General features: G+C 35.7%; 7 protein-coding genes and 1 long non-coding RNA gene across 14 annotated transcripts in view; 5 read left to right on the forward strand and 3 right to left on the reverse strand.

The window, feature by feature from the left end:
- The window catches only part of LOC145600361 (uncharacterized), a 3,393-nt gene extending 2,863 nt beyond the window's left edge, over positions 1-530 (forward strand). Inside the window, exons 3-4 of one of the 2 annotated variants that reach the window (XM_081656341.1) lie at positions 1-274; positions 424-530. The exon at positions 1-274 is cut by the window's left edge and continues 63 nt beyond it. In XM_081656341.1, coding sequence (XP_081512467.1) covers positions 1-241 — 241 coding nt within the window. In that variant the 3' untranslated portion in view covers positions 242-274; positions 424-530. The other variant, XM_081656292.1, reaches the window with a different exon arrangement.
- Positions 531-9,561: 9,031 nt separating this feature from the next.
- LOC145635030 (uncharacterized) lies at positions 9,562-10,630 on the reverse strand. Its single transcript, XM_081686337.1, has 2 exons — positions 10,094-10,630; positions 9,562-9,996 (listed from the first exon to the last, which is right to left on the reverse strand). Exons 1-2 carry the CDS (start codon positions 10,628-10,630, stop codon positions 9,562-9,564), a joined length of 972 nt encoding a protein of 323 aa, XP_081542463.1.
- Positions 10,631-15,641: 5,011 nt separating this feature from the next.
- On the forward strand, positions 15,642-17,836 carry LOC145635042 (protein FAR-RED IMPAIRED RESPONSE 1-like). Its single transcript, XM_081686341.1, has 2 exons — positions 15,642-16,197; positions 16,512-17,836. The coding sequence occupies exons 1-2, from the start codon at positions 15,642-15,644 to the stop codon at positions 17,834-17,836; spliced, it is 1,881 nt and encodes a 626-aa protein (XP_081542467.1).
- Positions 17,837-36,021: 18,185 nt separating this feature from the next.
- On the forward strand, positions 36,022-37,419 carry LOC145557558 (reticulon-like protein B14). The gene is made up of 5 exons (XM_081618735.1): positions 36,022-36,180; positions 36,354-36,534; positions 36,670-36,799; positions 36,884-36,953; positions 37,048-37,419. The coding sequence occupies exons 1-5, from the start codon at positions 36,075-36,077 to the stop codon at positions 37,215-37,217; spliced, it is 657 nt and encodes a 218-aa protein (XP_081474861.1). The 5' UTR covers positions 36,022-36,074; the 3' UTR covers positions 37,218-37,419.
- Positions 37,420-37,464: 45 nt separating this feature from the next.
- On the reverse strand, positions 37,465-41,627 carry LOC145557550 (uncharacterized). 2 transcript variants are annotated; one of them, XM_081618726.1, is made up of 6 exons: positions 40,868-41,627; positions 39,814-39,906; positions 38,927-38,992; positions 38,676-38,741; positions 37,877-38,198; positions 37,484-37,726 (listed from the first exon to the last, which is right to left on the reverse strand). In XM_081618726.1, exons 1-6 carry the CDS (start codon positions 41,255-41,257, stop codon positions 37,683-37,685), a joined length of 981 nt encoding a protein of 326 aa, XP_081474852.1. In that variant the 5' UTR covers positions 41,258-41,627; the 3' UTR covers positions 37,484-37,682. The 2 variants fall into 2 exon arrangements, with proteins under 2 accessions (XP_081474857.1, XP_081474852.1); XM_081618731.1 differs by lacking the exon at positions 38,927-38,992 and having other exon boundaries at positions 37,465-37,726.
- Positions 41,628-41,739: 112 nt separating this feature from the next.
- Positions 41,740-46,762, forward strand: LOC145557520 (uncharacterized). 5 transcript variants are annotated; one of them, XM_081618700.1, is made up of 10 exons: positions 41,740-41,939; positions 42,040-42,099; positions 42,871-43,168; positions 43,268-44,228; positions 44,532-45,115; positions 45,208-45,382; positions 45,506-45,637; positions 45,731-45,868; positions 45,983-46,174; positions 46,277-46,762. In XM_081618700.1, the coding sequence occupies exons 2-10, from the start codon at positions 42,054-42,056 to the stop codon at positions 46,577-46,579; spliced, it is 2,829 nt and encodes a 942-aa protein (XP_081474826.1). In that variant the 5' UTR covers positions 41,740-41,939; positions 42,040-42,053; the 3' UTR covers positions 46,580-46,762. The 5 variants fall into 5 exon arrangements, with proteins under 5 accessions (XP_081474826.1, XP_081474836.1, XP_081474821.1 ...); XM_081618710.1 differs by having other exon boundaries at positions 42,889-43,168; XM_081618695.1 differs by having other exon boundaries at positions 41,740-42,099.
- An 883-nt stretch (positions 46,763-47,645) lies between these two features.
- LOC145557545 (protein FAR1-RELATED SEQUENCE 5-like) lies at positions 47,646-48,924 on the reverse strand. Its single transcript, XM_081618721.1, has 2 exons — positions 48,470-48,924; positions 47,646-48,389 (listed from the first exon to the last, which is right to left on the reverse strand). Exons 1-2 carry the CDS (start codon positions 48,821-48,823, stop codon positions 47,646-47,648), a joined length of 1,098 nt encoding a protein of 365 aa, XP_081474847.1. The 5' UTR covers positions 48,824-48,924.
- Positions 47,776-51,165, forward strand: LOC145557564 (uncharacterized). Its single transcript, XR_014092306.1, has 4 exons — positions 47,776-47,914; positions 48,478-48,533; positions 50,625-50,705; positions 50,806-51,165. It is a non-coding gene; the product is annotated as an uncharacterized LOC145557564 (long non-coding RNA).
- The last annotated feature ends 19,906 nt before the right edge of the window (positions 51,166-71,071 follow it).

Below are 71,071 nucleotides of genomic sequence, written 5' to 3' on the forward strand. Positions count from 1 at the left end.
AAAGTACCGAGGAGTCTTTGGTGGAGAACATTTATCATGCGCTACCCTCCGCAAGGGAGTTTTTGCTGCAGCAGCCGCACTGACATTGTTGTCAATGATTGGGTCTGTCATCTATTACTGGATCCACTCCAAGGCTGACACTGGTGGCTGGCAGAGGCATCAAAATGAAGGTATTGGTATGGCAGCTTCAGATATGACACAGCAGCCTCATCATCAAACTGGTGATGTTAGGAAGCCTTAATGCCTCACAGAAATCGACACGGTATCAATTAAGGTTTGGGAAGTTGGATAGAGCTTACCTTAGTGATGTGTAATATAGTAATATATCTGATGATTGATTTGGTCCAAATGATGCATTACTGCTCAACTATCGATATTCTATCTATAGTAAAATAGGTTTTGTTGTTTGTTTTTGTACTTCAGCTGTATATCAATTTCTTCACCAGCCTTCTGGGGCTTTCTTTGCTGTTTAACTTCTCCACAATTAGTACGTGGTTTCATGCAGCTGCAATGAAAGTTCCGTTTAGATAGTCAGGAGTGTTATCATCGAGGGAAGCATAGTTGCTGTGTCTGGGTCATATTAGAGGTATGTATGTGAGTTCTCTTTTAGATTATATGACTCGATTACAACTACTCCTTATTTATGCTGGCAAGTCTAGACTAGTTAATTGAGTCTGTTTGGTTAGTGCATGCTTGATTTAGCTGCAACTGAGCAAGTTAGCTGACTTAGTTCAGTAGACTTGTCAAAGTTTATTGTTATTGTTCTTCACACTTCACAGGATACTGATTAAAGAGTACTCTTTATTACGAGTACTTGTTAAATACGATGTGTTCTTAATCTTCTAGCTTTGGGGCATGAAATTGCATTAAAATAGAGTTTAGCACGGAGTAATACGCATAACGCTGCATTGAAGCATCTTTAGGTGCTAATATGCTAGCTTGTATTAGGGGTATACTCCTTAAAAGGGGGGTTGAGAAAGTATTTGATTCCTTTATATCTGAAATACAAGACCTCCGTGGAACGCCTAGTTTCACGTATTTCCGCCTTTAATCCGAAGCTTTCTTCGGAAAGTTGAGAACAAAGGGATCCGTTTGGTTCAATTGTTTAATGCTTACTTTTTTCAATTTTTTTTTTTTTTTACATGGCAACATGTAGTAACTATTATCTTTTTTCAGGATTAATAAATCATTTTACAAGAGTAGGCCAAACAATGATTTATTTGCCCGTCAAAAAAAAAAAAAAAACAATGATTTATTTACGCTTAATGATTATTTTCGTACTGCTTTATTTTTTCTCAAATGATATTTGACCTTTTAGTGGGTGTTTTGTTGGGTGTAAAACATTAGTACATTACTCCATAATTTTTTTTTTATCTTTCTATTTTATATTATTTGGTTGTAATGGATAAAACATTAGTACAAAGTACGTAGTGTTTCTCTATGAATGAAAAGCAATACCCTCTATTTTTAAATACTTACTCCATTTCTCTTGGACACGCATGTCGATGTTAGTATTTGATCACTAATATCTTTAATTGTCAATAAGTATTTTTCTTATGTATAAGTCACAAACATTAGTCAAAGTAGGACAAATGAATAGTGCAAAAAATAGAAATGGAACAAGTATTTAAAAACGGAGGAAGTATATACTACCTCCGATACGTATTATTTGCAACGATTAGACATTTTCCCTCTCTACTTTATGTCAAATCGTTGCAAATAATATGTAATGGAGGTAGTATTAGAAGTACTTCCGTTTTATTTGGGGTATTATTTGTGAGCTATAAAATATTTTAAACTTACAACTTATATAAAACGGAGGCAATATTATTCTCTATTCTTGACCTCCATTATCCTTTTTCTCACTACCCCTTCCATTGTTTTTTATACAATTATTTTTCTCTTAAGGTACCAAACTATGAAGAGCTAATTTATAGCTATGCCCTAAAAAAAAAAAAAAAAAAAAAAAAAAAAACAAAACAAAACAAAAAAAATCTTTTATCACTCAATATCCCGGTTAAGTCTTGGCGCATAGCACCTATGGGTGAAGGAACATATAGGATGACAATTTTGCAATTAGCTGTAACTTTATATCATGCAAGTGGGCCATTAGTATAACGGGACAACTGAAGTGTAACGGGGAGTGATACGTGTCGTTTACCGTATTAAATTAATAATTTATTTACCTAACTAGACCTTCAAAAATATTTACAAGTAGTAAAAAGGACAAGAAAGGGTCGATCCCACGGAGAGATTGTTAATCTACTATACTCGAGTAACTCGTAAAATACAATAACTATTTACACTATTTACATGTGATGGGGGGGTTTAAATGATAATAATCAACTAGTACTATAATGAAAAAAATAGAATTTAAACTACTATATACAATCGACGACATACTTAACCAACTCCATTAATAACATTTACTCAAATTAAACTATTGGTGATTATAATAAACCGGACTCGCATAATTAATCAATTTAATTACTAGACTAACCGTAGAGACTTTAATAACAAAGACTCCCTGTCTTCCCTTATTTTAAACCAATTTTGAACTAAGCCGAAATTGACTCTAAACCAATCTAATTAACACAAATATGGTCGCAACTTGCATGAATTAGTCTTGGCATCATTAATATCTAGGAGACCTCATTAGTCCTAACTAATCCGATCACATAAATGTCTGATTATTTAGATTGAAATTGCTCTCTAACTTAAACCAAACCATAATCGCAGACTCGATTTAAAATTAGGGACTACTTTTCTATACAATTTAAACTAAGCTAAACCATATAGATGGCAATACTCTACAATCCAACAATAGAAAGATAACAATCATAGCTGAACTGCAAAATTAATAATTAATACCTAGCAAATTCAAATAGCCGTAAATTGAAATAAACCATGCAAATAGATTATAAAATCAATAATCAAATCATCACACCAATAATCCAATAAAAGTAATTAGTCAATCTTAGCAAAGACAATCCAAAATAACAGTAAATGGAACAATTGAGTAAGAAGACTTATGAACTATACTCCCAAGAACAACCGTACAAGACCCGAATTCGACCCCGCGAATTGTCGTCGTTCTCGTTCTACCTCAGACTCGAGACTAAGCCCTCCTCCAATGGCTATCTTCTCTACTCCAATTGCCCAATTATGAGTCACTCGAACTATCTCACTCGGATAATATTTTCTGGTCAAGTTGTGTGTGTTGAGAAGGAATAATTGGGGGGGTTTTTATAAGTAAAAACAACCTAGGTTTTCACGGATCAAAGAGATAGAATTGAGAACAAAGATAGAGATTCATCTTTGCTTGAATTTCGGAGGTAGTATTGATCTTCTTTGATTAAGGAAGATGATGGTAGTTTGGGGTCTTGTTCTGGTTAATATTCACGCCCCTTTTCCTCTTCTTCTTATCTTTTATTTTTTTTCTTTTCTTTTGCTTTGGCTCTTAATCACGTGCTTGTTCAGGAAACCATTTGCTTGTGGGCTTCAATAAGTGGCTTATGTTTACAAGTCCACTTATTTCCTTCTTGATGTTGTGGTTGCAAGTGGCTTTTGATACAAGTGGGCTTTAATATCTTTACTTGTATAATCTTGGCCCACTTATTTCCCTCTTGTTTTCCTACCAAATACACACAACATAATTTTAAGTGCCAATTATTCATAAAAATAACTATAAAATAAAATACTAAATAAAATAGAATCTAAAATAATTAAAATCGATAATTTCATAAATTAACTAAAATAACGAGGCTATGAGACTAATATTATGGACTAAAAATACGATATATTATGCACTTATCAAATTCCCCCACACTAAGCTTTTGGTCGTCCTCGATCAAAATCAAGATGTACAATAAGATTAATCCAAACCGCTTAACAATTAACAAGAATGGATCATGATACAAAACAAGACTTTAGCACCTTCATTAACCATTCAATCTTACCGCTTCTTTTCCCTAAGTTTGAATTCACCCTAAGGATGCTCAACCATTTTAGCTCTAGCCTCACTTCAATTTGATGACCCTCGTCAAGACTTGCACAAAATCTAACCCTCCACCGTTAAGAGATCAATAGTGCAATGGGATATCAAAAAGGTCTTTTATATGCTTGTAATGGGGCTAAGGTTAAGGGTAAGGAAACATTTTAGGAATGTGGTGGTGAAATAAAAGTGTCATGCTAAAAGAGTACTTAAAGCAATAAAAATTTGCACAACCTTTATAATATAAGTTCACAAACCCCTAAATACCAAAACTTTATTTCAAATGACGACCCCTTATTATTATTATTATTATTATTTTTTTAATCATTAAAACAGGAGTCATCATTTTCCTGATACAGAATCTTTTTCCACTTCTTTAAGCATTACAATACTTTCAATATAACAAACTAATAATGATACTCCATTTAGCATGACATCGGTACAGGCCATAAGATTGTAATGTAGTTTAGCCAAAAATAGGAAATTTAGGCACAAAAGGGGTAAGCAAAGGGAATTATTTGTGAAGTAAAAATATATATAGATAAAACCTACAACTCTGAAAGTTCTAAATAGAAAAATATGCCTTTTATCATTTTTCCCACACTTTGGTCATCGATCTCGGGAAGCTAATATGCAAGTCCCAACTTAAGCAATCAAGAAGGAGGGTAATATATAGAGAAATTTGAGTCTTACGAGGTTCGTGGCCCTCCTTTCGGGTTTCATCGCACAAAGGGAAAGCAATCCATCTTACCACAAACAATATTAATGAAGGATTTATGCCATCTTTACATACCATTTAAGCGATCCAAAGCAAGTCAATTAATGACAAAAAGGACATAAAAATCTTTTTAAGCAATTTACACTAATTTATTTTGCATTTCAGTTTGGATTTTCTACTGTACAAGCTGATTTTTTTTATTTTATTATTATTATTATTTTTTAAAGACAATAGAATATGTTGTCTAAGACAAAATAGCATAAGTGTAAATTTTGACAGCATTTCCCCTAAACTAGGACAATACCAAAATTTTTATCAACATGTAAACAGCAAATATTCCAAGAGAAAATCACCAACCAATACAAAACAACATCACTAAATGTGAATACAGCAGCAAGGATTTTTCACAGCCCCTCCCCCACACTTAATCCTTTCATTGTCCTCAATGAAACATAAAATAAGGAACAAGGGACAGAACACTTAGCTGGTTATGCATATTCTGATATTTTGAATGCTTATGTGATGTTGTACTGTGCACAAGAATCACGTCTAAGTGGTGACTATTTTTGTCAGCTTCAATTCTTGTAATCATAACTCATTTAAGCATCTTGCTTGCTGGGGCAGTTTTTGTGTGAGCTTAAATGTGTCACATAGGATCTGCATGAATACGAAGACATTCAGTAAGTTTCTCAAGGTGTTAAACAGAAACAATTTTATTTATTTATTTATTTTTTATTTTTATTTTTATTTTTTTTATTATTTTTTTTTTAAGAAACTGACTTATAAGAAAAACAAAAGAAAATAATAAAGGAAAATAAATAAAAAAATAAAATTAGAATAAGTCATGGGTTGCCTCCCAAGTAGCGCCTTTAGTTTATGTCGTTGGCTCGACATTCTTCCCTTCATGCTTGTTCGAAGAATAAGTCTTCAATCATGGTCACATAAGCTTGGTCATAGAATGGTTTTAACCTGTGACCATTAACCTTGAAAACTTTGTTAGTATTAAAATCCTTGATTTCTACTGCACCATGAGGAAAAACATTAGTAACAGTAAAGGGGCCAAGCCATCTAGTTTGCAATTTTCCTGGAAATAATTTCAACCGAGCATTAAAAAGAAGAACTTTTTGCCCAACCTGAAATGATTTCCTAGCTATGTTCTTATCATGGAAGGCTTTGGTTTTGTCTTTATAGATTTTGGCATTTTCATATGCCTCTAACCTCAATTCTTCCAGTTCAAGCAACTGTAATTTCCTCTCTTTTCCAACAAGGTCATAGTCTAAATTACATTGCTTTACTGCCCAAAAGGACTTATGCTCAATTTCCACAGGCAAGTGGCATGCTTTACCAAAAACAAGTCTAAATGGAGACATATCTAAAGGAGTTTTATATGCAGTTCTGTATGCCCACAATGCATCACCTAATCGAAGACTCCAATCTTTCCTATTAGGATTAACCATTTTCTCAAGAATTGATTTTATTTCCCTGTTAGAAACCTCAGCCTGCCAATTGGTTTGAGGATGGTATGCAGTAGCAACTCTATGGGTTACATGATATTTCTCCAAAAGAGCACCAAAGGTTTTGTTGCAAAAATGAGTCCCTCTATCACTTGTGATGGCCTTAGGCATGCCAAATCTATTAAAAATATGACTCTTAACAAACTTAACAACAGTTTTAGCATCATCAGTTATCACAGCCTTTGCCTCTACCCATTTAGATACATAATCGACAGCAAGAATGATATAAACTTTACCAAAAGAAGAAGGAAAGGGGCCCATAAAATCTATACCCCACACATCAAATATTTCACAAATAAGGATACCAGATTGAGGCATTTCATTTCTTTTAGACAGACTTCCAGTCTTTTGGCAACGTTCACAAGATTTACAAAACAAATATGCATCTTTGTAAATAGTAGGCCAATATAAACCACATTCAAGTACCTTATGAGCAGTCCTCTGAGGACCAAAATGTCCTCCACTTTCAAAATTATGACAAAAAGTAAGAATAGAGGCGTATTCAGGTTTGTCTACACATCTCTTAATCATTTGGTCAGAACATGATTTCCATAAATATGGATCATCCCACATATAATATTTAGAATCAGATATAATCTTATTCTTTTGAGCTTTAGTGAGTGCATGGGGAAATGTTCCAGTCACTAGATAGTTAACAATATCAGCATACCAAGGAGTGTCAACACTATATAAAGATGCAAGCTGCTCATCAGGAAAAAACTCAGTTATTAAAGGCCAATCCTCTCTGGGTACAATTCTACTTAGATGGTCAGCAACTGGATTTTCAACACCTTTCCTATCTCTAATTTCCACATTAAATTCCTGTAATAGAAGCATCCACTTAAGCAACTTAGGCGTTGAGTGACTCTTCTTTAACAAATACTTAAGGGCTGCATGATCAGAATAAACAATCACACGAGTGCCAAGTAAGTAGGGCCTAAACTTCTCTAAATAAAAAACAACAGCATACATCTCTTTTTCAGTTACAGTGTAATTGCATTGGGCATAATCAAGTGATTTAGAAGCATAATGGATCACATAAGACTCTTTATCTTTCTTTTGACCTAAAACTGCTCCTACTGCCTTATTACTAGCATCACACATAATTTCAAAAGGCAAAGACCAATCCGGGGGTCTAATCACAGGAGCACTTGTCAATTTGTCTTTTAAATCATCAAAAGCCTTTTTGCATTCATCATTAAAGTTAAAGACAACATCTTTAGCAAGCAAAGCACATAAAGGTGAAGCAATCTTGGAGAAATTCTTAATAAAGCGTCTATAAAAGCCAGCATGTCCTAAAAATGATCTAACTTCACGAACACATGTAGGATATGGCAAAGAACTAATGATATCAATTTTCGCTTTATCAACCTCTAAACCTTTTGCACTAACAATATGACCAAGAACTACTCCTTGTTCAACCATAGAATGACATTTTTCAAAATTCAAAACAAGGTTAGTCTCAACACATCTTTTCAAAACTTGAGATAAAGCATGAAGACATCTATCAAATGAATCACCAAACACAGTAAAATCATCCATAAACACTTCCATATCTTGTTGAATCAAATCAGAAAATATACTCATCATGCATCTTTGAAATGTTCCAGGAGCATTACATAAACCAAAAGGCATTCTTCTAAAAGCAAATGTACCAAAAGGACAAGTAAAAGTGGTTTTATCTTGATCTTCAGGAGCAATGGGTACTTGCGTGTAACCAGAATAACCATCAAGAAAACAGAAAAAAGATTGTCCAGCAAGTTTTTCTAACATCTGATCAATAAATGGAAGGGGAAAATGATCTTTTCTAGTAGCTTGATTAAGCTTTCTATAGTCAATACAAACTCTCCATCCATTAGAAACTCTAGAAGGAACAAGTTCTCCTTCATTATTTTCTACAACAGTTATTCCACTCTTTTTAGGTACCACATGAATTGGACTTACCCATTGGGAATTAGAAATAGGGTAAATCACTCCTGCATCTAACCACTTAAGAATTTCCTTTTTAACTACTTCCATCATTGAAGGATTTAACCTACGTTGAGCCTCTCTAGTTGGTTTAGCATCTTTTTCAAGAAAAATTTTATGCATGCACATAGCGGGGCTAATGCCTTTTATGTCGGCTAAAGTCCATCCTAAGGCTTCCTTATGATTTTTAAGCAAATTCAATAACCTAGTCTCTTGAGATTCATTTAAAGAACTTGAAATAATCACAGGTAGAGTCTCATTATCACCCAAATAAGCATACTTCAGATTAGAGGGAAGGGGCTTCAATTCTAATTCAGGTGGCTTAACAATAGAAGGAATCAATTTAGGCACAACAGAGGGTAAAGATTTTTCGCATCCATTAGAAACATCAGACTCAATCACATCAGACGATGCTACAAAAGAATCAACCAATTCTGTTTTTTCAATATCACTAAAAACACCATTTTCAAACAAATTTTCACACCACTCATCAAAGACATCCTGAGCCATCCAATCACATGCATCAAAAGAATCTATAGAACTAACATTATTGACATCATTAGGGTATTTCATAGCATCAAATATGTTGAATTTTATCAGTTCTCCATCAAATTCCATTGTCAAATTACCTTCATGAACATCAATTTTAGTCTTGGAAGTCTTTAGAAAAGGTCGTCCCAACAACAAAGGAACACTATCAGATCTATCACCCATATCAAGCACATAAAAATCACCAGGAAAAACTAATTCATTCACTTGAACAAGCACATCTTCTAAAACTCCCATGGGAAATGCATTAGATCTATCAGCTAGTTGGATAACAACATTAGTCTTAGATAAAGGACCCACATTCAAGGTATCATATACAGATTTAGGCATGACATTGATTGAAGCACCTAAGTCTAACATGCATCTTTCAAAAATAGAATTTCCAATCTTACATGGAATAGAAAACATGCCAGGATCCTTACATTTAGGGGGAAGTTTCTTTTGAATTACAGCTGAAATATTTTCCCCCATATTTACCTTTTCAGAAGGGCGAAATTGTCTCTTATTAGTACAAAGTTCCTTAAGAAACTTTGCATAGCGTGGTACCTGCTTAATAGCATCAAGAAGAGGAATATTAACTTCAACTTCCTAAAAGTCTCTAGAATTTCATTATCCATAGCTTCTTTCCTAGACTTAGCAAAACGAGAGGGGAAAGGGGGAACATCTTTAAAACGAGAAACATCAAAATTCACATCAGAATTACTCTTCCCTACAGGTTCTTTCTCGCTCTCTTTATCATGTTTTTCCTTACTCTCACTAACTACATCTTTAGGTCTGACTTCTACTTCTTTCTCTACAGCTCTATTCTTCATTTTAGGTTATGCTAACTCTTTACCACTCCTAAGTGTTACAGCTTTAGCATGTTCATTTGGATTGGCAAGTGTTTGAGAAGGAAGTCTATTCGAGAGTTGAGATTCCAAATTACTCATAGTAGTGCTTATTTGACCTATTTGAGTGTCTATGTGATGTAGGTGAATGTCAGTTTTCTTTTGATATTCAACACCTTGATCATGAACCTGTCCTATTTGGTTTGCTAACTGTTTCACCAAGTCTTCTAATGAAGGGCTAGCAGGTTTATGTGATGGGTTTTGTTGACCATGTTGCTTAAATTGATTAAACTGTTGAAATTGTGGTCTATTTCCATACCTTAGATTAGGGTGGTCTTTCCAACCTTCATTATAAGTTTGTGAGAAAGGATCATACTTTCTATTTTGTTGACTAGAAAAACCTCCTAAGGCATTAACATCTTCACTCTGTAAAGTAGGACATTCATAAGTAGCATGAGAAAAATCAGAACAAACACCACAAACTCTGGATTTAGACTCATATATTACTAGCAATTTTAGAAACAAGAGTAGTCAAAGTAGCAATTTGTTGAGAATTTTCTTGCAATTGATTATGAATGCCACTTATATCAATTTCATTTACTCTTTTAACATCATTTCTAGTGCTAAACTGCTGTGTATTCTGAGCCATATTAGAGATTAATTTTCTAGCTTCAGTAGGGGTTTTATCAACTAATGCACCCCCACTAGATGCATCTATCATACCTCTATCATTAGGTAACAAACCCTCATAAAAGTATTGAATTAACAATTGATCACTTATTTGGTGTTGTGGACAAGATGAACAAAGCCTATTAAAACGTTGCCAGTACTCATATAAAGACTCATTATTATTCTGTCTAATTCCACAAATTTCCTTCCTAATAGAACCTATACGACTTGCAAGAAAGAATCTTTCAAGAAAAACTTTTTCCAGTTCTGCCCAAGAATTAATGGAACTAGATGGAAGTTGCTCATATAACCACTCTTTAGCAGGATCTTGCAAAGAAAAAGGAAAAGCATGCAATCTAATATGTTCCTGTTCTATTCCTTCGGGATTCATAGAAGAACATAAAACTTTAAACTCTTTTAAATGTCTATAAGGATTCTCACCTGCGTTCCCATAGAATTTAGGGAGAAGATTAAGGAAACCTGAATTCAGTTTGAGGGGATTCTCTAGTTATGGAAAAACAATGCAAAGAGGGTCTTCTCCTGTTTTAGGGGCTCCCAGTTCTTTCAATGTTTTTTCTGCCATGTTGTTGTATTTGATCGGCAACGGATCTTCTATTTCAAGTGCTGGTTCAGCACTGAAAATATGAAGAAGCTCCTCTGGTTTTGCTTCGTTTAACAAGTCTATGTACGCTCTTATGCGGTGAAGTCTTGCTTCTTTATCGTATGCGTACATGCACCTGAAAAATATTTCATAAAACAAGTACATAATGAGTATATTATGCTGCCAGAATGTTAACTAAATAATGCATTTCAGATTTTCAGCTTATTGTTAACACAGTAGCATTAAAACAACATTTAGACAGACAATATTCATTTAAATTTATTCTGCCAGGGATTTTAGCATATTTGTTTCAGTTTATTTCTATTCGAAAATCGGTTATTAGACCAGATTTGCAATAACTCAGACTAAAAACAAGCAAGCTCTAATCTATGCTATTTAATGCACTTCATATGTCAAAAATAATTCACATAATGACACATAAAAGGGAACTAACTCCTCATACAGTTTCTGCCAGGAAGCAATTATACACGTTTTAACATTCATAATTAAGTTCTAATGGTTCTGGCATATTACATAAACAAGATTAATACTTGCAAAAATTAGTTATGTGAGTACTTAAAGCAAAAGCTGAACATAAGTTGCTAGTATGCAATTATTCCGGTGAAGAAAATAAATAAATTAATAGGATCAGTTACAATATGTCAATCAGACTTTACAAGTTATATTAAAGAGGATTAAGCAAGTCCTATCGTAATTAGGCTCAAACAAACATAATTAGACAACATCCAATTAATAAAACTTGCAAAAATTTGGGTCTAAAAACAAGCATATTCTATATAATCATGATAACATGCTACCCAATTTCCATCGTCCATGTTCACTCATTAGTACTTAACACATATGCATAAAAAAAAAAAAGAAAAATCCATAGCATATACCAGATTGTTTAAGCTCACTAATCAGATTGTGTTAAACAAGAATGAAACTTGCAAAAACGGTACCAAGAAACAAGCAAAAAACTCATTATAACCAATCTATCATATAATTAAGTTTATTTATATATTCAAAGTTCAAAAATCTGGTTTCATGCTATTACTAATATAGTCATTATTATTGATTCAATGGACTAAGCGTTATATATATAAGTACTGTTAGATCAAAATAATATTTATATTAAGATCAAAACAGAAAGCTTACAAGGGTACTTATATCCATACTAGTTAGTCAAGCAATATATGTCTAAACGATTTGTACAGCTATAGTTTGCAAGCAACTACAGTAAAGCAAACTAACTATCCACATTTAGGCACATACAAAAGCAAGCCTACGTGTATATAATCCATACTCCTAGAGTTAAGTAGGAAATAACTAATAGAATACTACATGCATTAATAATTAAACAACAATAACGGAGTTGACGAGTATTAAGAAAATTAAACATATCTCCCCGGCAACGACGCCAAAATTTGATACGTGTCGTTTACCGTATTAAATTAATAATTTATTTACCTAACTAGACCTTCAAAAATATTTACAAGTAGTAAAAAGGACAAGAAAGGGTCGATCCCACGGAGAGATTGTTAATCTACTATACTCGAGTAACTCGTAAAATACAATAACTATTTACACTATTTACATGTGATGGGGGGGTTTAAATGATAATAATCAACTAGTACTATAATGAAAAAAATAGAATTTAAACTACTATATACAATCGACGACATACTTAACCAACTCCATTAATAACATTTACTCAAATTAAACTATTGGTGATTATAATAAACCGGACTCGCATAATTAATCAATTTAATTACTAGACTAACCGTAGAGACTTTAATAACAAAGACTCCCTGTCTTCCCTTATTTTAAACCAATTTTGAACTAAGCCGAAATTGACTCTAAACCAATCTAATTAACACAAATATGGTCGCAACTTGCATGAATTAGTCTTGGCATCATTAATATCTAGGAGACCTCATTAGTCCTAACTAATCCGATCACATAAATGTCTGATTATTTAGATTGAAATTGCTCTCTAACTTAAACCAAACCATAATCGCAGACTCGATTTAAAATTAGGGACTACTTTTCTATACAATTTAAACTAAGCTAAACCATATAGATGGCAATACTCTACAATCCAACAATAGAAAGATAACAATCATAGCTGAACTGCAAAATTAATAATTAATACCTAGCAAATTCAAATAGCCGTAAATTGAAATAAACCATGCAAATAGATTATAAAATCAATAATCAAATCATCACACCAATAATCCAATAAAAGTAATTAGTCAATCTTAGCAAAGACAATCCAAAATAACAGTAAATGGAACAATTGAGTAAGAAGACTTATGAACTATACTCCCAAGAACAACCGTACAAGACCCGAATTCGACCCCGCGAATTGTCGTCGTTCTCGTTCTACCTCAGACTCGAGACTAAGCCCTCCTCCAATGGCTATCTTCTCTACTCCAATTGCCCAATTATGAGTCACTCGAACTATCTCACTCGGATAATATTTTCTGGTCAAGTTGTGTGTGTTGAGAAGGAATAATTGGGGGGTTTTTATAAGTAAAAACAACCTAGGTTTTCACGGATCAAAGAGATAGAATTGAGAACAAAGATAGAGATTCATCTTTGCTTGAATTTCGGAGGTAGTATTGATCTTCTTTGATTAAGGAAGATGATGGTAGTTTGGGGTCTTGTTCTGGTTAATATTCACACCCCTTTTCCTCTTCTTCTTATCTTTTATTTTTTTTCTTTTCTTTTGCTTTGGCTCTTAATCACGTGCTTGTTCAGGAAACCATTTGCTTGTGGGCTTCAATAAGTGGCTTATGTTTACAAATCCACTTATTTCCTTCTTGATGTTGTGGTTGCAAGTGGCTTTTGATACAAGTGGGCTTTAATATCTTTACTTGTATAATCTTGGCCCACTTATTTCCCTCTTGTTTTCCTACCAAATACACACAACATAATTTTAAGTGCCAATTATTCATAAAAATAACTATAAAATAAAATACTAAATAAAATAGAATCTAAAATAATTAAAATCGATAATTTCATAAATTAACTAAAATAACGAGGCTATGAGACTAATATTATGGACTAAAAATACGATATATTATGCACTTATCAGGGAGTGAAAAGAAGAAGCGGGAAAACATTTTCACTAAGGTAAAAATGACTTGCATGTCAGTTAATTTTATTAAAAAAAAAAAATGGAAGCTCTTCATCAATGGAGACGAAGAATGTAGCTCAGCAAGCCAAATTTTTTTTTGTCAAATTGTGAATTCGTAAGTGCATCAGTGGATTAGTAGAATGAGAAATCGGGTAGAAGATATTTTGGGTGTCGATCTGGCGGAAGCAATTCGGGAAGATGGAGAAGATGGGCATGGTTGCGCAAGGGAGCTGAGATTCGACTCTGAGATGGTAAGTTATGTATTCTAAAGCGTTGTTGTTAGTTTCTTAGCGAGAATGGGGTAATGAATGAAAGCAATTGTGAAATTTAAAAAGTAAAGCTTGGGTAAGGAGAGGTTAGGGTTTGTATTGAGTATTTTGAAATTGAGTAATCATGCTGGGGGTTATTGGTAGGGGTAGTATTTAACTGAGTAAGTATTGTGTATATTGTAATGTGGGTAATGAATTTGGAGTAGGGGTTAGTTTGTTTTTCAATTGTAATTTTTTTTGTTGTTGTTGTTTGTAATTGATGGTAGGCTAATGTAGTTTCAATTGATGGAGTAGATGTATATTAATGTTGATTTTTCCTTTTTTATGTATTTTGTGATGGTATTTGTTCTAAAATTTTGGTTTTGTGGGTTGTGTGATTTCAAATATGGGCAGAATGCATGATATTTTTGTTGGTTATATTGTCTTTTTTGGTTCTATAATGATCCACTACAATGAGATGTGGATGTATATGTGTTGTAGGTTGGTTTTGAGACAGTTGGAGATGATAGTGAGGATGATGTATATGTGTATGATGAGGGGTTAGGGAGTGAGGATGGATTTATAGAATGGGATGAGGAGGAGGAGGAGGAGGAGAATGAAATGGGAGAAGGAGATGATGGAGAAAATCAGGGGTCAGATTATGAGTCAGTTCATGGTGGAGAAAATCTGGGGTCAGATTATGAGTCAGTTCATGGTGAAAACGTAGTTGATGGTGAAGGGTTCACAACACCAAAGAAGGGCAGGCAAATGGTGCAAACTGTGTTCGGTGTTGAAGAGGAAATACCACCCCCAATTTTGGGCATGGTATTTGGTAATTGGGATGAGTTAGATACTTACTTCTGGAGCTATGCTAGGAAAAAGGGGTTTGGAATAGTGAAGGCTGCTTCTGGATGGGTGAAGGTGAAGAAGGAATTGGGTACTGGAAAGTGTTGTAAGCAGCGGAGGAATGCTAAGTGGACCTGTGACTGCTACGGAAGACCTTCTAGGAAGCGTAAAGTTGATCCACTGAAGGAAGGTTTGATTTAGGACGAGGAGACAGTTGTACAAAGGAAAACAAAAAGGTGTGGATGTGAGGTGGAGTTGTATGCAAGTGTGTGAACTTGGAGCACACTGGTCATCCAGTTACACCGGGAAAGTCCAAGGATGTTTCCATGTACAGGAAGCACGATTTGGTTACCAAACATAAGCACTTGGTGAAACAGGTGGTTTCTGCGAAGAAGTCAAGGGTGAAGGTTTCCCAGATGTACGGTTGTTTTGGTAGGCAGGTGAATGGAGTGGATCAGTTGACTTTTACTCAAAAAGACTTGACGAATGCGGTGGCTGAGGAGGAGAAAAGAGGCTGGAGCTTACCGAGGGTGATGCAAATGGGATGATTGAGTACTTCAACAAAATGAGTGCAGATAATCAAAATTTTTTCCATCTGTGTAGGTTTGGGAAGGATGGTTCCTTACAAGATGTTGTATGGGTGGATGCGAGGAGCAGAGCTGCCTATGAGGAGTTTGGCGATGTTGTCTGTTTTGATAGTACGTACTTGACTAACAAATTCCATTTTCCCTTTGCTGTATTTTTTGGTGTGAATCACCACGGACAGAGTATATTGTTTGGTTGTGCATTGATCTCTCGAGAGACAGCAGAAACGTATGAATGGGTGATGAGGACATGGCTGCATTGTATGGGCGGTAAAGCCCCTACAGCTATTCTGACGGATCAAGAAACGGCAATTAGGAAAGTTGTGCATTGTACAATGGCTGAAACGACCCATAGGTGGTGCATATGGCACATCCTGCAGAAATTTGGTAAGTATGTGAAGCGTGATGATGATTACGAAGTTTTAAAGGGTGACTTTGATAGCCTCATATACGGTAGTTTAGATGCTGATGAATTTGAAGCTCGATGGTGTGATGCAATTCAGCATTACGAGCTACAAGACAATGCTTGGCTAGAGGGTTAGTTTCTTCCACTCAATGGTTTATACTTTATCGTTTCTTAGTAAAGTTACTCATGATTTTGTATGTGTTTTTGGGGTGTTGATGATCTGAATATTTGAGTAAATATATTGGTCTGTGCGTTATGTACCACTAAGTAGTAGCATTGTTCCAATGGTTATTTTTGTTTTGCCACTAACAATTTTAATGTACCACTGCAATTAGTACGTACAGGTAGCAGAAGCTTTTGTAGCTGTCTTTGTTTGTGTCACTTAGTATTTGTCGTAAACTAGTGTATATTGGATGAAACTAATAATTGCAGTTATATTGAATAGGGCTCTATGAGGAACGAGTAATGTGGATTCCCGCGTATTTGAAACATTTATTCTGGGCTGGGATGAAAACGACTCAACGTTCAGAGAGTTTCAATCATTTTTTTAAAGGGTATGTTGACAAGCAGACAACGTTGTCTAAGTTTGTTATTCGGTATTGCGATGCTATGACAGTTAGGGCCGAGGCCGAAAGAATGGCAGACTCGAACACACAACGGTATGTGAGGCATTTAGTGACTGACTTCCCAGCGGAGGTGTTGTTTCAAAAATGCTATACGGATGCAAAATTCAAAGAAGTGCAGGGACAGTGCAAGAAGATGTTGTATGTTCGTCCCCTAGATCAGTATGAAATTGGTACTAATCTAATTGAGTTTATTGTCGAAGACCGTGTTTGGATCAAGCCTAAAAATACGAAGAAGGATGAAGTGACAAAGATTCGTAGATGCTACCGGGTTGTATATGATAGTAGTACGTATGAAGTTGCATGTGACTGTAAACACTTTGAGTGTCATGGGATCATTTGTCGACATATGATTCTTGTGTATGACCTTAATGGAGTAACTGTTGTTCCTGAGAAGTATGTACTCCGTCGTTGGAGGAAGGACGTACAACGGAAACAGACACGAGTAAAAGTTGCTTACCATGATCCATTGACTAGTGATGAAGTGAGGAATTATCACAATCTTATGGGGACGTACGAACCTATTTGCTCTAAGGCTTCCATTTGTAAGGAGGCAGTGCAGGCTGTCAAAGAGATGTTGCAGCTCATGGATCTGAGAGTGGATGAAGTTCTAGCAATGGTTGCGAAAAGGCAGCTTGCAGGAGGGAATGAGAATGGTCCTGGTGAGGATGAAGGTGTACATGGAGTTGCCCGAACGCCGTCTTCTGTGGCACAGAACAAGGGGCCTGAGGGGACAAACACACCAATGACAGTGGCATCAGGAATTCGTAATAACAACACTACTCCAGTTAGTGGATACCAAGGAAGCTACAAAGGATCTGCCCCAGGTAGGATTAAGGATCCACCCTTACCCAAGAAGAAAGCACATCGCACTACAAGTGTTAGATACCCGTCCTGCACAGAGAAGAAAGGAAAAGAAAGGGCTGCTAATAAGGCGAAAAATGATGCTCGGAAGAAAGCTGGTCAGACCCCAACCAGCATATCATTAGGAACCAGTGAGTATATTCGATATGTCGGGGGAATACAAATGAGGGATTTGGATGGGTCGTTAGGATACTTTACTACGGTTAGGGGAGGACACTCTGGTGGAGTGTTTGCTTCTCTCCTTGGCCTCACTCCTGGCACATCTGGATCCATTCACAATTAATCTATTCTTTTCAAACTTTTTACTACGTATAACTATATTATTTGCGCTGCTCTGTAACAACGGTACAATTTAGCAATTGGTACAATTTTACAGCACAACTAGTAGCATATAAAATGTATCCCTGGCATCTATTTTGAATATAATTGGTACACATAAAAGTACCACTGGCATCTATTTTGCTTATAATGAGCACACATAAAAGTACCACTTAGTAGTTCCAAGGGTACTACTCTATGTTTAATGATATCAATATATTCAATGGCGACTAACAAAAATAACATGATTGAAGTAGGATTCCATAGTAGGACAAAAAAGAAAGACACTTAAAATGTCGAAGGACAAGAAATGAAAGGCATTTAAAATGTGGAAAGCAGTCATGTAGTGATATAAGAATCGACAACTTCTTTCAAAAAAAAAAAAAAAGAATCGACAACAAGATGTACCGTTCATAACAAGGTGGTATAATTAAGTTATATAACTTACCATAACAAATAAAGGATTGTTCCGCTGCAGGCATAGCGGTACGTAACGTGAATTAGGATTCCATAGTAGACAAAGAAAGGAAAGACATTTAAAATGTATGGAAAGCATTCATGTAGTGATATAAGATTTTAAATGTCTTATATCATATATAAAAGCGGTTCTTTTACTCATGTAGTGATTATTCGTTGGTCGTATATCATACGGGTACCGCGCATAATCATTCATATACCGTCTATAGGGATCTTCATAATTGTAATGGCAACCATTTGGAATACATGCTTTACAAAGTAAAAAGACTATTCGTAGTATTGATCCAATTATAGACTTAATATATCAACTCTTAGTACAATATATCATCCCTTTACTATTCGAGTTTATATGCTTTTACACAATGGATGCCATTAACACTAGTAAAGGTACCGTTGTAATGCAAATGGTTATTAATCTGTTAATAGTGGTACATGTTACCATATGATTTGTACCACTGAGAGTCCTTCAATGCACTTGTATGTGTGTTCCACCAAATGAAATTCTATCTTTCACATTAAGAGGGACTGCACACTTGGGTAGTTCAGCTTTGTCACAATGATACCTATGAAGACCATATAGTGGTACAAATAAACCAGTTAGTTAGTCAATGGTACATATATGTACCATTGTATTCGATTTAGTGTTTCTTTTGACAAGACAATTCTCTGGCCTAGTGCTGCACCTATTGCGTCACGCCGTCACCTACAGTAGTAGGATTACCACGGTAACAAGGTAAATAGGATCAAATATTCAAATTTAACTTTTCCCTCCCACAAAACTAGTTCCCTTCCTATATTTTTTTAAACTTAGCTCACATTCTCACCCCACTAATTCTATATTAACCAGTGGTACACGTTTAGGGTACCACTTGATTCTATATTGTACCACTTCAGTATTAATGGTGTAAAATATATGATTTTTTGTACCACTGTCTAATAAAATGGTAGAAATTGCAGGCCCTTTGAGTAGTGAGTTAGTGTGGTTAAAATTGTGAAGTGCACAAAAAAAACCTTGAGTATTCCATGGTTTAGAGGTTTATGTAGTATATATTATGGCGTTACAAGTCCTTGGTGGTTTGGTAGAGGATGGAGTTACGTCTACCTTAAATCGAAACATATACGAATCGAAATCATTATCTTATCCTTGTATTGAGTTACTTTGTAAGAAAACATACACTTCCATCAACCCTTGTGTAGGTAGTTATTCAGTTAGTACGCATCCTATGCTTGTCGCTTATCGGAATCCAATTTTAGTGCTTCGCTGTTATACCCTACTCCTATAAACATGTTTAGGGGCAATAAAGTCTCTAAATAATACCCTAAACATGTTTTATTCACCTTAATCTCAATGAGCCTAACCATAAACACTTAACAAGTGGTACCGGTCAGTATCGTACCATTCTGTACAATATGGTACACCGATATTTTGTTAGGGTACCATTAAGAGGGAAACACGTTTAGGGTGCCACTTGATTCTATATTGTACCACTTCAGTATTAATGGTGTAAAATATATGATTTTTTGTACCACTGTCTAATATAATGGTAGAAATTGCAGGCCCTTTGAGTAGTGAGTTAGTGTGCTTTACATCGTTAAGTGCACAAAAAAACCTTGAGTATTCCACCATATGAAATTCGATCTTCACATTAAGAGGGAGTGCACACTTGGGTAGTTCAGCTTTGTCACAATGATACCTATGAAGACCATATAGTGGTACAAATAAAACAAGTTAGTTAATCAATGGTACATATATGTACCATTGTATTCGATTTAGTGTTTCTTTTGACAAGACAGTTCTCTGGCCTAGTGCTGCACCTATTGCGTCACGCCGTCACCTACAGTAGTAGGATTACCACGGTAACAAGGTAAATAGGATCAAATATTCAAATTTAACTTTTCCCTCCCACAAAACTAGTTCCCTTCCTATATTTTTTTAAACTTAGCTCACATTCTCACCCCACTAATTCTATATTAACCAGTGGTACACGTTTAGGGTACCACTTGATTCTATATTGTACCACTTCAGTATTAATGGTGTAAAATATATGATTTTTTGTACCACTGTCTAATAAAATGGTAGAAATTGCAGGCCCTTTGAGTAGTGAGTTAGTGTGGTTAAAATTGTGAAGTGCACAAAAAAAACCTTGAGTATTCCATGGTTTAGAGGTTTATGTAGTATATATTATGGCGTTACGAGTCCTTGGTGGTTCGGTAGAGGATGGAGTTACGTCTACCTTAAATCGAAACAAATACGAATCGAAATCACTATCTTATCCTTGTATTGAGTTACTTTGTAAGACAACATACACTTCCATCAACCCTTGTGTAGGTAGTTATTCAGCTAGTACGCACCCTATGCTTGTCGCTTATCGGAATCCAATTTTAGTGCTTCGATGTTATACCCTACTCCTATAAACATGTTTAGGGGCAATAAGGTCTCTAAATAATACCCTAAACATGTTGTATTCACCCTAATCTCAATGAGCCTAACCATAACCACTTAACAAGTGGTACATTTAACGGTCAGTATCGTACCATTCTGTACGATATGGTACACCGATATTTTGTTAGGGTACCATTAAGAGGGAAACACGTTTAGGGTACCACTTAATTCTATATTGTACCACTTCAGTATTAATGGTGTAAAATATATGATTTTTTGTACCACTGTCTAATATAATGGTAGAAATTGCAGGCCCTTTGAGTAGTGAGTTAGTGTGCTTTACATCGTGAAGTGCACAAAAAAAACCTTGAGTATTCCACCATATTTCTTCTCCATATGTGGTGTTTTGGTAAAGATAACATGGTTGAGAAGTATTGAAGATTGAATGTGTTAAAATAGGAACAGTAGTAACAATACGTTCAAAATGCAAATTTTTATTCCATTTAATAAGGGACCATTACATTACTTGAAAAAAAAAACAGAAAAAACAAATAATTTTTCTTTAAAAAAAGGCTCCAAGAACAACAGCAGCAAGGACGACATCCAACAACACCAACCCATACACTACCTAGAGGGGGAAGGGGGGTTGAAGGTGCTTTCGTTGACCTGCAAAAACTTCTCCAGCGCCAAGTGTGCTGCCCTCACCTTCACTGGCCGCTTATCGGAGCCGTAAGCAATACCGTGTGCATGTTGGAGAAGAGACACGTACGTGAAGTACCTGATCTTCTTGCCCAAGCAGAAAGGGCACCTGAAGCCCGCCGCGGTCTGACGCAGCTTGCAGGTGCCGTGGACAAGAGCAATGTATGGTTTCTCCGAGCACTCCTCGAGTTCGGAGTCGCTGTACATAGATGAGTCACTTGAGCTCGACATTTTTTGATACCTTTTTTTTTTTTAAAGGGAAGGGATGAAAGGGTATTTGTTCTTCTTTTGTTTGGTTTCTCTTTGTTGATACTTTTTGAGATTGTGAATGTACACTCCCTACTTGATGTGTATTTATAGTAGGGTAAGGGTGGGTCAAAGTCTAGTCTACATTAATTGGGTCAAAGTTTGTACTACTGAATGCTGTTCTGTTTCCCAGTGGAATTTCTAAAGGTTCATCATAAATTTTTTGGAAAACACTGTTCACACACACCTAGGTCAATCGTAATCCAATATTCTTAATAAATGTACAACTACGTGCACAAATGTACCACTGGAAGCTCAATGGTATATGTTACTTGCGTGTGTTGTACTACTAAGAATAAAAGTGGTGAACAATACATTGCATAGCTTAAGGGGATTCCCATGCATTGAACGGTACAATATCATTTTCAGTACCTTGACCTTTTGTATGACTCATGTTATTTAATTTTTTATTTTTTTTGGGAAAATGTATCACGATTTCTGAAATGACCTGTTCACACGCATTTAACGGTTAGTGGTACATTTAACGGTTACTCTTAATAATACCCTAAACATGTTGTATTCACCCTAATCTCAATGACCCTAACCATAACCACTTAATTAGTGGTACATTTAACGATTACTATTGTACCATTAAGTACGATATGGTGTTTATGGTATAAACGTTCTGACTTAATATACCATATAATGGAATTGTCCACGTAAGGGTACATATGAAAGGGATAAATGTCCCACTGTATTTTCCGTACCGTACTGAATGGTAAAAGTCAAAATTGAGCTCGGTAAATTTAGGGTTCCAGTCAAAATCAGGCGCCAATGAAGAACAACTTTCCCGCTCTTTGTGGTATTGATCATTTACCCCCCTATATATATACTTCTTCCTTCTACCAAAGGGATTCCAAGTCATATTTCACCCTTAATTCCTAGCTCCGACCATTCCCTTTTCATACACCATCTCACGCTAGAAGCTTGCGAAGTGGTACTCCAGAAGCTATGTCAACAATGTCATCAGCCTCTTCGGGGAGTCGTGTAATTCGTCGACCCTGTGCATCTGCTGACATCTCATGGATCTCTGCAAAAATCTGAAACTGCTCCGGGGAAGATGCTACCCTCGTCGAATTCCGCATTTTGATGTCCGAAATGAACCCGAAAAGGCCATATTATAAATGTCGACACTGTGGTTTTTGGGAATGGGCCGTTGATTCCGACCTTGTCAAGGACGGACCACCGAACAACATTGGGGGCGTAGTTCGTAGGGTGGAGGTGTTGGAGCACCAAAACATAAACATCGTTAGGATCGGTCTTACAATTTTAATAATTGCAGTTTTATTGTATTTCAAATCGTAAATCAAGTAATTTGGGTAGTACGGTAATGCAAATGGGTTAATGGTGTACCAAGTTATGTAAGAATGAAGTACTCTATCTATTGTACCAAGTTATGTTACTAATTGTAGGTTCCTAATTGAGACATAGATTGGCATTTTTGTAAATAAGGGGAATCTAAAGGTGAAAAATATGATGACAAAAAGTACCACTACTTGCATAATAGTACATAAAAAATATTATTCAAATAACTTATACTTTAATGGTACATTATACATGTATAGTAGTACACCAAAATGTACCACTATACTAAAATAAAAGAAAAAATGTACCACCAAACTCCAAATTGCCTTCCTTTGTGCATGCCAAATACATAGGCCCTATGCGTTGCGTTTATACGTCACCCCATGATCTTATAACTGAATAACTTCCTCCTCCCACTATTTATTTATTCGATTCAACTTCTCCCTCCCAATATTCATGATCTTATAACTGAATAACTTCCTCCTCCCACTATTTATTTATTCAACGTCTCTCTCCCAATATATATTCAACTTCCATTCCTCTCCATTTCATTAACTTCTCTCCGAAAATCTCTTTCTCTGAGAATCAGAATTATTAACCTCTTTATTTGTTCCGAAAATGGTGAAACAGAACAAAGGAAAGGAGCCAATGGAACAATCACAAATAGATCAACCCAAATATTCAGAGTTACAGTTCCTTAGAATGAAGGAGGAGATGTTAACAGAGCAGTTAAACCACCATGAATTCATATGCAACAGCTTAAAGGTTCAGTTGAATGATGTTTCAGCAGCCATTGCAAACATTAACAAAGAAAGGGCACATACCAATGTTGCACAGAGCACAAGCGTGAACAAAAGTCCCCTAAGGTTGGGTGGTAGGGGTAGGGGTAGGGGAAGACCCACCAGAGGAGCGAAGACGGTGGCTATGAAGAGGGTGTCTGGTGCAGGAGGAGAAGCAGCTGGTACTGGACGAGGAACCACAGATGCTGGTTGACCTACTGGGCAAGATGGGGGAGCAATCCAACCGCCGGTGCAGGTCGTGGCACTTGAAAGGCCTAGGCGTAGGGGAAGGCAAGTAAGGCAAAGGAGTCCCGAAAGCCCCAAGGATGTTGCTCCATATGCGCCGTACCATGTCCGTGATAGGTGGTCTCAAGAGGTTTCCCACACAAACTCCGGCGCGTATAGACACTCGGCTTCAACCATTGAAAAACTCAACTGACGGGTTAACTGATCTAAGTCAAATATTTATGTTTTTTTTTTTTTTAACTAATTTCTCATTTCAATGCTTTACTCTTCTTATGTAATTGGCTTAGTATCTCTTTCTCTGGTTTGATATGTTTGAAGATGAACACTTTGTTTAATCACGCTGCTTTTGAACACTTAGTTTAGTTTTGGCTTCTGTTTTAAGTACTCAATCACAATTTAGCTTTTTGTGCACTGTAATTATATTACATGTGATTAACTGTGATGATGGTAATTATTATGAACACTTTCTTTAGTTCTGGCTTCTGTTTTTTGGTCGGTTTTTCATCTATATTCAATTACATTATTTGTACCATCTGGAAAAAAACCATCCATTTGGCTTTTTCAATGTACCATTTATATTATTAATGGTGCAAATTTCATATTTATTTGAACATTGAAGTACATTTGGTTTAAGGTTAACTAAATGGTACATTTAACTTTACAAAATGTACCACTAAACTACTCAGTTGGGCAATGGTACATACATATACCATCTTCTTCTAGTTAGTGCTTCTTTTGACAAGACATCTCTGTGGCCTAGTCCTGCACCTAGTGAGGCTACTGTACTAGGTTTACCACGGTAAATGGTGGCAAATTTTGAAAATTGCATTTTCATTTTCCTTTCCCTCCCACGAACTTGAATTTAGTAGAATAAGAGAGTACTAGGGCTCCAACCAATTCTCTAAAGTAATTAATTCTCCATCTTCCAACCTTTCTTCACAACAATGGAAAGCTTTCATCCACTTCCTGTTTCATTTGTTCATGTCGTTCCCCACCCACATTCGCCCATAATGTACTTCCAGAAATCGGAGCGGGAATACAACGAGGTGAACTTAAATCTTGTGAATTATTTCAAGACAACTGACCACTTAGTGAGTGGTTCTTTCCACCCTATCCAAAATTTGAGGGCACGGCTGCTACAAGGAATGAGCTCCCCAACTCAATTCATGCTTCTCGAAGACGGTAGCCCTGTACTTGGTCATTTACCGCTAGTAGAAGATTTAGTGGGCTGCTACAATGAAGGAGCTGTTGTATTGATATTTTGGCTGCTCCAAGCCTTCTATTCCTCTTCTTCGTTACGCACGATACCCTGTGAATTGGCTGAAGCAATTGATTTGGAGCCCGTTCTGAACATATTCGAGGCACCCATATATGCCTTCCCTATGATGTGGCGTAATATATTTGTTGGGTCATACACGGATACGCTCCACGTATTGAAGAACGTTGACGGACATACCCACATGAGGCTCAACATATCTGGTTGCACAATTAAGCCCAAGATCCACCAAATTCTGCCTATCAGAAAGAGATACCACCTTGTCAGTTACACAGGAGAGTATCTGGCCTCAAGACGTAGCTACGAGACTACCATACAGATTGGCTCGTTCGCTTTGTGTTGGAATGCCAGAGGATGCACAAGGCCTTCGTTTGTTCGTAACTTCACAACCCTGCATCATCATTTTAACCCAATTTTACTAATCATATTGGAAGCTCGTGTAGGCAACCACTACGCGAAGACAGAGCTGTTGGGTGATATCCCAGGTGACTATGAAGTTGAGGCAGCAGGTCCAGACAACAACCCAGGGGGAGTTTTGGTGTTCTAGAGGCCAAGGGCACTTACTGCTTGTTTCTCGTACACATCAACAAGGCCAGAGGGAATGGTTTTGGATGCCGTTTTTCGGGTATGTCCTCTATTAGCTTCACATAGTTCGTACAACTTATTACTTTTAACTAATTACGGTGTTTTTAAGTTATATTAACAAAAATATTTTTAAATTGGAAGCCGCCACCACCAACATGGAGTTACATCCCACCCCAGCAGCAACCACAACTGAACAACGACCCAACCAGCTCAGACGAGGAGCCTGACATAAACACCCACTGGTTTGCTTCAGGCTTGGCTTTTGATGGGTCGCACCACGAATAGTTCGGGAAGGACCTTTGATGTGTAGGTGATCCTGGTTGAAGCTGTCTTTGGGTACTAGCTCTTGTTTTAATTTGGGTTCTACTTTAAGCAAGTCATGTATTTCTTTTTGTTGAGGATCAAATTTTTGGACATCTTATGTAGTAGTAAATTAACTTAGTTAACAATCATTTCCTAGTGAGGCATTTGTAGTAGTAAATTAAGTTATTTAATCCTTAAGTTAAAGATGAGTAAAGGTAAAATATCATGAACAACTTAATAAGTGGTACATTCATGTATGTACATGTCAAAATATTGTACCACTGTTTAATATATATACAAATATGTCCCACTAACTACCAAGTAACTACAATAACTTAGCGTTGTACCATCAATGGTACAAACAAGAACCCCAAAATGTACCACAAACAAAGTCTATTTAGAATTATGCGTACAAAAATGTGATTACCTTGTTACTTGATGACTTGGGTGTCCTACAACATGGGCAACCGGTTTTTTAGCATGTTGTTAGTCCTAGCGTATTGAAAGCACATAAGATTTGTAAAGGTACATCTATGCAGAGGTAAATGTGCTACTGAATATAAAATAGTACATAATGTCATGAAAAGAAAGGAGAGATTGTACCACCTCACGTTGGATGATACATAAAACATGCCTAACAACGTTACATGAACATCAATATAAAAAACAACATAATAAAAAGAAGACAAGTAGCAGGAGTAACCCGGAAATGAATAACCTAGCAGCAATCAGTCATCGTCTAACCCGAAATCTTGGTATCCTTCCCACGGATCCACGTAGGGGTCATTGTAGTCAGGCGCATGTCCGTCCCAAAAAGATCCGGAATCCGGGTTGACCTTGTTGTCATACCTTTGCTTCGCCTTTTTCAACCTATTGACATACCATTGTGGGTAGTCGTCATAGTCAAAAGGCTCCCTAGTAATGAGATCAAGGTGTTGCATCTCATCGTACCCATTTTCAGCCAACATCTTGCTCCTAAAGTACATGCATTGCTCCTCACTGGATTCTCGGATCCAATGGCGATAGTACCATGGAGAACGCCCACAATCAATCAGTAACTCATTGAATTCTCGGAGGTTGACACTAACCGCAATCTTGTGAGCATCTACTAGGTAGTGCATGAAACAATATGCCTCTTTCCGAAAGTGTGCAAGACCTCCTATTTTGAAAGGAGATAGGAATGGGAACTCGGGATGGAAATCGATCCCAATTATGGGATTTTGAAGCCCACCACGGGCTATCGTCGCCGATTGGCGCAAGAACATCATCTCTCTACCTCTTTTAGGTAGAAAGAAGTCTCGAACGACACCATTTGGATCATGATATCCATTTTTTTTCATAAATTCCAACCGCTTCATAAGTCCCTTTGGGGTCTTATGAGAAACCCCTTTGTTTGCATCCCTCACCTTCTTAGCTACCACCCTCTTGCTCCTATTTCCCCCCATAATACTACTAGTGTATACACTCAAGAAGAAAGGGGTGTATGATCTAAATAGTCCTCTGTGAACGTGTTTATACATACTCTAAAGAAACAATAAATGATTTCCCACCTACTTTGTGACTTACTACTATCTTATATAATAATGTACCACTGGTTTGCATCCACTCACCACGCAATTAATCTTGTACTTTTACCAAGGGGTAAGTGTGACATTGGTAGTTGGATAATAACTGCAAATAATAACTCCCTTTAATGTTGTAATTTTAATCCTGAAGTCCATTCGCAAAGCATTTTGTTGCAAAATTTTTCAGTGGTACTTTTAACTCCCGTTAGTATATAAATTATTTAAGATGGTACATTTTGTAACATTCCCAGAGTGCTTGTGTTTGTTATGACAAGACAGCTCTGTCCCCTACAGCCCTACTTATAGAGTGTGGTGCATTCTGTAGCATTTTGTAGATTCAATTTCCTAGTGGTACTTTTATTGTCCATTGATTACCATTCATTACCAAATTCCACCAATATTGTACCAATTTGAAGTGATCACATTGATGATTCACATGCAGTGCACCATTCATAGCATAATTTTACAAAACAACTTTCGAGTGTACCTTTGGGACTTGTAAAATACCATTGGAAGCAAATAACAACGAATAGCATACAAGTACTCAAAAATGGTACCAAACCCACTAATTGTACCACCAGAAAGAGGAAATGTGCACTACTAACTATCCATCAGACCTCCCAAAATAATTACAGCTAATGTTTACCAACACTTCAAAAAATATAATAAATCATCACAAAGTTGACTGAATCGTCAATGATTCCGCGTTGACATCCTAGAACCAGCGGTCAAATCCCCCAGGACGTCTTTGAGCTCGTTGCATTCACACTGCACGTCGTCCGGAAACAGATTCTCTTGAGCAGGCGTGATCCTCCCCTGCAATGTAAGATCACACCCATTAAACAACTTTTCACAAAAGCTAACCCAACAACAACACCAATGTATAAACATACGCGACTTACCACTCCAAATTTAGTGGTGAATCTTCTGGCAAAGAACTTAATACATGCCAGCATAAACACTCCACAGTATGTGCTGCACCAATGGAGGACCAAAATCAACACACACAACAATCTCAAACTTTTACACTACTAACCAAATAATTAAAGAAGTGCTTACTTATCCCGGGGCTCAAGGACCTCAACAGTGCATCGTGTCCACGATTTTAGCTGACCACTTGTCCACTGAGGATCACAAATTTCAAACAGTGCGTCGAGACCACTAACCTGTATAGTTATAGAAAAAACATTAAGCCAATATTGTACCGTCAAAGAGCAAGCACAATAACTCGACACACTCTATATTAATCTACCAGAAGTTCAAACACTTCAGCATGTTTGGTGAATGGATCAGGGTACAAAGAATCTATCATCCACAACTGTTGACCCTTCATATCCAAAGCCAAGCACCACCAATGGGACTCGTCTGGGGAATCCTTGGGAACTTCCAGCACAGGGACGAAGACCTAATACGACAAGTACGCCATAACCAAGTTTAGAATATGTTCCTGAAACAACATAATCAATTTATCAAAGTATATAACTTACCGCTCGAATCTGCGGTAGCTTATAGCTAAGAAGAAGTTTGCAATACTTGTCAGCAATGTGCTCTTCTTTTCCTTCATTCAACATTAATCAATTATACCAATTTTTTGCAATAACCATTAACAACATTCAAGTGTACTTGCTGCTATGTATGATTAACAGTAAAACAACCTATTTAAAACGTACCGAATAGCTTGGATCAAGCATAATACGCTTGCTTCTGTTGACAAACTCCCTGGTGGCCCATTGCTTGTTGTATAGGACGCTGGCCATTCTAACATAATCTGTTGAAACCCGCGACTTATAGTGCACCACTTCATAGCAATCCCTCTGGCTCGCCTCTTGGTGGTCACACTTTATCAACACAGTACCAGGGCTAAGAATCACCAACATAACATCAAATAAGCAGGTAATATGATTAGAATGATTGATTAACATTTGCGATTAAGAAAATGGACATCAGTTATAATTTGAACATCATGAAGGGGTACTCAATTACCTGAGTGGATCCTTCTGAAGCTTCCAGTCCTTAACAAACTTGATCAAACGTGCCTCGCACGATGTATGCCTCCTACTCTTTGCCGCGTTGCTAAACAAGGCTGCCCGTGTAGGCTTCACCACCCTCTTGTCACCACTTTTCTCCCCAATCCCATCACAATCTTCTTCCTCATCACATGAAGAGTAGCTTGCAGAAGTACACTGAGCATCAACCAAAACAGTTGTTCCCCTAGTTCCTAACAACCCCACAACTATTTGTGGTCCAGGCTCCATGTCGTCATTTTTTTCATCTTCCAATTCTGCTTCGGAAGCGCTTTCAAACTCTGGCCCCTCCATGGCTCCCAAACCCTCCTTGGCTTCTGCCCCAATAAGACCCTCCTTGGCTCCTGCCCCATCAAGACCTCCCATGGCTTCTGCCCCATCAACACCACCCTTGGCTTCTGCCCCAATGACTTCCTTCCCAGGAAGCCCCTCCCCTACTGTTGTTGAATCGATGATTGATATCGATTCAGCAACAACCGTTCCACCAGCACTCTCCTCACCAACAGGATTTGTTACTTCCCTAACAACTTCCTTGGGCATGTTTGCTTTTCTTGTGCCTTTTGCATGATCAATACCCATACACATCATCCCATAGAACTGAAGGAGGACCTCATCACACTTGCTGTCTATAACAGCCAGTAGCTATGGAGTTACCTTATCAATCACCTCATCACACTTGCTGTCTATAACAACCAGTAGCTTTGGAGTTACCTTATCAATCACCTAACGAGGAACACAAGTAAAACACATGAAACTCAAACTTTGCATTCACATATAAATTCTTATCACCTATTATACAAACAATTTAGACATAACAAGAATTAGTAAGTCATACCTGCTGAGCAACCTGATCCAAATAACAGCCATCTGAAGGGACATCCCGAGAGTCCAATGGATGTGGTTCTCCATAAGCAACATCCAGCGACTACAAAATAAAACCACAGAATGTTAACACTCTTCACTTAACTTGAATCTGAAATAATAACCCGAAACAATACAAAAACGAAATAACTCACCAGGAGCCGTCCATAGTCCCCCTTTCGTGTTTTTTTGTCATCTTTTATAGTTGCATTAATTTTTTCCTGCGACCAAGCCTTCAACCTCGGTCTCATACCCCATGACTCAGGAACATGACTAAGGTGATCAAGATAATAAATCTGTATAATGGACACAAAGATGAAGAATATTTCAATCAGTCCAAGATAAGACACTCAAATGCAACCCAAACTAACACAATACCAACTAAAGACTAACAACTCAATTTAAACTAACAACTCAATTTAACATAACAACTCAATTTATGCAACAGACATTACTTACCAAGACGAACAAAATGCATCCGCCTGATCCAACAACATATCCATCCTCAACAAATTTCTTCTGGAAATTCCTTGCAGCATTACACATCCACATATGCACAAAAGTGCACCAGTCATACTCCGACGATTCATCATAAGTAAGTAAAGCTGGATATAGCTTCACTCCCAGATTTGTTGTGTTTGTCGTAGCATACAACAAGTAACCCAGTATCACAATAAGAAAAGCAACCTTGAAATTAGGCTTCTCTGCATCTGACAGAGGCAGCACATACCCATCCTTATCCCTAACAATCAATGCTCCCAATGCATTGGCAAGTGAAACGCTTTCTCCCTTGGCATACAGCCCCCTTAATCTCATCACTTCCGCCTGCTTCACCGGATCATCATCAGGAATAGTAGTAGGGACTGCCTTGGACCCCATTGGAATTCCCAGTACACATTGAATTGAAACAGGACTCATGGATTGCACATAGTTATCTCCAAATGCTATGGAGCCATCACCTAATACCCTTGTCAACAACCAATATGAAAATTTGCGTGGCAAAGTCGTTAGAGGAATGCTTAACAAACCTCCAAAACCCATCTCCGTCACAACCTTCTTCCTAGAAGAATCAAACAACCTAACCACAGTAGACACAGCCTTCACACCATTCAGGTTGGGGGCCTACAGCGGTAAGAAAAAAACAATAAGCTCAACACATCCATTAACCACATCCAGTCACTACTTTTTACGATGCCTAATTTAACCACTAACTAATTTACACCCAAATCACCTATATTAATATAGAAAAAAAAACCTACAAGTTACATGACACAAAACTATGAGCATACCTTCTGCGTTTTTCTTGATTGGGTTTTAATCACCTCCCCTTTCTCGACCACCAACTCCCCCTTGCTCTTCTTTACCTGCCCATACAATACCATTATAAACATTTAATCCTTGATATACTCAATATCACCAATGAAAGCTGTACTTATAAGGAACATGACATAGCCTTAGAAGGAACATAATATAGTTATATAGCCATACCTTTTGCTTCTGCTTTCCTTTACTTTTAACAGAAGGACCTCCCTTCTGCTTTCCAGTTGTTATTTTGTCTGCCAACAACTTCGCCAGCAAAGTCTCCCACAACTCTTTTTTTGAATCAACCTCCTCCACCTCATCTGACTCAGGCTGGTCATCCTCACCTGACTCAGAACCAGACTCACCAGAGGTACCAGAACCACTTTCTTCTGTACCCTCTTCCTCCGTATCTTCTAGTTCCTCACGCTCAAAATCAGGATCAGAAGCCTTCATCTTCTTCTTCCCTTTCGCAATATTTTTCTTTTTAGAGATCTCATCAGCATTAGAATTTCCTTGTTTTCCCTTGACCAAATCAGATCCATGCTTCCGCTTCATTTCTTTGAATCCTGCCATGGATAACATTAAGGACCTTTAACTATACCTACCTAAACACTGCAACAAGAAAAGCATATACTATATCCACATTCAAATAGCACATGCATAAATCAATGACTATTTCTCTTACTTAGTCTTCAATCCATCATCTATACACAAAAAAAAAAAAAAAAAAAAAAAAAAAAAAAAAAAAAATTAAGCATGTATGCACACAAAATATTGATTTCAATTACAAGGACTACCCTTATAATTATTAAACAATTTAAATTCCCCTTCCAATATCAATACTACTAATCGCACAATCTAACCCAAATTGGTAAACAAAAGAATGCAGAATTATGCAACAGCCGATGACAAAAGTTAAACATAGTGAGCATGCGTGGGTGAAAATCATACAACACTACAGTCTGATAAAGTACACAAAGGGCTAGTTGGTGCCAAATAAATATCAAAGGAAACACCAAAGAACCAGAAACGAATCCCAGGATAAAATATATAATTAAATGACAACCAAAAGAAAACCACATTTCAAATCACCAAAATTCATTTTAACCACAAAATTATACTGGCTTCATTAATCTAAAGCATACACCCCCAAAAACAAAGAACACAACACAGTCACCAATTGATATCCCCATCACATGCCAACAACGGATGAATGTATCAAACAAGGTAATAAAAAACACATAAGACGACCAATTGGAACCACAATCAACCAAAAAAAACAACAAGCCTTGTAAAATCCATCTTTGAATGGCCTAATCAACACAAAAGAACTTCGCATTCACCAATAATGAAATACCAAAACAAAACAACCTAAACAATAACGCATTTAACTCTGATTACATGTAAAAATAAACAAATAAATATTTCCATTACTTACTTCAATCTTTGATTTTCAATTATTCATTAAATCATGCAAGCACACAATAAAATGGTTACAATTACAGGGACCATCCATATAATTACACAATATCAAATCCTCTCGAAAACCAAAGAACCGTATGTTTAACATGCCACAAATAATTCAGAATCAAACAAAGAAACACCGATAAGAACCTACATCAACCCACCCCTAACAAAGCTAAATCAAACAGCCCACAGTTGCATGAACTCAGTACATTCAACTCGCAAAAAACCCTACTAAAATAATTCATTTAATCCAACTCGCATAATTGCTTACTCTACTTTCAATACATAACCAAAATTCAACATAACCACACCGGAAAAAACGATATTTCAATTATTTTAACATAAACCCTAAATCGAATCAATTATACTTCACCGTAACCCTAATTTAAGTAAAAATTCGCAATTTAATTGAAATTCTAACTAATTACCCACTCAAATTACATCTACAAACACATATAATCCTTCGTCATTCGAGTAGAGAGATTTTTGTCATACCTTTTACAAGCAACACAATTTAATTCTGAATTGGGAACTTCTTTGTCCGGAAACAACCACACTTCGCTGTGCCGGTAAATTGAGCACCAAAACCCTACGATCGCCCTTCGTCGGACTGGAGAAGATGAGAAGACAGAGAGAGGAGTGAAGATGAAGTGAAGAGAGAGAGAGAGAGAAGTGAGGGAAGACGATGAGAACAGAGAGAGAAAATTAAATTTCACTTGCTTTGTAAGATTGCCAAAAACGAGGCCCCGTTACAATTCAAAAAATAACGGAGGCACATGCAAGGCATGTGATTTTTTATTTCAGCAAACAAGAGTTTATTCCTCTTTTGCCCTCCTATATGCTTCCTTCACCCATAGGTGCTATGCGCCCAGACCGACTCCAATATCCCTACTACATACTCCACGTTAAATTATACTTGTAGGAAAACTCTAGGCGCATAATCCCTATGTATTAAGATGTAAATAGGATGGCATTTTTGTAAATAATGGGAATTTGAAGGTGAAAAATGTGATAACAAAAAGTACCACTACATGCATAATAGTACATGAAAAATACTATTCAAATAACTTATACTTTAATGGTACATTATACATGTATAGTAGTACACAAAAATGTACCACTATACTAAAATAAAAGAGAAAATGTACTACCGAATTCCAGATTGCCTTCCTATGTGCATGCCAAATACATAGGCCCTATGCGCCTAGATACACATACTTGTATGATAATTTATCTAAACAACTTTTTTCTCCCCAACCCAAAAAGTAAAATAAATGACTTACTTTTCACTTACTACTTCATTTTATATGAACAATTAAGAAAGATAAAAAAAAACTAAAAAAAAAAAAACCCGAAAGGCATAGGCGAAGCTACATGGGGGGCGGGTGGAGGCCCGCCCCCCATGGACCAATTTCGTGGCCTTTAAACTTAACTGCTGGCCCCTATAAGTTTTTCAAATTAGTATTATCTCCGTTTCATATTATTTGCAAATTGCAATGATTTGACATAAAGTAGAGAGAAAAATTGTCTAATCATTGCAAATAATATGAAACAGATATACTCCTTTCGTGTTTTTAATAAGTATTACAATTTGACCAAATACACCGAGGCACAAGTTTGACCATTAATTTATGTAATTATATATTAGTAAAATTATAGAAAAGTTGATATTATGAAAGTTATATATTATAACGAATCTAACGATAAATTATACAATGACATTTGATTTTTATAATTGGTAAATTAATCAAGTCAAAAGCATTATGTGCATAGTGAAAACAGTGAAAACACTTATTAAAACACAAAGGGAGTGGTAATATTTTTGTTATAACTTAAGTTGTATTTAACGATTGTTTGGGGTTTTAATTAGATCATAGGATCAAGCCCGTTTTCACATTAATATTTATTAAAGTTTTAGTCGGCCCCTATAGCTTTAAAATCCTGGCTTCGCCCCTGCCGAAAGGAGTATATGTTTTGTTTTTGTCACAAAATTTTCTAAAGGTGGATCATTTTTCATAGAAAATCATTTTTGTCAAATTAAAATGAGCGTTGGTGAATGTTGTTACGGAGTATTAATTTAGAATTTAGAGAAATGAACTCTGTCCAATGCTAATTAATGTAAAATCTGCCAAATTAGCACTAGTTTTATGCTGCTATAAGGTAAAGGTAGTTATAAACCAAAGTAAAGACGCAAGTGTGTGCCACACCAATCCATCAATTTCCATACATCAACCAATTATTCCCTTTGTTTCCCTGTTCTAGGACAAAATCAATACATTAATTTAGGATTTCATTCATAAATGGTTTTTTTTTTCAATAATTAAAAAATTAATTCCTAATTAATTTTAATAAATTAAAAAAATTAAGAAAAAAAAAAGGAGTAATGGCGCGTTATAGTAACAACACAAGGCATGTGAAGCAAGTAAGCAACCTTACAACCCATGCCAAAGCCATTCCTTCCTTAGTTCAGTTTTGTAATACGTTCCTTTTAAACCAAGTTTGGAACACTTATAACTTCATATATATACTCGTACAGTATTGCACTATAACTTCATCTCACAATCAACTAACCATATATCCTCCCTTCTATAACATAATTCATTCCGTGTTTTGATATTGCTAGCCATGCCTATCTACTCAGACTCCGATGATCAAGCTCCTGGCCCGTCTAATATGTCAAGGATGTTTGGCAGAAACCGGTCTTTGCATTCCATTTTAGGTGGCCGTAGAGGTAATCCTACCCACCAATTGATTGTTAAAAGTTATTCATGCGTCCAGATTTAATAGTCCCATATACTATTTTAGGACAAAATTCAAAAAAATTATGTCTCTACACTGCAAGCAAATGATTGTTATATTGGGACATATAAATAGCGGGTTAAATATATTTTGTTATTGTCACAGTTGCTGATATATTGTTATGGAGGAACAAGACCTTATCAGCATCAATCCTAGCTGGGTTCTCAATAATATGGTTTTTATTCGAGGTGGTTGAGCTCCATTTCATCACGGTTGCATGTTACATTCTCATGACCTTCATGCTCGTTCTTTTCATCTGGATTCAAGGAGCAAGTTTCTTTAGATGGTACATCTTTATGCATTAAAAGAACCTATATATTAACAAGTCACAATGTCACATGTATGATATATCTGATTATGCTGGTCAAATTCGAATCAATAAATTTATGAATCATGAAATGCCCTGTAATAAACTTGACAGGAGGCCACCGACTATGTATGACATTCAGATATCAGAAACAACAGCGAAACATGTGTTATCAAGAATAAACAAGTTTTTGATAAAGTTCTATAGGATTTCTTGTGGAGAAGATTTCGCACGCTTCTTTGTGGTATGCAATACTGTTTCCCCTTCACAGCTTCTCAAGGAGTTGTCACCGGACCTTTTACTATGCTCTTTCCTCTATTATTTTCAGGCTCTCGCTGCTATTTGGTTATTATCCATCTTCGGAAGCTACTCTAGTGCTCTGAATGTACTATATGTTGGTAAGTATGAAAATTCTTTTTTAGTATGAAATTTTAGACTGCACAGATTTTGTTACATTTTCATTTGATCATGATGTTGTGCTTGTTATTGCAGTGTTTCTCGGGTTGATCACGATTCCAGTTCTCTATGAACGATACGAGAGGGAGGTTACCTACCTTGCCACCCAAGGGAAAGGAGATATGAAGAGATTGTACAGGAAGATAGACACCAAAGTTTTCAGCAAAATTCCAAGAGGACCAGTCAAGGAAAGGAAATATAAGTAAAAAGTTTAAGAAAAATTGGGAAAATATGAATTGTACTTAAAAATTAATGGATCTTTACTCAAATCTATGTGATGAAAAAAATAGCTCTAAATCATAATTTAAATTTGTTTATGCTTTGCAAAGAAGAACAAAACTCTGTCCGTCAGTCGTTTTTAGTGATTCGTAATTATGTTGATCATTCAATAAAATCATGTTGCACTTCTGTGAATTTCTCATTTTCTATCTCCTAGTATTGAAGTTAATTCTTAGATTTAATGTTAGTACCTGCTAATGATCTTAATATAAACTGACTTCCATGTTTTATAATTTTTCGACGAAAAGGCAGACATTTAAGAGAAAGACCCCTAATACATTGAACCTTTATTTGGAACAAAAACATGAGAAAACTTCATCTTTCAAAACCATTAACTTGGCATATGGTGCAGCCTGAAATCTTCAGTGAAAACCCAACAGTGAAAGAGATGATTAGCTGTTGTGTTGTTTGGTTGCTCTCCTACCACATGGCTTACCTGAAAGTTTCAGATTGAATAGTAACAATTATGAGCAGTCTAAAACATACTTGCTCTGTCAAAAATTAACAGTCGCAATTACTATTTTTGAATGTCTGGTAAAAGGGAGTTGGAAACTAAGCATCAAAATAGTTCAGTGAGATAAATAACCTATCTCAGGCTGCTCTGTTTCACCAGTAGAGTTTCCTTTTGTAGGCAGAACCGGTGTCGGACACATTGTAGGGAAAGGAAAACTTGCAAGCGTTGAGGGTGCAAAGGGGTGTACACCTGCAGCAGGAGGAAAAGGCATCCATTGTGCACATGGAGTCGAACAGCTTGCACATACACTTGGTCTGAACGCCATTCCAACACCAGCTCCTATGCCTGGTCTGATGGGAACAGATTGGGGCACGCTCGAAAATTGCATACCTGGAGTTGCAACACAAGGCATATATTGTGCTAGGAATTCGCCTTCTCGGGCTTTCTTCATCATCTGATTAAAACAAAGGCTAATAAACAACCAAGTTCATTAATTCATGGTATAACATGTTTTACATGTAGATAACAGTTGTTCCATTTTTACAATAACGTACTGAGTTTTAGATTTTCAACCATAAACCATTACGAGTACTGTTATATAGGGCACGTACTTTCATTATTACAGTAAAAATTCAATCATAAACCATTACGACTACTGTTATATAGGGGATGTACTTTCATTTTTACTATAACATACAGAGTTTCTAAAACTCAATCATAAACCATTACGAGTAATGTTATATAGCCATATAGGGGCTATTCAAAAAAAAAAAAAAAATATAGCCATATAGGGGATGTACTTCCATTTTTACAGTAACATACATAATTTTAGAAATTCAACCATAAACCATTGTGAAAACTGTTGCAGGGGATGTGACAGACTATTCAAGAACGTCTAAGTAAAATAGTTGGCAAAAGATGCGAGACTTGCCTCAACTTGAAGCTTTAAGGATTTCACATAGTTTGCAGCATCTTCCAGGATAGAAGCTCGGTCCTTCTGTGATCATAGCAGCAATTTTAGTGAAACAATTAGTAAAAAAAAAGGCAGGATTTTAAAATCTGAGATGCGCATCTTAACTCGAGCTTGACTCACTCGATCAATACCTCTAGCTATATCTATGAATGTTAATTAGTCTAAAATAACTTAAATTAATTGATGTGAAAGGAAATTGAGTATGAGACCTTTCTACAATGGGGCATCAGTTCTTGTAGTGTTTGTATCTTTCCCTTGATCTTATTTCTTCGTCTCTGATCACAAGATAAGTAATTTAGAACAATTATACATAACTATTCTTATTTTTTAATTTGTACTCGTATTATGTTTAATTGTTATCACAATACTTTTCACTTTTAAACTGTTCATTCATACAATGACTTCTAATCGTATTTTCTTAGTAATAAATTTACAAAAGAATGTTACAATGTATATTTTCAATTACTCCATAGTTGTAACTTGTAAGCAATGCTCTTTTTACTCTTGTTATTACTACATATTAGAAAAGAGTATCAATAACAAAATTTGAACTTTCACTCAAAAAAAAACTTTCTGGTACTAGTAAAACATATAAAAAAAATATACAATAACCTTTATTACGGAGACCTACACCTGTGTCTCATGGTGCATTTTCAAATTATTTACTTGATGTTCACCAAAATAAATTTACTTGATATAACTTTAGCAAACACTGATATACTTAGTTAATAACGGTGTATGTTTAAAATATATATGTAGTAGAATTTTGCATTAAGAGCTACAAAGTACAAATTAAAAAGAGATGAAGTTAATATTTTATAAGAAGTATATTATATCAATCTGTATTGTTTAAACTAATTGATACTTTTTTTTTTTTTTTTTTTTTTTTTTAAGAAGAAACTAATTGATACTTCGTATTTACTAATTTTTAAAGTCAACAAACATATAAACAGAGTTGTTGTAATTATTAAAACAAACGGAGTCATGGACGTGCATCACGTGACAAAGGGAGCAACAAAACTTAGATTCCGTACAACGGGCTAACATAGGATCATGTATAAAAGTCAAAGTAACCTAAAAAGTCAAAGTTTCTTACCCTCTCAGATGTATTATGAACTTCGGCTGTTCTGGTACGTTTTATCTGATCAGTCCTTTGACCTTTCGAGCAATTATGCTCCATGACTGCACCCTAATACAATATTGAGGACAAAAATTATTAATCGCGCTTTCTTTTACATGAAATAATATAACAGAGTAATTATAAATTATAATTACTGTGTTTAAGCTTCAAGAAATTTATGCATTGCTGAATGAGAATTATTTCAATCTAAAATTATTTCAAATAATAATATTTCAATGCATGTTATTTAAAATTTTAATTTAAATAAGAAATGAAATTTAATTTTGGCCTGGTATTGATTAAAATTGAGATTGTGTATATAGTATGATAGGTCATAGTTCAAATCCTTCCCCTCGTTATGTTACTATTTTTTTAAGCACGTTATAGTAGTAGTTAATATTTCATTCATGTTTTTTATTTATCAATATTTTCGCTTTTGACTCTATCTATATACATCCCTTAAACATTTACTATGCATAATTTCCCTTTATTATATAAAGTGGGAGTATTATTCATGGACCAAAACTTTGTTATCTCAGAATTTTTACAATTTTATACACATACAATTGGTCAATTTCCAACAGTATCATCAATAATATGTGTTTAATTGAACGATGAAAATTAAAAACAATGCTAAAAATTCCTTATTTTTACAAGTAATTTCCCTTTCAATCTTCCTATCGTATTGTTTTTTACTTGCATATTGTTGGGAATAAATATACTTAAAGCTGATTAACAATTTATTTTCTTAGATCCCAATTTAATACGAGTAGGACCAAAAGATAGTATGTACTTACGTACGTATCTAATATGGTTTTATATATACCGTATGTTTCTCCTAATTACACACGCATATGATGCATCTACAGATCTACTCCATCCTATCACTTTAATTATAAGTATGTATATCATATATAGGAACCGAGGGGAGGGATTGGAGTCTATAGTATAAGTACGAGTATAAATTAATGAAAATAAACTAAACGTGACATAATAATGATTCTACTAATAAATTTGAAAACATTATTACTTGACAGAAACGAGAGGTATCCGCTTCACTCTGAGCGTCTTCTTGTTCAACATCACGACTCTTTTTCTTTTCGTCTTGAGGTGGTTGTTCAGCAAACTCGTCCAACAGCTCAACTTCTGAGGATATGCTTGGTTGCAATGTCATTTCCGGTAACCCTAACAAACTATTAGTTGACGACTGTGATGCACGGGTACGCCAATGGAGTGCCGTTTCCCGTACCCGAAACGTATCGGGGACGGGTACGGTACGGGTACGCCTAGGATACGTCCCCAAACCGTCCCCTTCAAAAGTGGTACGCCAAGGCAATTTGGGGACGTTTAGCATCTTGATCGGAAATGTATCGGGTACGAAAAAACCCAAATTCTGACGTTTCCTATGAAACCCACCCATATTTTTTTTTAAAAAGAAAACCCCAAATCAGTATAATACCTACCTGATTGTCGATTTTCCCCAATTCTTAAAAGCCCTAAAACTTTCAAACTCTGATTTTGTTCCTCCAACGGTTGGATCTGATTCAAGGCGGCGACCAGAGCATTGATACACGGAACACGGAACGACGGCGCGTTTTGTTTGTGGTGGTTCGCGATCTAGTTCGTGTTTTTATAGGCGAAATAATTTTCTATTTTCTAAAGTTTTTTAGATTTAATTAAAGCTTGAAAGTCCATTAATGGAGGAAAATGAAGAAAAAAGTGAGTAGAAGGAATGTCATTGACGGCTAACTCGATTTTTACAGTAAAACATAATGGTTGAGTGGTGGACCCCGCCCTTTTTATCTTTTCTAATTTTTAAAAAAAGCGGGTGTTCAATAATGATATTGAATGGCGGATTTTAAGGACAAAAAAACTGTCCTGCGGATTTTAAGGCACGTGCTTTCCAAAATTAAAGAAAAAGAACTTTCTCTCTCCTTGATTTTCTCCTTCATTCACTCATTCACGCTTTCTCTCTCCTCGTTTTTCTCTCTCTAAAAACCAGTTAACTGCGATTTCTCTCTCCTCCATTGTTGCTTTTCGAGCTTTTTCGAGCTTTTTCTCACTTTTCTTTCACTTGTGAAGTTGTTTATCGCTTAATTGTGGTTAGTTTACTTATTTTTTTGAGATTTTTGTTAGTTTAAATTGTTTTGGTTCTTCGATTTTTAGGTTTTTTGATTTTGATTTTGTTTTCGTTTTTTGTAGTGTTAGTTTCAGCAATGGTGAAGAAGAAGATTACAAAGAAGGCTGTAGATGCTGAAGAAGGTGTGTTTGTTTAATTTTTCATCATTTTTTCGAATTTTCAATTGAATTTTCGCTTATATATGTCGAATTAGTAGTGCATGTTATTTTTTATTGTTTTCTGTTGATTTATTATGCATATTATGATAATTGAATTTTAATTTTGAAGTTATTATGTTTAATTTTGCTTTATTTTATTGTTCATTGTGATAATTGGTTCAAAATTTGATATATATGTGTTGTGGTGTTGTTACATGTTAAACAAATTTTGCATGTTTGTTTTCAGAAGTTTTATTCATTATTCTTCAAGTTTTGATGTTAGGTTTTAGTTAGATTATGAGAATAGTATGCATATCTGCATTGTGTTTGTGTATATGTGTTTGAGTACCAGTAATATGTGCATTGTGCATTGTGTGTGAGTAATATATACATTGTTATTTATATGCATGACAAAGGTTATTTTATGCTTTGAAAAGGGTCACTTTATGCTGTGAAAAGGGTCACTTTATTCTGTCAAAAGGGTCACGTTTGTATTTAAAAGGGTTACTTGTTGTAGTTTAAAGGGTGACTTTATGCAGTGAAAAGGGTCACTTTATATAGTTAAAAGGGTCACTTTATATAGTTAAAAGGGTCACTTTATGCTTGTTAAAGGGTTACTTTTTTATTTAAAAGGGTTACTTGTTGTATTTTAAGGGTGACTTTATGCAGTAAAAAGGATTTTTATGCATATATTCTAAATTTTCCCCTGAGTAATTTGTGAATTTGTAATTTATGGTTATCCTCTGTATTAATTAGATATAGGTGGTTCAATAGGTGGATATCGTTATAAATCGCCTTCAAGGGGAAAAGGAATGGGTAAAGAGCCTGCTAAAAAGAACAAGACAGGTCCTGAGAAGGACAAAACAGAGTCTAAAACTGGGAAGTCTAACATTGTGAAGGCTAAAACTGTGAAGGCTAAAACTGTTCCTAAGAAGGCCAAAGCAGAGTCTCAGAAGGTTAAAGCATCTCCTAAGAAGTCTAAAATTGTATCTAAGAAGGCCAAAGCAGATGCTGAATTGCAAGTAGTTTCTGATTCTGATTCTGATACTGTTGTGTAAGTATAAATGTTTTTTGTTTTGTATTTTTTTAATCATATATATCATGATTCTGATTCTGATTCTGATATTGTTTTACTTATATTATTATTATTTAGGGAAAAAAGACCCTTGATTGCAAGGTGCAGACCACACACATTGGAATTAATGATGAGTAATTTTAGTCCTAATCAACAAAAAGCTGTTGAAGAAATAGGTTTTGGTGGTTTATTACATCTGAAATTGAAAACTTTGAATCGTCAAATGCTACATTGGCTGGTTGAACACTTTAATGGAGGTAGCTGCATGTTCACTATTGCTGCTGGTAAAGAGTTTGTAGTTACTAAAAATGATATATGTGATGTCTTTGGCTTGCCTATGAGTGAGATTGCTGTTCCTGAACTTCAGAAGAATCCTGAAGAAGGTAGTGTAGATAAACGTATCATTCAGTCATGGAGACATGATTATGGTCTTACTGAGAAGCAACCTCTACATTTGTCAAAAGTGGAGTCTAGGATGGTTGATTTGGATGATGGTGGTGAAGAATTCAAGAGATGTTTTGTGCTACATGCTATGTCTAGCTTCTTAGCTCCTACTACTAATAGGACTGTTTCATTGAAGTTGCTGAAGGCTGTGGAAAATGTTGATGAAATCAAAACATTTGATTGGTGTTCATATGTTTTGAAAAAATTAAAGAAGGCTGTTGTGAATTATAAGAATGATGAAAATGCTCAAAATGTAAGTGGTTGTTTGCTAGCTTTGCAAATTATGTATTTTCATCGATTAAATTTCCAAGGAGAAAAGGAAAGTAGTACCCTTCCTTTGATTCAACATTGGACTGATGCGAAGATTAAGAAGCGGATCAATTTGGAGATTAAAGCTGGTGATTTTGGGCAGGGACCATTGGATACCCTTACATATCCCGTTTCACAGCCTGAAGTTAGGGATCCTATAACTCCTGTTGTTAAGCAAACTTGTGGTCAAGGGGCTTCTACAAGTGGTAGAAGTGGCCGCATTCTTGCATTTGATCTTCCAGAAAGTGTGATGACTGATGATGAAATTAAAGAAATTTCAACTGATGTAAGTGCTCTTTTTTTTTTTTTATTTAGTTATTATCTCTTTATATGCACTAAAGTTACCCTTTTTGTGCACTAAAGTTACCCTTTTTGTGCACTAAAGTTACCCTTTTTGTGCACTAAAGTTACCCTAAATATTCAGTTATAAGGGTTACTTTATGCATTTTAAAGGGTAACTTTATGCATAATAAAGGGTAACTTTATGCATTTAAAAGGGTAACTTTATGCATATATCATGAATTTTCATTTGTTTTTTATTTTTATTTTTTACATTTGTATAGTTTCTTATTGGTTCATATGTTTGCAGGCTGTTCATGAAACATTTCTTTTGGTCAAAAGAAATATGGATGTATTATTGTTGGTTCAGTCACAGGGTTTTCAAACCTTGAGTGATATGATTGCTTCTCGCAGAACTGAATCATTATCCTCTGATGATCCTGTTGTATTTTCTCAAACACAACAGTTACTTTCTGATCCTCATTACCTGAAGCTTTTAGATGGTTTAATTGAGGAGTGTAACAAGATGAAGTCTATTCATGAAATGTTTCGTGATTTTTATGAACCTGAATGTCATAACAATGATGATCCTGATAATGAATCTGAAGAAGATTTGAATTTGAATAGGTCTGAGGATGATGTCAATGGTAAAGGAAAAAGTGTTTTGATGAATAGGTCTGAGGATGATGCTGGGCCTTCTGTAGCAAATGCTTCTAGACGTATCGTCAGAGGCAATAAATCTTTTTGCTCACTCGACTGTGGGCCAGTAGGTGTGGATGTTCCTTTTCTTACTCTGTTTTTGAGGTCTAATGCTCGGATTTTCAAGAAATTGCCCAAGTTACATCAGGAAATTCTTGATTATTGTTTACTGAAGGATGATTCAATGATGAGGAAGTTAAATGTCATTTTTTATAATAATTATATTTTATATGTTTTTTTTCCTTTATTTTTTTGTTTAATGCTTATCTTATTTTTTATTGTTGCAGTGAGAATCTTGTTACTATTGGGATGAATTTTTTAATTCCAAGAGAAGACATGGTATCCCTGGTAGCTCCACTTAGAATTAGATGGTGCATCATTGATTGCTACTGTCTGTATTTGAACGAGAAGGCATGTTTTGATTCTGGTCCTCGAAAATTCTTCTTTGGTGTGAGGCAAAGTGTAAGTAATTTGATTTTTTTTTTTATATGCACTAAAGTTACCCTTTATGTGCACTAAAGTTACCCTTTATGTGCACTAAAGTTATTATCTTTTTATATAAACAAGTTCTCATACTTTTAATAGTTTGCATTCTTGCATGTTTGTGAAAACATTGGCAAAGGTGAAGTTTCACAAGCTGTTAATGATTTGCACGGTTTATGGGAAGGTTGGGTGAGCTATGAGAATCCTGAATGTGATATTATGGATGCTGAACTGGTATATTTCATGATAAATTACTATCAAAACTTTAAAAAAGTTCTGTTTTGTGTTAAACTGTCTAAATCAGTGTTTTAATTTTTTCTGTTTCAGATATATTTTCCTGTTCTTATTGAGAATCACTACATTTTGTTTGTTATTGATCATACAAAAGAGGTGGTATATTATCTTGACAATATCATCTGGCGTGATGATGCTCTTGAATATACCAAAGAATTGTCTTCACACTTGGTATGTTTATGTTGATTTCATTGTTATGTTTCTGTTTACTTATTGTTTCCATTTAAATTTTTTTTTTCTTTTTTCTTGTTTTATTTTATTCTAAACTTTTATATTTTATGTCAGTGTGATCAAATGGGTGTTTTTCTCGGAAAAAGAAATCATCCAAAGAGTGTTCAGCTACCTTCTTATAGGTTTCAAATTGTTGAGTTGGAATGGAGAAAAGAAAAAGTTGACAATTTGGACTGTGGGGTGTTTGTTATGTATCACATGCTCCATTTTGTTGGCGAATCGTTCAAATTAAATGAACTCAAAACAGTAATTATTCATCTATTTTGTATGTATTTTTTCCCTTTCTAATGCTTTTATTAATTACATATTGATAAGTTTTTTTTTTTTTTTTTTTTTTTCTGTTGTGAGATTATTGGGAGAAAATTTCTGCGAGGTGAGATTTGTACGACACTGGTGCTGTGTGATTTGAATGAATCTAGGAATGATGTGTTGTCAGAATTAGAGAAGTTCAATGAGAAGAAGAAAGATCCTGCTTATTGCCAAGAAATTGAAATGAGAAGAAAGGATGCAATTGCTGCAAAGAAGAAGAAAGATAATGAAGAAAGAATAATGGCAGCTGAAGTAGAAGCAAAGGCAGAGGCAGACGAAGAGAATCCCAAAGGAAAAAGGGCAAAAAAGAAGACAGACAAGTACACTCCTTCTAAAGGGTGAAATGACTGTTAGAAGCAAAGGTTGATTAGGTCTAGGAGCATTTTTTGAACAATGAAAAAACTTAATGTTTGTGCATATACATCAAGTTAAATGATGTAATTAAACTTAGTGGTTAGTTTTTTGTTCTTTTGGAATACTGATGTATGTGCATACATTAAGTAATTTGAAAGGTTCTTGTGTATGTTTTTTGGGGTCACTTTTGTGCATAAAAAGGGTTACTTTGTGGCATAAAAAGGGTTACTTTTTATATTTGATAAGGTATACTTTTTTGGGTAGATAGGGTAACTTTTATGCATGAAAAGGGTAACTTTTATTGACAAAAGGGGTAACTTTTATTACTTGAAAGGGTAACTATTAACAAAGAGAAGGTTAATTTAGTGGATAGAAAGGATAAGGTATACTTTTTTTGGATAGATAGGGTAACTTTTATGCGTGAAAAGGGTAACTTTTATTGACAAAAGGGGTAACTTTTATTACCAGAAAGCGTAACTTTTAGTGGATATAAAGGATAACGTTTATGCATGAAAAGGGTCACTTTAATTCATGAAAAGGGTAACATAAGTTGATGTTTCCAAGAATTAAATATCTGCTAATAAAAGTGTCAATCACATTTTCATTAAACTTGTCATAGAGTAAAAAAACAAAAGAAAAATAGTTTAACAATACAAGGTATATTAATTTCAAAAAAAAAATGTTCAAAAAAAGATCTTAAAAGAGTCGTAAGTTAGGTGTTTTTGATCCAAATTCTGAATTTGGAGGTGGCAGTGCTGGTTTTCTTTTTCTCTTGCTTTTTTCAAGTCCTCCTTTTGCTCTCTTGCTTCTTCCTTTTGTTACAGCCGTTTTAGGATCAAGTATTTGTGGTACACTTGTGCTTGTACTCGATGCTGAAGAAACATCAGTATTGCTTTGAGTGCTGTCTGCCACATCAGGAATGTTAGAAGCAGCTTCTGTACTTTCTTTCTAAGCAGCAATAGCAAGTAAGTCTTCCACCATTTTAAGACTGTTTCTGAAGCTTAATAATACAAGGTATATTAATTTCGAAAAAAAAAATGTTCAAAAAAAGATCTTAAAAGAGTCGTAAGTTAGGTGTTTTTGATCCAAATTCTGAATTTGGAGGTGGCAGTGCTGGTTTTCTTTTTCTCTTGCTTTTTTCAAGTCCTCCTTTTGCTCTCTTGCTTCTTCCTTTTGTTACAGCCGTTTTAGGATCAAGTATTTGTGGTACACTTGTGCTTGTACTCGATGCTGAAGAAACGTCAGTATTGCTTTGAGTGCTGTCTGCCACATCAGGAATGTTAGAAGCAGCTTCTGCACTTTCTTTCTGAGCAGCAATAGCAAGTAAGTCTTCCACCATTTTAAGACTGTTTCTGAAGCTTTCTTCCATAAATGCTCTTGTGTCTTCATTTTCTTGACTTTTTAAGATTAGATTGTAGTATTTCCTCATCATTGTTTGCCTCCATGGAATATATTGCTGTTTAGGATCCTGATTCTTCAACCTATCCCATGCCTCTGTTTTTGCAAACTTAGTCCATCTTTTTGAAACATACTTATCTGGTATTCTTGTTACTGAATGCAAATGTAGAATTCTGATGCAATGATAACATAACCATCCAGATGCTTCAAAATTTTTGCAAGTGCACCATACAGTTTGGCTCTCATGTATATAGTTTACTTGATGTGCAGACCATGGCTTGTCTTCTAGTGTTACTTGATAAAGTAGGCATTCTTCATTACTGCCTAACATCTGAACAGTTGTTGCCATAGAGTATCCAAACTCCTCTTCAAAATCTCTAAAGAGTGATAAAGTGAAAACCTGTACATCAAAATCATGTAGGTTCATTTAAATTGCCATATATTAGGTGTAATTTATGTAGTTGTCAGTTAACTTTTTACCTGTGCAGCATGCTTTAGCATTCCAGAGAGAGGCAATGAAGTGAATGCTATTGACTTGCTACAGGTAAACTCATCATATTTCTCTGTGCTTCTCCAACGATTGGTTGTCTTCTTAAATATGGTATAAAATTCTGTCAAAGTAGTTGTTTTACTTGCTCTGAATCCTATAGCATGATTAGTGCTTTCACTCCTTTGTGACGATAAGATTCCTGCTGAAAAGAAATCTCTACTAAGGGCAGGACACCATTTGTCTTTCAACTCATACACTCTTTTGTACCAAGAGTGTTCTGTCAACTCATATTTCTGCAACATTGCCTGCCACTTTTCTTCGAATTCTTGTTCTGTCACACACATCTTTAAGCACTGGTTGAATGCAAATTTGAATTCTTTGTCTTTTTTAAGAGCTCCAAATCTGGTTATGGCATTTTGCTCCAAATGCCATATACAAAGTCTATGCCTTGTATTTGGAATCACCTGCATTGAAAATAAAGGGGTCACTTTATGCTGTTAAAAGGGTTACTTTATGCACTAAAAAGGATAACTTTATGCAGATAAAAGGGTAACTTTTATGTGAAAAGAAAAACTTTATTGTCAGATCTCAAATCTGTAAGATGTCAATATAAATCTTTTACCTCCAGAATTGCATTTGCCATTGCTTGGTCCTGGTCAGTGAATATTGAAGTTGGTTTTCTATCCTCCATAGCTTTGAAGAAGGTTTGTAATAACCACACAAATGAATCTGTTGTTTCATCCCCAATAAAAGCACATGCAAACATACAATTATGCCAGTGGTTATTTATGCCAACAAATGGAGCACATATAAGATTATATCTGTTGGTTCTGTATGTTGTATCAAAGACAAGAACATCTCCATATATCCTATAGTCTTCTAGCATCATTGAATCTCTCCAAAAGATATTGCAAATTCTTCCTTCTTTGTCAAACTTCACTCTAAAAAAGAAGTTTGGATCCTCTGATTGTTCTTGACTTAAAATGTTCACTAAAGTTTGAGCATCTCCAGCCTCAATTTGTTCCATTCTTAACCTTGAGCAGAAATTCAGGTGATCTACAACACTATGGCCTACATTCTGTTCTCCTCCAGCCTCTGTAGCCATGTAATAGTAAGTGTCCATTGTAGTTAAACCTGAAGATTTCATTGTTTTGATTGCTTCAGTTTTTTCCTTTGTCATTTTTCTTTCAGAACGATGCAAATAATGCCACTGTGGCTTTGTTAGCTCGTGGTTATGCTGAATAACATGAGACACCACCTCAAACTGTCCTTCTTTATTCACTTTTGCTCTTATGCATGCCTTGCAATTTGATCTTGTAATGGCTACTTGTCTTGGCTTTCTTGCTTTTACATTTACATCCTCTTCATCAACCATTTCAACTAACTTTGTTTTCTTCTGACCTGAATGTCTCTTTCCCTCAGCAGAACACACATAGTTTTTCTCAGTTACTATTTTTGTGTGTTGTTTGAATCTAGTTGTATGTTTTCTTATTGAAAATCCCAGTATAGCAGCATGTTTTTCATACAATTCCAAAATTTCTTCAAAAGTTTCTCTTACCACACCAACAAATGATCCTCTAAGATCTAAACCAGAAGCATCAATTGGATTTGTATCTGTTATTTAATACAAACAAATCAGATAATAACCACAGCCAGCATAAAAAAGGGTAGCATTCGTGTGAAAATAGGGTAACTTTTATGCATGAAAAAGGTAACATTTAGGCATTCAAAGGGATACTTTCTGCATACAACTTGAATTTTCAGCATACAATTTGAGTGTAACATTTGTGCATAAATAGGGTCACTTTTAAGCATGAAAAGGGTAACATTTAGACATTCAAAGGGTTACTTTTTGCATACAATCTGAGTGTAACATTTGTGCATAAATAGGGTCACTTTTAAGCATGAAAAGGGTAACATTTAGGCAATCAAAGGGTTACTTTTTGCATGCAATCTCAAAAGTTCTGCATTCAATCTGAGGGTAACATTTAGGCATAAATAGGGTCACGTTTATGCATAAAAAGGGTAACAATTATGTATTCAAAGGGTTCTTTTTAGCATACAATCTCAAAAATTTATAGAAATTACCTTCAGTTGCATTTGTTTTGGTTGTTTGTTCTGAATTTGAATCAATTGATTTATCAGGAACCACTTGATTTTCAGCATTGTGTATTGCGTCTTCTGCATTATCAATTGCTTCTGCATTGTCTGGATGGTTGAATATTGGTACGAATTCATCTCCAAAACAATAAGTTTCTTCTTCTTCTATAATCGATCGATTTAAATCGATTTCAAATTCAGTCTCAACTTGCCTCTGTTTTTGTAGCAATTCGTGAATGAGATTGCTGCATTTTGTTGTATCGAAAGTCGAATTCTCCATTGATGATCGATTTCTGCAATTTGTAAGTTTTCTCACCTTTTTTCTCCTCGATTGATGATCGAATTCTTCTATTTGTGCGTTTTCTCACCTTTTTTCTCCTTTATTGATGATCGATTTCTGCAATTTTTGCGTTTTCTAACCTTTTTTCTCCTCGATTGATGATCGTTTTTTGCAATTTTTGCGATTTCTCACTTTCTCTCTCCTCCATTGTTCTGCGTTTTCTCACTTTCTCTCTCCTCCATTGTTCTGCGTTTTTTTGATTTAGGTATAAAATTCCGTGATTTTAAATTAAGCTATTTTAAAAAAAAAAAAAAAAAAAAAAAAAAAACAATAAAGAAGTTGCACGTGAGAAAAACCCGATGTACAGTAAAAATACTGTACACCGGGTACATGCAAATGGAGTTGTTCTTTTTATTAGTACTCCTAGTTTTACTCTATGTTGAGATTGTTGACTGTGTACAATTGTTTATCTTTTCTTTTTATTTTTATTTTATATTTAGTGCCTAGTTTTTAGTTATGTGCTGATGGTAGTGTACAGTATAGCATTTTATTTATTTTTTTGGTTAGATAGCTTATTATGGAGTACTTTTCAATTAAAGTCTAATAATTTAAAAGTTTACTAAAAAAGAAAAATCTAATTTTAAAGTTGTGCTGTATGGATTAATTTTTTTTTTAAACAAAACTTTTTTATGGATTATATATATATTTTTTTGCCGTATCCGAGCCGTACCCGTTTTTTGAAATTTTGATTTTGCCGTATCCCGTACCCGTATCCGTATCCGTTTTTGTCCCCGTATCCGTATCAGTGCAACCTAGGTTGACGATGATGGTAGTATCCAAGCCGGTTCAGATTCAGGTACATGACGACTAACTCCAATCTCATCAACCTCGTCTTGAGAGGCGGTCGTCACACCTAAGTCCATGTACTTGCCTTGGTCACACTCATTCATTTCACCATCGGGTCGTGGTGCGTGCGTGTAGTAGCCTAGCCTTTTTATGTACGTTTTTTTTTTTTTTTTTTTTATCGTATAGTAGAAGGGTTTAATTTGCATGTAACAAGATTACAAGAAAGATGAATGAGCCAACAAATGAACGATTTTGGACTAAATATATACAAGTTGAAGTATTGGTTGAGATCGACAAATTCCCTAGACAAATTTTTTAGTAGATTATTTTTGTCTATTATGCATGCGAATTACACGAACTACAACGAAAAGTTGTGGCTCTCGACTCACATTCGTGGCATTTTTTTTTTTTTTATTTTAATTTCAGTAATTATAATGGTATTATTATAAAAATAATTATTATGTAATCAAGTTCGACGAACTACATACGATTATACGAAGTACATTTATTACATATTTTGTCTATTTTGGTTGATGGTTTTAAAGGAAACCCCTATGGATAATTGGATATGTTTCTTACTTTGAGTGTTGGGCAGGGCTGCCTGAAATTCAAGACTAAAAAAAGTCCTTTTTCCTTTAGGGATAGACCTAGAGCTAAAATTCTGATATAAATTATGTTCACTTCACATTAAAAAAAACATAATACGGAATATAAAGTTTTAAAAAAATTAACTAAGGGCTTGTTTGGCATCAGTTTTGGTTTTCAGTTTCCTGTTTTTTTTAAAACCAAAAACCAAAAACAGGAAACAAGAAAAAGGAGTTTCCACTTTTCTGTTATCAGTTTTCATAATTATCATAATTTTAATAAGTTTATATAATATTTGATTCATTATGGGACTCATATCATATACTTTTAGAGAACAAAAAACCAAAAAACAGAAAACCACAACAATGCCAAACGAACCCTAAGAAAAATCAATAACGTTAAAGCACAAGTAAAATAGAAGATTAAACAAATTAAATTTTTATCATTAAAATTAAAATTTATTTAGTAAAAATAATTTTAATTTATTAAAAATAATTAAGGTGAAGAGAATTAACTCTTACTTTATACTCCCTCTATCCCTTATTTACATGTGTAATTCTCTTTATTATATGAGTAATAAATATTAAAAATAGACATGTAAAAAAGGAACGAAAATAATATTATATTTTAAAATCACATTTAAAGTTTAATTTAACAATTAATAGAATAATATATACTCGTACATTTTTTTTTTTTTTTGTAAGAACAATAATATATTTTAAAATAGAGTTATGTGAAATCATGTTAAAGTGGTTTTAATTTCTAATAAAAATTATCAAATATGTTTTACTGTGTAATACATATCCTAATTAATAAGCAAAAGGGAAATAAATTCACAACAAATAAAAAATACGGAGTACTTGGTCAGTACTCTCTGTAAAACAAAGGGTTCCCTAAGTATTGTGATCGAAAATTGTGGTCAGTTGTTGGGAAACGAAGCCACACACACGGCTAATGAAAACAGGTGTAACCAAAAACATTTACGTTGAATAGAGTGACTCATGCAGTATGATAATATTGCAAGTTGCCAACCAAGTCTTACGTTGTACTCTCGTCAGAATTTAGAAATCACAATTACTCCAAATTATTCATGTTTGTTGTGAAATCAAAAATCTATTAGTCCAAATTATTCATGTTTGTTGTGAAATCAAAAATCTATTTCTTCAAGTATATTTGCAACCACAAAATAACATTAAGGGATACGAAGCATATGAAAACAAAATAAATTTAAAGAGTCGTTCGCCGTAGTTATAACGAGATTCCTTCTCGTAGAGGGTAATAGCCTATCTTGTCCGTATTCCACAATTTTAAGATGGAGTTGGACATAATGGACGGTGTTAAAGGGATAACGAGCGAGAGTATATTTTGGCATTTTGCTAATGGCATACCCGCATATGATTAGGCCGACGTATGATGTAATATTATTTATGACCTTATGGGTAGTGTCAGAGGACCAAATCAACCAAAATGAAAAGCTTAAATTAAAAGCTTAAATTTGAGTGTGGTTTACTCTGGAAAAACCAATATTTGATTGGAGCTCGGTTTTGCTCTGGAAAAACCAAAATTTGTTATATTTGTAGGTTCGAAAAGAATGGCGTTCTTGTTTGATTGATGACAGATGAGTTCGAAAAGATGAACGTTCTCATCATTGAAGAAAAAAAATTGAAGGCGACATCAACAGAGTAGTGCAACTCGATCGACTTCAACAAATTGAAGAATTTCCAATTGCAACGTTCGTGTTACTACTGTTACGATTGTGGGAGGGTGTTAGAGATATGAGATATCGGAAAATATGCGCGTGATATATTTTCCGTATTAATCTTATTAGGAGAATAATTTATTTATCTTTATTTATGTTAAACATATTAGTCAGAGAATATATCTTTAGATTTATGGTTAGGTTATTATATCTTTTAGGAATATTATTTCCTATCTTATGAGTGTAGGTTTTGTATAAATATTCTACCTATCGATGAATAATAAACAAGCCATTATATTCTATTTCTTCTCCCTAATTTGTCTTCTCTTCACATAAGAACCCGTAGACTTGAAATTTGGAAGTGGCATGACCACATGAACCCCCTCAAACCCAGTGTAAAGTATTTTAGATGATCCCCTAAAAAAAGTATTTTAGATGATGAGATTTAAATCTATGACCTTTATGTTACAATGACTCTGATACCATGTTGAAAAACTCAACTAAAAAGTTAAATCGATGATTGGAGCAATGAAGCCTATGATTGGTTTATGTACTCTCTAACGCTCCCCTAATGTAAATTGTGGATACAATATGGATTCCCTCAGGTTAATCCTGACCCATACTCCATTATTCGACCCTTGACCCAAAATTCTTGCATCATCATCTTATGTTGTTTTAATGAATACTACAAGAAGGGGGGTTGATTTGTAGTATGACAGATTTGTCAAACTTTTTTGCGGAAATAAAAACAAGTAAGCTAAAGGAATTGAAAGTGCAAGAGAGATTTTACATGGAAAACTCTTTGACCCTAAACAAAGAGAAAAACCACGACTACTTGGGATTTTAGGAAAAGAATCTTCACTAGAATTGGACAACAGACTTATTACAAATAAACTAAAGATTCTAACTTCGAGTTCCTCAACAAAATCAAAGCCCTAAGCGGCTAAGCAAATTTCTTCTCTTTCTCTCTTCTTTTTCTCACTTATCTTTCTCTTAAACAGAAGTTCACTCAAACTTCCTAATTACCCAAAATATAACTCGAAAGAATAAAGTCTAATATAAGAGCATATAACACTCTATTTCCCTAATGTGGAATTTGACTCTTGACTCAATTAAAGAAAAAAAAAGATGAAATCTATTTGAGCAAGGGTGAGATTTTCCAACTGAAATCAACTAACTATTTATATGGACTAAAATTTGCTTTGGATAAACCTCTTTTGCAGCTTATCCATGACACCAGTACTCCAACCCACTTGTTGTGCCATCATCAAAGTCATAAGGCCAACATTATTCCCCCTTTTTTGATGATGACAAACAAGCCAAACTTATTTACACGGAAACAAAGGTTATCCAACCTAAACTATAAGAAAGAAAAAGATGCAAGAACAAAATGCAGAAAGGGAACTAATACTAAGAAAGAAAAAATAAAAAATAATTAAAAAAAACACTGTAAAACTGGTATTTACATATACCTGCTTGTAGAGAAGTAGGCACACTGTGAAGACTTCGAACAGAGGCCATAGAATGATTAAGTTTCCTTGATAGTTTGAACTTTTTCCCCCTTTTTCCATTATAAAAAACAAACACACAAGCAATAGTATGCCATAACACAACACCAATGTAAGTGGTTTGGTGTTAAGATAGGAAACATGCATAGAGAACAAATATTCACAAAGCATATAGGCAGATTAAACATAGTAACTAAGCATCCAAAATCGTTTTAAAACATCGGCCAAATGTACCAAATTCACAAGTTCAACAAAATAGTTCAACAAAAGAAATAAAAGTACTCAATAGTTACAAACCAAAAGAAATTGTTCCCAAAAGCAAACAGAAATAGAGTTTCATAAAAATAAAGGGGCGACAAATTCAGGTAGAGGACTAAGAAGCAGTGCTCTGGTCATCATCTACAGCAAGAGCCTCCGGCTTCTTGCTGATTTGGGACACAATGTCCTTAACAGTGGTCTTCCCTTCTCAGTGCTTGTGACCAGTTTATTCATATCAGCATCTAGAGTGAGTACACTCTTCTTTAGATCCTCCAGCTTTGTTTGGGACTTCTCCTGTTCCTTGAGAACCTTCAGGAGAAGTTCCTTCATCTCTTTTATGCTCTCCTCAGCTGCAAACCCTGTACTTGCAGATGTATGCCTTCCAGAAGTAGGAGTACCAGGAATTTTCTGCAGTTCCTCCTGGGCACTAGAAAGATCAATGCAGATTGGCGTTGGGTTCTCCTTCTTTTTCAGCAGCCTTAAGCTTTTTCTTTTTTTCCTTCTCCGTGTTTCCATCACTCCCTCTATACCCTTCTTGTCCTCTTCTCCCTGATCTCCCTCAACATCACCCTGAATATCTTGTACCACACTCTCAATCAACCCCACTACCTTTGCTTCCCCCTAAGCTAAATCACTCACTTCTTTTTGCCTAATTTCCTCTTGCACAACTTCAAAACATCCATCCACAAACTTATGGTTTTCTAGGAAAATAGGTTGTATGTATTCGGTGTTTTTGAAAGGTAAAGGCTCAAATTTAGCAAAGGAAATGCCAAAGCTTTCAAAGACAAAGGTGAGTAGGGCCCTGTTCTTTAGGACTGCTTTGCTCTGCTCTGCACTGCTCTGCTCATAGTGTGTGGAAGCCTAACCCTGCTCTGTATTGCTCTGCTCTGTTGAAATATGCTCTGCTCTGTCATGCTCTACTCTGCTCTGCCCTGTCCTGCTCTGCTCTGCTCTGCCCAGAAGCTCAAAAGAACAGGGCCTAGGTTTGTATATCCAACTTTCCATCCTTTTTGAACACAATGGTTAAGGTGTTGGATCATGATTAAGGGGAATTTAATAGGTATTTTGCGGACTAAGCAGTATATCAAGATAGCATCAAGCTTTTTGGCCACATCTCTCTTATGAGAGCAAGGAATTATGTCATTGAGCACAAATTTTAGTAAGATTTTGTCAATAGGGGTAAGGCCCTGTTCTTTAGAGCTGCTTTACTCTACTCTATCCTGCTTTTCTCTACTCTACTCTGCTCTGTCCTACTCTGCTCTGCACTGCACTACTCTTCTAGGCTCTGCTCTACCCTGGTCTTCTCTGCTCTACTCCACAATGTGTAGAATTCTAGCCCTACTCTGCTCTGCTGAAATCTGCTTTGCTTTGCTCTGCCTAGAAGCTGAAAAGAACAGGGCCTAAGTTGGTTGTGATTTATGTAGGTTTCTTCAGGGTCACCTCCTAGATACTCCACTATTTCATCAATGTTAGCATTAGGAAGAGGGTTTTGAATGGTATTGGTTTTAAAATACAGATCATACCCAGTATTAGGCACATCAAACAACTCAGCCAAGTGCATTGCATCAAACTCAATTTCTTTACCATACACATTGCTACGAATTGTTCCCTTAGAATTCTTAAAATTCTTGCAATTCTTTACCATACATACTCCGATTAAAACATTCACCTAAAAAATTAATCCAGTTTTGAGACTCAAGCACATCAAGAAATTCATACAATTTAATAGCTTTACACCAAGGTAACAAAATGCCAAACCTGTCAAATAGTGCTCGTCCATCTTCTCTTGCCTTTCCATGGAAGGAGGCTTGTCACAATAGTTGACACCCATTTCCGGAACACTCTCCTCTTCTTCTTGCATGTCATCGGCCTTCCTTTTGCGAGAAGAGTGAGCTTCGGTGGTTGATTCATTCTTTGGGGACTCAAGGATTTCTTTAATTGACCTTTCGGAATGGTTTCCATGGTGGTGTCTTGAGTTGTGTTTGTGTAGTGTTTGCTTCGGTTTCAACTAGGGGTTTTGACGAAATATCCATGGGAGATAAGTTTTTATCAGAATGGGGAGTAAAAAAAGGTAATTTTTGTGTAGTGTAAATTTTGGTGAGGCTGACATCTTTTTTTATGGTGGAGGTAAATAGGTGAGAGATGAATTTTGGAGGTGTCATTTGGGTTAGGTGAAGTGAATACAGATAATTTGACACTCTATTTATTGCTTAGGAATGAAGGAATTGTGTCTTCAATAAGTGCAATTACTAGATATATCAAGGATCACTATTATGGAGATAATAAGTTCGTTCCTTTGGGTCGTCATTGTCTGTTTCTAGAATATGATCAATGATCTTTGGGCTAGTCAAATAGTCCAAAGCCTACTACAATGGATCCTATGAGGTCACACAACAAGGGTATTGGGTTAAGCAAGTAAAATTCCCATTAATGGGCCTCATGAGCAATTGACTAATCATGAAATGGATTGGGCTAGCATAGTTAGAGTGGAATTAGGTTTTGGGCTTTTGACATGGGCTCTTATTTAGAGAAGAGATCTATAAATAAGATCCATGCCTAGGGTTGCAAGTAAGCAGTCATAATTCACACACAGTGTATTTTGACATCAAGGCAACCAATCCAAAATCCCTAATTCCTCTCTCTATCTCACGGCTATCTCTCTCCTCCCCTCGTCCATACGACCAGCCACCCTTGGTGGCGCGTGTGGTGGTTCGTGGTGGTTCATGGTGGTTCATTGCTCGCTTTTCTCCGTAGAAGTTCAATTGAAGGGTTCAATTGCAACTAACTAGCATTAGTGGAGGTCTTAATCTGTGCATGTGGACAAAGTAGAGGAATCACGCTTGGGGTTCTTTATCTCCCATTGTTCTTGCTCGATCGCACGTGGAATCACGCTTCAAAGGTATGATTATATGTTCTTTATGTGTTATGCATTAGATCTTGGGATTAGGTACTGTATGAATATGATTCATGTTTATTTCCGCTGCGTAGTACCTATAATCTCCTACAGTGGTATCAGAGCGCCTATTGCATTTACGCATATCGACTATAATTCTTTGATAGTCCACAATTTTAATTCAGTTGGGAGGGAGAATATTTAATTATGGGTCAATTATTATATTAAATGTGATTTAACTCTTGGAATTGGTTAAATGTGATTTAATAATGCTCAAAATAGCCATGAAGAGATCCGAATTTTGCCCTAGATTACTCGAAAATTTCGAACACCCCACCCTATTTTTTCGAAAATTTCGAAACCCTAACCCTAAATTTTGAATTTTTTGTTTTGGTTTTGATTTAATTCGATAGTTATGTGTTTAAAGAATTTAATATATTTGATTTCATGATAAATTATGAATTTTTCATGATCAAATCATTTAATTTAAGTGTTAAATTAAATTGGAGATTAATTTCATAAAGAACCCTAATTTCAAGATTGAATGTGATTTAATTTTGAAATTAATTGGACCACATTAACATTAATTTAATTTTACAAAATATGTTTTGTTTTATTTAAATTAAAAATAAAAGGGGGGGGGGGTTAAGCAGCGGCAATCGCGACTAGGTGGCGCAGCCACGGCGGCTGCCGCTACAGGTGGTCCGGAGGGAGGGGCGGGGTGGGACAGGAGGACGGGTCAGTAAAGGCAGCAACAGCAGCACCGTGCAAGGGTTGCGCGACACTGCTGCAGCTGCTGTGCACCGCTGCAATGCAGTGTACACCTACGGTGTACGGCCACCGTGGCTGGCTTCGGCTGGCCACACCACGGTGGCTGGTGCATGATTTAAAAAAAAAATAAAAAATATTATTTTATTTTAAAAATCTTTCAAGATATTGTAGGCGTCGTTTGAAGTGCGCCTACGTTAAAGCATGTGTGAATATGCTTGACACTCTTAGGAAGTGGGAATTGACGTATACAATTAGGGACAAGGAAAGTAGGGAGCTGCGAACAAGTTTTTAAGGAACTTGTAAACCGTTCACGGATCATAAAAGGCAACCACGATAAAGGGACAATGATAGGCAACAACGATTGACCCGTGAAGGTTACACCCCATTCATAATCCATGAGATTACTAACTCCATATGGTTCGGAACCACGAAAGGAGGATCGGGGATGATGGTACGAAGTGAGTCATGGAGTCACATTCGCCCGTATTGGCCTCTACTCGATTCTTATATTGAAAAGCATTCCTGTGATCTCAAAGGCATACAAACAATAATTCAATTCGCTCCAAACTATTATTTAACTAAATTGGTTTAATATTAATGCACACATAATTCTAAAATATTGTGATCACTTCAATTAATAATAAGATTAAAAGGATCCTAAACCGGTTGTCCAAATTATCTTATTAGGCGTGATTTTCAATTACATATTCCCTTTAAACATGCAATATGGTGATCATAAATAAAATAATAGAATAAATATTAATATTAAAACCAATTTAATCACAATTCCAACAACATAAAAATCGTTAGAGAAATAATAATAATAAAAAGAGCATGATCCTTACTTTGAATCTGTTTGTTTGCAACTACAAAATAATAAACGAGTTAGTAACTTCAAGGAAATAATAAAACAATAATTAAATTAAATTAAATGAAATAAGGTTTATTTTGGGGCCAAACCCTCAAACGATTCTACCTTTCACGCCTTGGTTTAAGGACAGAACCTCGAGTAAAATATGGACTCCTTTGAGTGCTTGAAGAAGGAATTTTGAAGTGAAAAGGGTAGGCTAGTGTTTAGGTTAATAGCATAGAAGAGAGAATAATAAGAATAATAAAATCCTGGTTGCCCCGTACATCAGAAATGAGGGGGTATTTATAGGGAAAATGTGCTAAGGGAGCACACGGAACCCTAAAATAATAAAAACCCTAAAAAAGTATCCCGTGACACGGTCAGACTGTACCGTGACACGGTCAGACTGTACCGTCAGACGGTACACTTTCCCGTGACACGGGAAATTTTCAGAAAACGGAATAAAAAACGCGTTAAGGGTTCACGCGGAAAGGACACGGAACGTCCCGTGTCACGGCAGACCTCCCGTGTCACGGGAAGTCCCACCGTCAGACGGGAAGGGTTCCCGTGACACGGTCAGACTGTACCGTGACACGGTCACTTCCAGTCCATTTTTCCGTCTAAATTCATTTTTAACCCTAATTTCTTTCGGCTTTTTAAGTGCCGATTGATAATTTCGGGCTTTTTTCTGACTTTTATTATTCGGGCTAAAATAAGAAAATAATAAAATAAAAATAAATAAAATGTTTGGGCCAAAAATAAATAATAAAATAATAAAATAAAAAGGTTTGGGCTTAAAATTAATTAATAAGCTTGGGCTAAAATTAAAACTATGCTTTTACCAAACATCAAGACTAATCCATGGACCTTTCAAAAATATGAATTTAGTAAAATACGATTTTTTAAGCACTCTCGGGATTAAATATTAAACCCGACCAATAGTGGCGGTGAAAGGTTATTTATCATCGGGTTTGGTTTTGGGGAGACATTTTTAGGTGTCTACAGATATATATGATTTATTTTGGATGAGATAAAATATTTTGAAAATATGATCTTTTATTTTGAAAGATAAATTCGGTTTTATTTGGATAAAATCTTTTATTCTAGGATAAAATCAAATCTTTCAAAAGTTGTTATATTTGATATTATCCATATTTAAAGTTGTTAAATTGGTAATTATCCATAATTAAAGTGGTTAATTTTGGATAAGATTGATTAGGATATTCTGAGCATATTCCTAAAGGATAATGATTGATTTAAATAATGTGATTATCCCATAATTAATTTTTGGATATAATTGATTTAAAATTTTGTGATTGACTAGTAATTAGGATAGAATTTCCCAACTTTGTTAGGTTAATCTTTGAGGATAAATATGATTTATCTTTTAAGATTAAAATAAGATTTGATTCTATCTCATGACTAATTTAAAATATATGATATTTTATTGATGGTCATGAATAATATATAATATTATCTAATTGCATTAATTAAAATATGAGATATTTAGATGCCATGTTTCCTTAATTATGATCATTCGATGTTAGGAAAGCATGATGAGTGGTTTGTTATGTGGCAATTTTATAATATATGATATTTATGTTGCTATATAATGACTAGTATGGCCCAGTAGATTGCTAAATACGATCTGCGCATCATGATGTATTTTGTAATCTTAGTACGGTCTACGTACCGATAATGTATTTTTGTAATTTTATTTCTTTTTATTTAAGTAGTAGATAGAATAGAGTAAAATTATAGGTTGCAATTAATCCAAGAATCCCATGAAGTGAAGGCCCAAAGGATTAAGGTGGATGAGATCCATGATGATTTAAGTAGGAGCGTTTACTTTGTTACACTAGTAGAAAAAAAGCATTAGGCACCCCCCATAGGGCACCGGTTCAGGCTAAACCGGTGCCCAAAACCGGTCTAGAAATGGGCGGGATTTCACCAAAAGAGAAAAGGCACCGGTTCAGCCTGAACCGGTGCCAAAAATTAAAAAGGCACCGGTTTGAACCGGTGCCATTCAAACCGGTGCCAAATTCAAAAAAAAAAAACCGCGGTCGACCTTATTCTTCTTCCTCTCTTTCTCTTTCCTTCCCTTCATTCGTTCATCCCTGCTTGTTTCGTTCTCTTTCAGAGTTTTAGTGGTTCCCCCTTTTCCCTCCACCACAGCCGCCACCTTCACCGGCCACAGAGGAGTCGAAAACCACCGCCCCTCTCTGTCATTCCTCCCCCGCCCTTGTGTTTTCCCTTTCTTTCTCTTTGCTGCTTGTTCCACCACCGCGCACCGCCCATTGCTTCTTGTTCCACCACCGCGCACCGCCCATTGCTTCTTGTTCCACCACCGCGCACCCATTGGTGCTTGTTCCACCACCGCGCACCCATTGCTGCTTGTTCCACCACCGCGCACCGCCTCCACCACTCCACCGCAGTGCTGCCTCCACCATTGCGCACCACCGCTGCTGCCCTCCTTGTCTCCTCCTAGTTGCTGCCCTCTTTGTCTCCTTCCATTCAAGGTTTATTTTTAATTTTTTTTTTACATTATTTTCCAATTATATAATTATATATATTAATTTGTTTTGCATTTTGAACCATTGTTAGTAAATTAAAATTTAGGTTTGAATATAATTTTTCTCAATTTTAGGTTTGAATATAATTGGGAAATTGTGAAAATATTAGAGATTAGTAACCTTGTTACTCAATTAGTTGGATTTTATTATGTTTTAATGGTTAATTTAATGTGTTTTGGTGGATAATTTTGAAATAATTATAGAAAATATATTAACCTTGGTACTTAATTAAATAGATGAAATTTGGTATTTTACTTTTAATGGTTAATTTGAAGTTGTTTTGATGGATTATTTTGAATAAGTTAGAGATTAGTTAACTTTGTTATTAAATAAGTTGAATTTTGGAATGTTTAAATGGTCAATATTAAGTTGTTTTGATGGGTATATTTGAATTAATTTGAGATTAGTAACCTTGCTTGTTACTAAAGTAGATGAATTTTGGAATGGGTGAATGTTTAATTTTAAGTTATTTTGATGGGTAATTTTGAAAAAATTAGAGATTAGTAACCTTGTTAGTTTAGCAATTGTTAGTTCAATGAATGATGTGTTTTAGCTTATAAATAAATTAGTGAATTGACATGTTATGAGAAAGAAATAGTACATACCTTATATTTAACCTAATTTTTGTATATTGTTTTTTTTTAATAGATTTGTGAATTGAAGCACGAGTTTAATTAGCTTGAGGACTACATATTGAGCTCAAGTGGGTAGTTGCTATATTGGTATGACTTATAACTTTACTTAGCTATATTTCTTTCTATTTATCCATTTAATAAAAGTTTATTCATGAAATTGCAACTTGTGTATTGTTTAATTGCAAATAAATACAACAATATATAGAATACTTGCATCATCATATGCCTAGATACCCGTTCAAGGCTTTCTCATTAGGAGAAAGTCTTGAATAGTCCCCGGTTGGGACTGTTCTTGAATGTGTACTCTCACTTAGGTGGTGAATGTATGTTTTCTTTTCAATTTTAAGGAACATCTTGGCTTACCATTTCCTCACTATGTTCTCTGGGTACATATGTGGGTAATTAATTATCTACATCGTGTACTTGGAGAACTAGGGGAAAATGCTGCCGGATTTTCCTTAAAATTGGAAAGTTGACATAAATTCACTAGTGAGAGTAGACATTCAAGGATGGGTTAGGTTGGAGTGATAAGGACCCTTTGGAGACATGCATTTTTTCATTGTATGAATGGTATATTCACGTTTTGTACTTGAATTTGATTTACATAAAATATGTAGCACTTACACATTATAATTATATGGTGCTATATATGTTTAGAGACAATTTACTAAATGGAGAAGGATCGTGGTTGGATGTATGGTAGACGCGATACATTGGAATTTTGGAATGGGGTTCAAGAGTTTTGAGAGAGGGCTTTAGCTTATCAACGCAAACTGGGAGGCAAAGGCCTTTATTGTCCCTGTGTTGATTGTAATAATGTGAATGTGGTCGATAGTGTTGAAATCATTAGAGATCATGTATTATGTCGTGGGTTTAGGTAATTATACCATGTGTGGATTTGGCACGGAGAAAGTGGAGAGTACAGTGGGGATCTTGATCGGAATGATGTGCGTGTTAGAAGCAATGAGATTCATGTGGACGAGGAATACGAGAATGATGAGTATATTGTTGATAATGGTGAGGATGGAGCCGATGAAGATCAGGCGGATGAGGTCGAGGATGAACAAGTGGATGAGATGTTGCATGGTGTTGAAGGTGAAGTGTTTGAATTATTATCGGAGGCTTCCAAAAAGCCTTTGTATCCCGGGTGCAAAAAATACTCCAAACTATCGGCCGTGCTAACACTTTTCAACATTAAGTCGAAGCATGGGTGGACGGACATCAGTTTTACTTCTTTGTTGACCGCATTAAGTGATATGTTGCCTGATGGGAATAAAATTCCTAAGTCTTATTATTACGCAAAGAAGCTCATGTGTCCCTTTGGTTTGGAGTATAAGAAGATACATGCATGTCCTAATGACTGTATTTTGTATCGAAATGAGTATGAAAAACTGCAGGAGTGTCCACGATGCAAGCGGTCGCGGTACAAGAGCATGAGTTGCAATCCTGGCACGGAGGGACCTCCTGCTAAAGTGTTGTGGTATCTTCCCATTATTCAAAGGTTTAAGCGTCTGTTCTCAATACCAAAAGACGCTAAAAACTTGAGGTGGCATGCAGAGGGAAGAAAGAAAAACAGAATGTTGAAGCATCCAGCTGACTCTCCACAGTGGAAGAACATTGATTTGAAGTTTGAGGAATTTGGTAATGAAGTCAGAAATTTAAGGCTTGGGTTGTGCACGGACGGGATGAATCCATTTGGCACTTGTAGACACCCATTTGTGTCTCCCCAAAACCAAACCCAGTGATGAGTACCTTTAACGTCGAATCATAATCGAATGAAACGAAAGTGTGGAAAGGTCTAGTGTTGCGGAAAGTTTTATTTCTTTTCTTTTCTCTTCTCCCTGTTTTTGAAAACTTTATTTTAAGAAAACAGCCAATACAGTTTGGTTATTCCATGATATGGGTCCAATAGTGGTGTAGTTGGATGGGGTTTGCAAAGACCTTTCCAAAGATATATTATAAGCCCAATTCCGATGAATATTGAGGAATTTATGGCCAATTTACTAAACTGGGCCCGGTTTGAGTTTTAAGTACGGCCCAATGATCTAGGGGAGGGCCTAATATGATTTATCATTCCTAATGTAATTAGGAATGGTTTTGGTCTTCTAGAACATTCTAGAAGGTCTTATCATTCTTAATTCAATTAGGATTCTTCAGAGTTTTAATTAGATCAAATAGCATTTTCGACTGAAATTATATTATTTTATCTTCCAGTACGGGAAATTTATCAGATTTTCGAAAACGCGTTGAAAGCCGGTTTGGCGTCCAACCCCAGGCCTTGGCGCCTGGAATTAGGATTGGCGCCAGACGCCAGCATTGGCGCTTGGCGCTAGCCACTGGTCCTGGCGCCAATGAGCCAGGGCTGGCGCCAAGTTAGTTTTGTGGTCTTCAGACTCTGTTTTGATAAATTATCTTTTTTGGATGATTTTCTCTATAAATATCGTATCAAAACTCCGGTTTCATAGAGGAATATTCACGGATGGTCCATATTCATTCATCTACAATTATCGTTCATCAATTTTCAATAACATTCATGCATTCTTTCTTCTTTGCTTTTTAATACAAAATTCCGCAGTCACAAGATCTAGAAACACCTAGCCATATTCGAAGTTGCCTTCACCCTAGACGTGAAAGGTTTTAATTTCTGAGGGTTTGGTCCCAAATCTCTATTTCAATTATTTAATTTAATGGCTTTGTTTATTATTTTCCTTGAAGTTACTAACGCGTGTATTTTGTAATTAGAAAGAGGTACGAGGCATCCAAGTAAGTACTTTAATGGTTTAATTGATATTATGATGTAGAAATCATGCTTAGATTGTTATTTTAATTCCTAGTATCATGTCTAGGGTAACTTTAATATCAAGTATGATTAAATGTACGATGCTTCCTATATTCTTCCTAATATTTATGATTGTTAGTATCATGTTAGGGCTAAAGATTTGATTTTTATTGCTTAGTGACATGCTAGGGTTTGTTATTAATCTTGTTAGTATCATGCCTAGGATCTTGCTATGTTTATTATGCTTTAACATGATTATAATTATAATTTATGGTTATCATGGTGATTGTGATTATTTTAATGATGATTATTTTATTCATGATATTGATTATTTATTTATGTTGCTTGATATGTATTATTTTATTTGTTATTGCTTGATCACCTTTTATTGCATGTTAAAGGGAATTGGTACTTGCAACCATGCTTAATAAGATAATTAATAATCTTGTTAGGTTAAATTTTATTATAATTCAAGTGATCGCCAATAATAGATTTATTTGTGCATTAAATTCAACCAACATAGATTAAACAGGTTTAGGGTTAAACCTATTGATTGTATGTTAATCAGAAAGCGCACATGAATACGAGCAGAATAAAGTAGAGGCCTATTATTAGGGCAGGTTCAATCTCTTTTAGGTTGGATTTGTACCTTCATCCCCGGACCCTTATTTGGTTCATGACCTTATGGAGTTGACGATCTCTTGGATCGTTAAGGGGTGTAACCTTCACCTCGTGAACGGTTTACAAGTTCCTTAAAAACTTGTTGGCGACTCTTTTGCTCTATCTTCTTCCCTTTTGGACGCCACCGTACTTCAGTGTATGATCACAGTGGGGTTCAAGCTAGTGGGATTTTAAAGGCTTGAAATTATTCCCCACAGTTTTTGGCGACTCCACTAGGGAGGATTTCTATTTTAATTCTTGAATTTGTTTCGGCAATGATTTAGAATGAGTGGATGAGACTCGAAAAGTTCTAAGTATTTCATGTGCGTAATTTTGATTTAACATTGTGTCATATGCATAAAAAGGTTCTCATTGGAAAGACCATCCGTAATGAGTCAAAAACATAGGATTTTACACGTAGGAAATTTGAGAAATGTCTTTCACAACTAGGACTGAAATAACAACGCGCGAAACTGGATGATTTTATTGAGCACAGAAAGCTGCTGAGGCATGTGGGAAGTTGCGTCAGGGGCCAGAGCTTGGCGCCATACTTTAAGCCGTAGCGCCAGACGCCAATATTGGCGCCAGACGCTACAGTTAAAAGTTGGCACCAGTCTCTGTTTGCTGGCGCCAATTTCCCCCAATACCGAGCCAGAAATATGCGTTCTAATTTCGACCGGTTTTTCGTATTGTTTGCTCGATCCTACTTCCTGATTGAATTTTTTCTCATTTTTCTGAAACCCATATGTGTTCTACATATGGACATAACCCTCTGGGAATTCATGCTCTATCTACCCGATTGAACGCTCCTGGCAACAAAGGGTACATCTGAGAGGTTGAATTCACCCAACCATGGAAGCGAGTTTTTTCTAAAAACTCGCGGTGTTCTATCCACACGCGTTAACCCTTCACGGTTAGGCTTCTACGCGGTGCATCTGAACAATTAACCATGGACCCTATTTGACTAAACCATATCCCGAACTTTAGAGAACTAGAGCCATGGTTAGGTTGCAAACTCATTGCATCATATTGTGCCTACTTGACTAATTGTGCATTATTTGTTGTGCATACTCTATGTGTTTTTTCCTAACCGTTTGTTGATTTGTGTTGAGATTATAATTAATGACTTAAAGAACTTTGCCTAATTAATTAACTCGAGTCAATAAAGTCTATTTTCTTTAATCGGAATTGACCTAGTACGACTTTAGGCATACCCCAGTTGGCTAATAATACCGAAAACAGTCCCGGACCGAAGCTCCAATATTGGTGCCAAAATCTGAGCTGTAGCGCCACTGTATGGTGTGTAGCGCCAGACATTTACTAAAAAGTCTGGCGCCAACCACCATATTGTGACGCCAGTCCTGTCGCTTGGCCGACAGTTCGGATTATTTGTCAAGTCATCACCTAGGGTCTAATTAACCAGTTTGCTAATTAATTCGGTTAATTTTCGCTGTCAATAACACCTTGTCGAGCTATTAATCGAGTCTTGGCCACACAGTCTAGCCACATGGTCATGACACGAGTCTTAACGCACCATCTACACTCACTAGTCTTAGCACACACTTTGAGTATACATCACCATGGCCATGTCTTAGGTTCATGCATGAGTCTGTCTCTTCCGCCATTTGAGTTGAGGGGGTACATTCTATTCCTAATTCTTCATATCCCTCCATCTAAATCTTTCTTCACATTCTTCCATCTTTCTTCACCTCCTCCATCCATTGCATGTTGAATAAAGTTTGAGTCAAATAATTAACAATAAATATCCCCAATTTCCTTTTCCACAGTACTTGGTCGAGGAGAGAAGGGCGATTAATCAAGTACAACCTCTTTATTCAAGTCTCGCTTTTTGATAAACCATTCGTCAAAAGAGGAAGGCTAAGAAGATAATGGCAACTCAAGAAGAAGTCAATGAGCTTAGGAACCAATTGGTTACCATAACTGAAATACTGAAGCTACTCACCCTCAAGGTTGATGATCCCGTGAAGCAACAACAAATGAACCTCATGCAAGAGAGTCTAAGCAAGCTATCTAGTGACTACAAATTTCAGGGCATGAGTTCACAAGGGGTCTCGCTGGACAAGGAACTTCTTCCGCATAAGTTCAACACCGCTGACATCCCAAAATTCAAGGCAATAGATAATCCTTACTTCCATCTAAAAGCTTTCGAAACTATAATGACCATTAAGGGTATCGATAAGAAGGTGTTCCCCTCTCTGTTCCCACTATCTCTTGAAACCGTTTGCCAACAATGGTTCTTTTCCCTTGACAAGGAGAAAACCTCTACCTGGGAATCGATAGTAAACGCTTTCGTTGATAGGTACAAGTGCAATATTCAAGTTGAAACCGATCATAGACAACTTGAGATGCTAAGACAAAATGAGAATGAAGGCTTTACTTCTTTCTTTAATAAATGGAAGGAAACTTCCGCTAAGATGATTGAAGTCCCCACCGAAAAGGAATCTGTGAGGATGTTTATCAAGAATCTCCAAGAAAAGTATTCAAAGCACCTAAAATATCAACACAACTTGAATACTTTCAAGGTCGTTTATGACATCGGAATTGAAATCGAAGATGACCTCGCAAAGCAAAAAGCTACTAATAATAGCAACCACGGTGGCTGGAAAGGAAAGAAGAACGACAATCCTTCTTCTTCCGAAAACGCCCACTCTAGTAACAATGTTAGTACCTTTGATCTCAGTGAAGTTTTAGCCATGGATAACCAACGATCTAAGAAGCAACTAAGGAAAGACTTCACCCCCATTGGGATGAGCTACGATACTGCCTTCGATCGACTCCATGCCAAAGGACTCATTACTCCCATTGGACCTATTCAAGATCCCGCACCTGAAAAGAGATTGCCTAGTTGGAATCCAGACGAACACTGCAAGTATAATCAAGGTAGGGGTCATACTACTGAGAGCTGTTGGAAGCTAAAGGAGGCTATCCAACATTTGATTGATAATAACAAGCTTCCCATGCCTCCAGTTAACAAGAAGAGCGAGTGATGATAAAGGAAACACCACAAGACAAGAGGCGAGCTCCAACGAAAAGATTTCATGACCTCTTTTTCTATTTTTCATTTTTTCCTTTCCTCAATAAGTCTAGCATAGGCACCTTTCTTTTCCCTTAGATTAATTTTTGTAGATTCTTTATTTATTTTCTTTTAATAAAAATGAGCATTTATTTCCTTGTATATGATCATCACATTGCATTGCCAAAAAAAAAAAAAAAATAAATAAAAAAAAAAAGAAAAAAATCCATGTCGAACTGAGCACAAGGTATACCAATGATTTGAGGCACCCTTGTAGCCACATCATATCTCCTTTCGCCCTTCAATTATACAATCCTTTCTTCATAAACCACTTTGAGCCTCGTCTAACGATATACCCTTCTTTTTTCAACCTACATCTACCTAACCTTGGGACGGGATGGTGTGCAACTTATGCAATTCTAAAGAAAGCTTGAGCAAATTCAAAAGAAAGCAATAGCAAAAAATAAGCAATGATAAAAAACGAAAACAAGTATACAAAAGGGCAAGTGTTCCAATGTCTTTGATATGAAAATATCTTTGATAAGAGCACGTCTCAGATTGCGTCTCTTATCGAGTGCTCGGTACCGTGCCTGAGAAACATGAATGCCAAGTGAGTGATAGACCGCATGATCGGGATTGTCCACACTTATAGATGCTAAAGCAAAAGATAAAAGAGACCTAAAAAAAAAAGAGTAGAAAACCTCAAGCATAAAAATACAAATATTCAAAAGCAAGGTTGCATACCTTGGGGGCTTATATAGGGTCTTGAGCCTTTATCCCCTTCTTCTTCTATAACCTTTAGCCTAACCACGTTACAACCCTTAAAAAGACCTTTTTGAGGTATACACACTTGTGCGAGGTTTGGCTAGAGCTACGTTCGGCCTGATTCCTAACGGATACGTAGGCAACCTCACATCGAGGTGCGGCCGTAATAAACATGCATTCATATTCACATTCATACACTTACACCATGATCATATCAAGGGATCTCCAATGCTCATCCCTATTCATTTAGAGCTAGACTTGGGGGCTTGATCCCTACATCATTAGCCTATCTAGCCTAAGAGTCACCACCATTTGACTCTTTTCAATATATTTTTCCACACACTTAGCTCTTGCGG

Source organism: Chenopodium album, chromosome 1 (genome assembly GCF_948465745.1).
Source record: "Chenopodium album chromosome 1, dcCheAlbu1.1, whole genome shotgun sequence".
NCBI classification, from domain to species: Eukaryota; Viridiplantae; Streptophyta; class Magnoliopsida; order Caryophyllales; family Amaranthaceae; genus Chenopodium; species Chenopodium album.

What these genes read in the sequence shown, in the direction of transcription:
- LOC145635030 (XM_081686337.1), bottom strand. Translation starts at nt 10,630, where the DNA reads ATGAATCCCGAAGGAATAGAACAGGAACATATTAGATTGCATGCTTTT. An exon ending in TTGCTACTTTGACTACTCTT is followed by an intron (nt 9,997 to 10,093) that starts GTTTCTAAAATT and finishes CCTACTTTACAG; the next exon opens with AGTGAAGATGTTAATGCCTT.
- LOC145557545 (XM_081618721.1), bottom strand. Translation starts at nt 48,823, where the DNA reads ATGTGTGTGACAGAACAAGAATTCGAAGAAAAGTGGCAGGCAATGTTG. An exon ending in TGCTAAAGCATGCTGCACAG is followed by an intron (nt 48,390 to 48,469) that starts GTAAAAAGTTAA and finishes TTTGATGTACAG; the next exon opens with GTTTTCACTTTATCACTCTT.
- LOC145557520 (XM_081618695.1), top strand. Translation starts at nt 42,054, where the DNA reads ATGGTGAAGAAGAAGATTACAAAGAAGGCTGTAGATGCTGAAGAAG. An exon ending in GGCTGTAGATGCTGAAGAAG is followed by an intron (nt 42,100 to 42,870) that starts GTGTGTTTGTTT and finishes TGTATTAATTAG; the next exon opens with ATATAGGTGGTTCAATAGGT. An exon ending in TCTTTGGTGTGAGGCAAAGT is followed by an intron (nt 45,383 to 45,505) that starts GTAAGTAATTTG and finishes TACTTTTAATAG; the next exon opens with TTTGCATTCTTGCATGTTTG.
- LOC145557550 (XM_081618726.1), bottom strand. Translation starts at nt 41,257, where the DNA reads ATGGGTGGGTTTCATAGGAAACGTCAGAATTTGGGTTTTTTCGTACCC. An exon ending in CCTTAAAGCTTCAAGTTGAG is followed by an intron (nt 38,199 to 38,675) that starts GCAAGTCTCGCA and finishes TGTTTTAATCAG; the next exon opens with ATGATGAAGAAAGCCCGAGA. An exon ending in AACAGAGCAGCCTGAGATAG is followed by an intron (nt 37,727 to 37,876) that starts GTTATTTATCTC and finishes TGAAACTTTCAG; the next exon opens with GTAAGCCATGTGGTAGGAGA.
- LOC145557558 (XM_081618735.1), top strand. Translation starts at nt 36,075, where the DNA reads ATGCCTATCTACTCAGACTCCGATGATCAAGCTCCTGGCCCGTCTAAT. An exon ending in GGAGCAAGTTTCTTTAGATG is followed by an intron (nt 36,535 to 36,669) that starts GTACATCTTTAT and finishes TAAACTTGACAG; the next exon opens with GAGGCCACCGACTATGTATG. An exon ending in TCTGAATGTACTATATGTTG is followed by an intron (nt 36,954 to 37,047) that starts GTAAGTATGAAA and finishes TTGTTATTGCAG; the next exon opens with TGTTTCTCGGGTTGATCACG.
- LOC145635042 (XM_081686341.1), top strand. Translation starts at nt 15,642, where the DNA reads ATGAGTGCAGATAATCAAAATTTTTTCCATCTGTGTAGGTTTGGGAAG. An exon ending in AGACAATGCTTGGCTAGAGG is followed by an intron (nt 16,198 to 16,511) that starts GTTAGTTTCTTC and finishes TATATTGAATAG; the next exon opens with GGCTCTATGAGGAACGAGTA.